Source organism: Mugil cephalus, chromosome 7 (assembly GCF_022458985.1).
Source record: "Mugil cephalus isolate CIBA_MC_2020 chromosome 7, CIBA_Mcephalus_1.1, whole genome shotgun sequence".
NCBI classification, from domain to species: Eukaryota; Metazoa; Chordata; class Actinopteri; order Mugiliformes; family Mugilidae; genus Mugil; species Mugil cephalus.
Genome location: NC_061776.1, coordinates 620,905 through 692,993, shown reverse-complemented (window position 1 = coordinate 692,993; position 72,089 = coordinate 620,905). Strand labels below are relative to the sequence as shown.

At 42.2% G+C, this 72,089-nt stretch overlaps 1 long non-coding RNA gene and 4 gene segments (V, D, J or C); 1 reads left to right on the top strand and 4 right to left on the bottom strand.

Moving 5' to 3' along the window:
* Window positions 1-10,209: 10,209 nt before the first annotated feature.
* LOC125010136 lies at window positions 10,210-11,185 on the bottom strand. The segment is given in 3 exon segments: window positions 10,210-10,245; window positions 10,717-11,024; window positions 11,134-11,185. Coding segments are annotated over 3 exon segments (396 nt in total).
* Window positions 11,186-28,931: 17,746 nt separating this feature from the next.
* On the bottom strand, window positions 28,932-29,630 carry LOC125011105. The segment is given in 2 exon segments: window positions 28,932-29,459; window positions 29,588-29,630. Coding segments are annotated over 2 exon segments (423 nt in total).
* A 9,526-nt stretch (window positions 29,631-39,156) lies between these two features.
* On the bottom strand, window positions 39,157-41,771 carry LOC125010579. The segment is given in 3 exon segments: window positions 39,157-39,353; window positions 41,205-41,534; window positions 41,625-41,771. Coding segments are annotated over 3 exon segments (645 nt in total).
* Window positions 41,772-41,812: 41 nt separating this feature from the next.
* On the top strand, window positions 41,813-42,749 carry LOC125011173. The gene is made up of 2 exons (XR_007113136.1): window positions 41,813-42,021; window positions 42,129-42,749. It is a non-coding gene; the product is annotated as an uncharacterized LOC125011173 (long non-coding RNA).
* A 995-nt stretch (window positions 42,750-43,744) lies between these two features.
* LOC125011093 lies at window positions 43,745-44,501 on the bottom strand. The segment is given in 2 exon segments: window positions 43,745-44,175; window positions 44,424-44,501. Coding segments are annotated over 2 exon segments (429 nt in total).
* Window positions 44,502-72,089: the final 27,588 nt, after the last annotated feature.

The following is a 72,089-nucleotide window of genomic DNA, read 5'->3' as shown; positions in this document are numbered from 1 at the left end:
GAAGATGATTTAGATCAACAAGAGTTGGTCTGCATTGATGATGGCAGGGCTACAAGATATAACAGCTCTTTGAATATAAAAAGTGTTATTGACTGAGCTCTTACATCTTGTGAAATGGCAGGAGAGAGCACAGGGAATGTGTTCAGTCAGCACTAGGGAGTGATCACTATCCAACAGAGATTACATTTGGAGTTGACCCAAGTCACGATACTTCTGGGTCATCAGTGAAACCAGATGTGGAGGAAGAAATGGGAAATATAGAGGGATTTAATGAGAAGGTGGTCGAGGCTCTAATGTAGGCAGCTGGAAAACCAAGACCAAAAACTTAGTGACAGAATCTAAGTGAGAGTGAGCCTTGGTGGAAGGAGGGTGGTAGCAAAGACATAAAGAAAGAAACAGAGCCTTCAGACAGATGAAAAACATCACACACTAGATCCATTAATACAGAATAAAAAAGCACAAGCAATATATAGTCTGAAATATCAGACTGACAAAGGACACACACTGGAGGCACAACTGCAGTAAGATAGGGAGAGAGACACAGTTAAAAGACATATGAGGAACCATGAGGAACATGAATGCAGTAAAAAGTAATGATGTAATACTGGTGCTACAGGGAGGAAGTGGAACTGCAGCTGGTGTCGATAGATCAGAGGTTCTGGAAAAAGCTTCTGTAAAGATTCATAGTTCTGAAAACTTCTCTCCAAAAGCTAAGAGTGTAGGGAAAAGACAGATGAATAAGAAACAGGAGACCATCATTAGAGGAGTTTCTACATACATCATTTAATGTGTCTGAGTTAAAGGAAGCAATAGCTAATGCAAACAGACATCAAAAGGGAAGGACGGAGTATGTTACAGTATGGTAGCACACATGAGTCATGGAGCACTGGGGGCTGTTAAAACTGGTCAATAGAATATGGGATGCAGGCAAAATACAAGCAACATGGAAGGAATCAGTAATAACTCCAAACCAAAACCAGGGAAAGACCCATCACATCCATCAAGTGACATCACAGCTGGAAAACTATGGAGAGAATGGGAATAGAAAGATGAATTTATTATTGAGAAAGTAAGAATCTTGTTTCTAATTATCAAAGTGGATTCTGTAACGGAAGATAATGGATGTTGTGTTTAGAATCAGAGATACAGAAAGCTCAGGAAATACAGAAATGGTTCTTGCTGACTTTTCTGATGGAGAGAAAGCTCATGATATGCTATGGAAGGAGGCTGGATAAGTTAGGTATGAAAAGGAAGATGTACAGCTGGGTGCTGAACTTCATGTTTGATCAGAAAATAGATGGAAGGGTCGGTACAGAATATTCAAGAACATATTGGTAGAGAATGGGACACCCCAGGGGAGTGTATGCAACCCAACATTGTTTAATACCATGATTTATGACATTTTAGAGCAAACGGAACCCAGTGTAGGGAAGTCATTATATGCTGATGATGGAGCCTTATAGGTTAGGGGGCGCTATAGTAAATATCTGCAGCAGAAGGTTGAACAATGGGCAGAGAGTTGGGGGTAAATCACAGACACTATGTTTGTCCAGAGGCCATAAGGAAGTAACATTGAAGTTGTATATGGTGAAAACATTGAGCAGGTCAGTGGTGGTGGATTTCTGGGATGTGGACGGATGAAAAGCTGACGAGGGGACAACAAATTAATAAAGTTAAAGACAAATGCTATAAAGCTAAGAACCTCTTAAGGTGTCTGTCAGGAAAAGACTGGAGATCATCAAGAGCATCACTGCTAAATATATATCAGGCTATTATGAGAGCATCATTAGCATTTAGCTGCTTGATGTGCGTTTGGGGTGACCCTTCCCTGAAATGCCTCCTCTTGCTAGCCCTCCTCTCCACCAGTAAACCTCAGCTCTGAACCAACGTTTAATGGATGGAAGTTTATTTCTGAGCTGAAATAAAATCCTTGAATTTAAACCATCATGTAGCTGGTTTCTTCCTGATGTGGATTTGCTGCTCATGTGAATCCTCCCACAGTGTTTCATTACCATCAGTAACCACAGTGACTCTGATAAAACAGGAATTAGCAGAATCCATCTGATATGAAGCTGTGGTTTGAATACCACTTCCCTCCTCTTTGAAGAGTAGTCACATATCTGGGTTCAGGTTTTTGTACAGCCTCTTCTACACTTTGTATCACTGTGTTTCTAGAGCACAGTAGTAGAGAGCTGTGTCTGCCAGGGTTAGGTCTGTTATGGTCAGTTCAGTTGATGTATCTGTTGTTTGGGATTTATAGCGATTATAAGGAATGTGTTCACTCCCACTCTGAGATTTAGCTCCTTTATAGAGAATAAACTGAGGAGCCTGAAGGTCAGAATGATGTCTGTACCAGTAAAGGTCAGCACCACTTGCATCTGTGCGATAGATGCATGAGAGTGTGACAGATTGTCCTTCTCTTCCACTGACTTCATCTCGTTCAGGAGAGATTGTGTCTCCAGCTGTTAGTCCTGGAAAAAGTAGAGAACATGAAGCCATTAGACTAACATTGTCCATGAGGCTGAGAGGAGAAGACAGTGGAAAATGTCTCCTGTACAGTGTTATTCTGTGGACATTCACAACAAAATCAACTGTACAACTCTGTCAGTACAATGTAGAAGATGATGAAAAGATGATTTTCATTGTATCAGAGCAAAGAAACAAGAAGAGTTGTGAAGTGCAGTCTGTATATCTGGTTAATGCAGCAGCTTCAACAAAACTTGAATCCCTGTTCTTCAACTCACCTATAATGTGAGATAGAAGCAAAAAGAGGTAAAGCAACATGTCTTTGGAGTTATTAAAGCCAGACAGACAGCACATCAACAATGTTCTTCCACCAGAGTAGAATGAGGAAGAAATAATGTCATTGGATGAGCTGATGATGGTGAGAGGGCGGGGCCAGTTACAGCTTGACTTCAACTCAACCAATCAAATTCTTCTCTGCTTCAACAGCAGCTCTGTCTCAGATGTCAACTGCTTCATTTCTCTGTTGTCTTTGTCCTCAGTCCAATGAGTGAGAAATCAGTGGTTGAACAGAGTGTGGCTCCCTCTAGTGGATGTTGTGGAGTATTGTGTTGTCTTTGCTCCAAAGGTTTTTGTTCAGAGTTTTGGTGTTTCCTGTCACTGTGGGCCTCAGAGCACAGTAGTACACAGCAGAGTCTGACACATGAAGCTTCTGGATCTTCAGAGGAACTGAGTTCTGGACGATTTTAGCATCAATTCTCTCTCCAGTTGAAGGATTATCTTTTGTTCCAGTGTATCGTTGAAGTATGTACTTTGGAAAACCATTCTCTTCTTGTTTGTACCAGAACAAATAGTCGGTTCCTCCACTGGCCTTAAAAGTGCAGTTGAGTGTGAGAGTGTCTCCTTCAGTAGCAATGACATCTCCTGGTGTCTGCATCACTTTGTCTTCTCCTTTACACTCTGGGGAAGAACAGAACATGCAGAGGAAGAGATGAATCAATAAAGATGATTGATTCAAGGACAACAATCAGCAGCTTTAAATGTGTTCAAGTGTGTGGAGAGGAAACATGTTGAGCTTTCTATCTTACCAAAGAAAAGAGCAGCAAGAATAATCCACAGCCAATGTTCCATCTGTACAACAAGGTTTAAATCAACAGGAGAAACTAGCTGATGTTCAACATTCAGTCTGACAATTGTTCTCTTCACAGCAGCAGTTATTGTTGACACAATGGTTGAACCCAATGCACAAGTAGTGCACCGCCTACTTGATGATGTCGCCCTCTAGTGGAGATAAAAAGGCTTCCAGCAGCTTGTCAGTGTGTCGGCTGGTGTTGTTGTTCCCACTCTGGGTTTCCTGTCACTGTGGCCTCAGATCCCAGTCATACAGATCAGAGTCTGTCACTGCAGCAGAGGAGATCTCCACAACAAATGTTGTTGATACCAGAAGGAGTAATCACAGGTCTCAGCAGGTCTGGAGTATCTGTAGGACAGAGTAACAGTGCTGCCTTCTAAACTGGACTCTTCAGTGTCCTCAGCTCCTCCCTGAATCTGTCTGTCTCTCCTTCAGGGTTGGACTGGTGGACCTTTGACCCAATGTGGGCTGGTCCAGTCCACTACATTTTTACTAGTTATTATTTTGACATGGTCTTTCATACGGCCTATGTGCTGTGGTGAAAGTTTCTTTATCTTCTAAATTCCCTCCAGTTGGGCCGGCCAGGCAGCCACTCATCACTGGCTACAGAGGGCTAGCAGTGTGTTGACACATGTTATTGGTCTATTGTTTGTCTATGTTAATCAATCATGGGCTGACAGGCCCAGAGAGTCCTGACAGTGCTGTCAATCCCTACACAGTCAGGATGGGAGGAGATGGGCTGCTGCTGAGCCAGTTAATGAGTAATAAGAGCATCTTTAGTCTTATTCACGTGGGATTAGTTTTACCTGAGGACGTCCTGTGATACAGATGTTACCTCCTACGTCTGTGTTTCATGTGGTTCACTCAGGACAACCAAACCCTTACTTTTACTCTAATTTACGTTCAGTTGTTGTGGCTCTGCTCCTTTCCATCTCACTCCACACAGTCAGAGACAAATTTTCTTTGCACAGGATGATGGATGATAAAAATATATTTTTGATACAACTTTTTAAGAAATTACCACTGACCTGGTGGTATTTACATGAGACCCACCTTTATAGATGAACACATTAATGATTTAATGTTTTCGGATCTGGCGTTTCAGAAATAACTCAGCCGGTGTCCGTCCAGTCATGGTATGGGGTGTACTGCGGTACATGAGCAGGAAATTTGCAAGTCTGTGACTGAGTGGCAAAGGAGCCTTTCCCTCCGCCTCCAACACGTCCTTCATCAGCGCTTGTTTCAGAACTTGCACTGATCTCTCTGCAGCCCCATTTGACGCAGGATGGTACGCAGGCACAGCAGTGTGTTTGACACCGTTTCTCTCCAGGAACTGTGTAAATTCTCTCGACACCAGCTGCGGATCATTATCCGATACCAGCTCTATGCAGTCCATACGCAGAGAACAGGCTTCGCAGTCTGAGAGGTGATGGAAGACATGGGAAAAACTTCTAACCACTTTGAATGGCTATCGATGACCACCAGGAAATTCTCAGCAAAATCCGTGTGTATTCTCTGCCACACTCTTTCCATCTCCAGTGGTGCAGTGGTGTATTTTCTGGACGGTTTGGCAGATAGAGCAACCTTTCACCAGCTCTACAATGTCCCCATCACAGCCAGGCCACCACATGTAGCTGCAGGCGAGAGCTTTCATGCGGCAGATACCTGGGTGCACATGATGAAGGTGTTCCAGTAGTTGTTGTTGATAACCTGGGGCTACGATGACTCGCTGGCCCCAAAGAACGTAGCCTTGTTCCGCTGACAACTCCTGCCTGCGTATGAAGTAAGGCTGCAGTGCTTCATCCTGCACATGACTGGGCCATCCATTCATTGTGTAGCTCCACATCTTGATCAGTATAGGATCTTTTAAAGTGGCTCTCTCAATGTCTTTTGCACACACTGGCAGTTCCCCAGTGTGAGAAGTAAAAAATACCTCCCTCTTCTCCTGTGTTGTCGACTAAGGCTCTGGGTAGGTGAGACAATACGTTTGCATGATCAGCTGATCTCCTGTACTCAGTATCATAGCTGTATGCCATGAGGATGAGAGCCCGGCGTTGCATCCTTAATGCTGCTAAAGTTGGAACAGCTGACTTTGGTCCCAGGATAGTTAACAGTGGTTTATGATCTGTAGAGGGTGGAGGATGGTGGAGGAGTTTTGCAGGAACCGGCTGTAGTGCTTAACATTTGTTGGCTCGGGCGCTTTGTTTATTGCTGCCACCTTTTCATCCATGGGATGCAGGCCATCCCGGTCAATGCGATGTCCCAGATACTCCACTCTGCTCTGAAAAAACTGACATTTAGACAGTTTTACTCTGACACCATGTTTCTCCAGGCGTGTGAGCACTTCGTCCAGTGTTTTTAAGCGCTTCTCCTCCGATGAAGCAGTGGTGAGAACATCATCCAAGAAACATGTCACATGGTCCAGTCCTTGTAGAATCTGGTCCATAACAGACTGAAGAATTGCAGGTGTGCTGGAAACACCATAACTGAGATGATCAAATTTGTACAGGCCCTTGTGAGTGTTGATCGTCAAATAGTTCTGACTCTTCACCTAAAAGCAGCTGCTGGTAGGCATGAGAGAGGTCAAGCTTACTGAATGATGTTCCTCCTGCTAAGGCAGCAAACAAATCTTCTGTGTTAGGTAATGGTCTGCTCTTCAATACACTGATTTAGACTGACCTTGTAGTCGCCACAAATCCTAATTGTTTGGTCTGCTTTTGGCACAGTGACTATTGGAGAGGCCCACTCACTTTTCTCAGTCTTCATTTTTTCCAATCTGTCCAGCTCCTTTTCCACCGCTTCCTTTAATGCGTAGGGAACTGGGCGAGCTTTGCAGAGGATCGGTGTGGTGCCTGGTTTTATGCAGATTTTCTTCATGTCTTCTGGATGTTCGTCCTTCAGCTTCTATATACTGAGTTTGAGAAGTAGCTTTTCCCTTTCTAGATGCACAGGCTATGTGTCCAGTTTCGGAGCATGTGACACTTTTCATTTTTAAATCTGCAGTCCCCGTGCTGAGTGTCTTCCCCCACATCTGTAGCATGTCTGTTGTGTCCCAGAGTAGTTTTTATTTCCTTTTTGTGTTGTGCTTTATTATTGTTCTCTCGACTAAACTGTCCTTTCCTTCCCTTGTCAGAAAAAGCATTAGGGCTTGATAGGGCATTTACCTGATGAGGCTCACTGTGTCCAGAAAATGCCATTGATTTTTTTTTTTGACCCCAGTTCCATTGCTAGTGCCACCTCACAAGCCTTCTTTTCATCCTTGGTTTCATTTGCCAGCATTCGCTGCTCCAAACGTTCCTGATATGACTCAAAATCCTCCTTTGCATCATTGTATTCATCCACACGACCGATTTGCATAGCCATGGCAGATCTTTCTGATGCTAACTACTAGTCCGACTCGTGCCTGGTTTCTCCGCGAAGAACAAGGAAAAAAAGAGAGAAAATAACTACGTTTCCTCGACTACGACCATGTAAGGTGACTTTTTCAGTCCATTCACGCAGTGGTTTCATTTAAAATCCTCGTTGCCATGTGTAGTATTATGTGCGAGAGACAAGAATCAGGCCGAGCATGGCTTCAGAACACACTTCACTTCCAGCAACAGACACACATGACAGGTGCTGCTCGGCTCAGTAAACACATTCAAAAAGGTGTTGGCCAACCAAAACCTAACCCAGCAACTAACTGCCTTAATTCACTTCAATCTATTACAACCCCAGAGACAAGTGAGTGGGTCAGACTCAGCAGCGGAGGGCGGTGGTGACCTTGTCCGTGGCCGACGATGATGAGCCAGTGGAGGCAGACATGGTAGTATCGTTAGCCTGGGGCTGCTATGCTACATGTTTGAGACATGTCCAAAACACAGTGAAAATGTTTTTACGTTGAATGTGATGTTACCTTCATTAATAAAGTCAAGCAGTGAAAGCTTTACCTGCAAAGTGGCCCACGAAGCTTCCTGAGAGCAGAGTGTAATATTTAGTCTGTTCTTACTCTTGTTCATGGAGAAAATACATTTACATCCATTCAGTAAAGTATCTAATTACATAAAACAGGATGTGGATACTAAAGCATTAGTTCTATCTGATGATTTTGAATTATTAATAAAAGTATAATAGCTGCACAGACAATGTTCATAAAGGTGTACATATTTTGACGTACAGTACAAGACAAGGAGAGATGTGATAAGAATAAACAGTTATTATCAAAACTTCAATAAAAGTGCTCAGGCTATTTTACACCTTTCAAATATCATATTTTTCTCAGTTGTTTTGGCGTATTACTCTGATCACAGTTAAAGTCTCGTAACTGTTAGTCCAACCTCCACAACACTGAGTCATTTGTGAACGTCATAGTCTCAGTTTGTCTTTGCCATTAATGGTTTTACACAAGGGCCATCAGGGGCCAGTGCCCCTGTAAAATTGCTCCTGGCTCCTGTTGTGGCCCCTTTGTTGAACAGATAATACATTTATTCATTTCTTACGTGACATGCGGTGGCTCAAAGATCAGAACTAACGTGACGGAGCGTTCTACACGGACTCTTTGAAGTGCTACGCTTCAATTTGGATCTTTAGATGTGAAGTGAACAGCCAGCAGTCCTGCATGGACGACTGCACAGAGGCCAGGGTTGGAAAACCATTCAAGTTCATCACATTTTACTGTTGTTCACTGCAGTGATGAAATCCATCTTTATTGGTCTTGTTATGTTTGTGAATAAGCAGCTATTGAAGTCGGTAACATGATGTCATGTTGGGAAATGGGTGAAACAACCAACAGCATGTAGCTACTTGTTTAATGAAGAACTTGAATGGCCTTCTGAGAGTAGATGCTACAATCCTCTCCATTTTCTTTTTAGTACGATATCATCATGAAACCAAGGACATTTTTAATTTTTCTTTCTGTTTTTCCTCCTGACTGCACATGAAGAAAGAGTGAGATGATGAGTGTGGTTTAGATAAAGATGGTGATTGGACATTTAAGTCTCACGCTGTGAAAAAGAACTTTGCATGTAGCTAAATGCTGAGATTAAAAAAGTGTCATTGTGCAGATAAAACAGAAATCTTATTTTACAAAAAAGACGAACATGGTTTCAAGGTTTATTGAGCACATTTTATTTCATGTTGAGACGAAGCGCATTTGTCTTATTGTATCAATACTTGATGTATTTTGTCTTGGTTTTAAACAAACTCAACATTTTGAATGCTTAAATATTGCCCTGTTTTGTCCTTAAATGTTCCCCCCTGAAATAGCACCTTCCCCACCTCGGCCCCCCTGGTAATTTGACCTAGAACCACCACTGGTCATTCCTTATAACAAACTGCAAATGCTTTTGGACATGCATCACTTGCTGTCATACAGTTCTCTGCTGTTTTATAACATCATGATCTGCTCATGTCATGTCAGTCACAAATGAACATGTACTTATGAATGCTGAATAGTCATTCCCTATGAAACTAATACAAGCTTGAGTCATTCCATACAAAAATACTGAGCACTGCTCCCCTTGATCTGTGCTTTCATCTGTCTTTAATCATCATCATTATAAGTGAGTTAGTTGAATGTAGCTGTTATGATTTAAAGACTTTTCTCAGGAAAAAGAGACTTGATTAGAAAGAATTCCTCTTCTTTTCATCCCACCACCTTCTGTCCATTTGTCCTGCACCATGGAACCACTGAGTCCAGTCCTCTGTGGCCGAGTTTCCACCTGTTGGTGCTTTTTGTGAGGTAATATGGAGTTGATGTTGGTGAACAATGTAAATCTGGATAAAAGTAAATGTCCCCAGTTAATACAGAGATATGTGCTATATCAATTAAATAATTAATACAATAAAATATAAACAACATGGATCATAAAGATAAATGTAGAATAACCTCGATGCAGAAACATACGCTCCCCTGTAGTTTTTACTTTGGATGTAAAATGATTGTGTTGTTAGTGTCCATGGTGTTTAGTGTGTGAACCTCAAGTTGGTTTGTCATTGATGTGGATTTGCTGCTCATGTGAATCCTCCCACAGTGTTTCATTAGCAGCTGTAACCACAGTGACTCTGATAAAACAGGAATTAGCAGAATCCATCTGATATGAAGCTGTGGTTTGAATACCACTTCCCTCCTTTTTGAAGAGTAGTCACATATCTGGGTTCAGGTTTTTGTACAGCCTCTTCTACACTTTGCATCACTGGGTTTCTAGAGCACAGTAGTAGAGAGCTGTGTCTGCCAGGGTTAGGTCTGTTATGGTCAGTTCAGTTGATGTAGACGATGTTTGGGATTTATAGCGTTTATCAGGAATGTGTTCACGGTCACTTCTTGATTTAGCTCCTTTATAGAGAATAAACTGAGGAGCCTGAAGGTCAGAATGATGTCTGTACCAGTTGAGGTAAACTATATCATCATCCGTCTCGTAGTTGCATGAGAGTGTGACAGATTGTCCTTCTCTTCCACTGACTTCATCTTCATCAGGAGAGATTGTGTCTCCAGCTGTTAGTCCTGGAAAAAGTAGAGAACATGAAGCCATTAGACTAACATTGTCCATGAGGCTGAGAGGAGAAGACAGTGGAAAATGTCTCCTGTACAGTGTTACTCTGTGGACATTCACAACAAAATCAACTGTACAACTCTGTCAGTTCAATGTAGAAGATGATGAAAAGATGATTTTCATTGTATCAGAGCAAAGAAACAAGAAGAGTTGTGAAGTGCAGTCTGTATATCTGGTTAATGCAGCAGCTTCAACAAAACTTGAATCCCTGTTCTTCAACTCACCTATAATGTGAGATAGAAGCAAAAAGAGGTAAAGCAACATGTCTTTGGAGTTATTAAAGCCAGACAGACAGCACATCAACAATGTTCTTTACCAGAGTAGAATGAGGAAGAAATAATGTCATTGGATGAGCTGATGATGTTGAGTGGGCGGGGCCAGTTACAGCTTGACTTCAACTCAACCAATCAAATTCTTCTCTGCTTCAACAGCAGCTCTGTCTCAGATGTCAACTGCTTCATTTCTCTGTTGTCTTTGTCCTCAGTCCAATGAGTCAGAAGTCACTGGTTGAACAGAGTGTGGCTCCCTCTAGTGGATGTTGTGGAGTATTGTGTTGTCTTTGCTCCAAAGGTTTTTGTTCAGAGTTTTGGTGTTTCCTGTCACTGTGGGCCTCAGAGCACAGTAGTACACAGCAGAGTCTGTCACTGCAGCAGAGGAGATGTTCATAGTGATTTGCTTTTGCTCCACTTTAATCTTCAGTCGAGGGTCTTCAAAAGTTCCTACTTCTCCTGAAGCAGAGTTAGAGATCAGGAACTCTGGAGGTTTTCCTGGATATTGTCGATACCAGAAGAAATAATTACTACTTGAGAGTTCAGGGTAGTTGTAGGACAGAGTAACAGTGGTTCCTTCTAAACTGGACTCTTTAGTCTTGACTGCATTGAGTTGTTCATGGCTGACACCTAAAGGAAGAGATAACTCTGTTATATCATGTTAGAAATGTTTTAATCCATCATTTCCATCCATTCAACATTTTAATTTAACATCATTTTCCTGTATAGTGTAGCATACCTGTGAGAATGAAAAGAAGCAGAGAAAACGTCCAATAGTCCAACGACAGCATGTTGAATAAAGGAAATGTTTCTGGTTTGTGTTTTGAACTCTGTTGTCTCTCTTCTATAGTTCAGTAACAGCTCAGCTCCTCCCTGAATCTCTCCGTCTCCTCTTTGAGGATGTTGATGTTCTATCATCTCTACAATGAATCTAGAGCAGACTGTATCCTAACCGACCATAGAAGAAGAACAGAGTGTGGCTCCCTCTAGTGGATGTTGTGGAGTATTGCGTTGTCTTTGCTCCAAAACAGAATGGGTCCTAAGACTGATCCTTGAGGTACACCTTCTGTGACCTCAGGAAAGCTGGAGCTAACCCCACCTGAACACATTCATTCCACATGTCAAGTAATCTGCAAACCAAGCGGTGGCTTGTTCAGAGATTCCAATCTTACAGAGAGTTTGTAACAGGAGACTGTGGTCCACAGTGTCAAACGCCTCGGACGGATCAATGAACAGAGCAGCACAAACCTCTTTGGAATCCAGTGCCTCAGACACAACATTAAATCGTTTGAGGGCAGCACCCTGATTGAAGCGGGTTTAAATGTAGTTTGAATCTAAAAATTCCTTCAGTTGATCCCAGACCAGTTTTTTAAATACTTTTGCGAGAATGTATAACTTTGAAATGGGCCTGTAATTATTCACAAATGCAGGTTCGCTTTCTTTTAGCAACGGGAGGATGAACACAGATTTCAACCCATTAGGAAGTTTGTTTGTGCTGAGGCTTCGGTTAAAAACACAAGTTAGAGGCTCAGAAATTAAGTCAGGAGTCAGTTTTAGAAGGAAAAAAAATGGATCCAAATCATAGGGTCCACATAATCTTTTGGAGTTCAACTTCTTTAAGGCACTAAAAACCTCAGAGGTAGACACAGGTACAAAATAAAATGTGTGTTTGGGGTAACCCTTCCCTGAGATGCCTCCTCTTGCTAGCCCTCCTCTCCACCAGTAAACCTCAGCTCTGAACCAATGTTTGATGGATGTGTGTGTGACAGTCGATTCTTTCTAATATTTTGTATCAAAACATGTTTTATGGCTGGAACATCGTCTCCTGCCTGTTTCCATAATGAACCTGGGTGCCTTACAAGAACTGGTTTATAATTAATAATCCCTGGGTGAAATTCCCAGGGTGGTGTTACATTGGTCTGATTTCAAGTGGGGCAGAAAACCTCAGCTCTGCCCCCTCTCTTCCCACATGTGCTTGGATATAGCGTTAAAAAGCAGGGGGCTGAGGACACATCCTTGGGGGGCACCAGTGATCAGGTTCAGTGTAGATTAGGTGGACTTGTTGGTCTGAAAGTCCAGGATCCATCTGCACAGGGAGGGACTGATGCTTAGGTCTCTGAGCTTTATGACCAGTTTGGATCAGAATAAGATATTGAAGACAGAGCTGAAGTTGATGAATATTCACATATATGAGTGGAGTAAAAAAGTTTGTCACACTTAAATGTTTCAGATCAAACTGATTTAAATATTAGTCAAAGATAAACAAGTAAACACAAAATGCAGTGTTAAAATGAAGGTTTTTATTATTCAGGAGGAAATAAATCCAGAGCTCCATGGCCCTTTGGTAAAGTGTTTGCTCTTCTCTCCTGTTAAAACATAACTTACCTGTGGCTCATCACCTGAGTCCAGTTCCTCCAGCCACATCCAGACCTGGTTACTGCTACACCTGTTCTCAGTCTAGAAACCACTTCAATAGGACCTGATCCTAGAGAGATCCTCCACAGCTGGACCTCAGCCCCAGACCCAGAGACATTCAGGAACATGAGAAAGAACGTCACTGAGATTTATGAGGTTTATGAGGAAAAGGTTCTAAAGCTCTGGGACTCCAGAGAACCACAGTGAGAGCCATTATCCACAAATGGAGGAAACATGGAACAGTGGAGAACCTTCCCAGGATTGGCCGGCCCACCTCAATGATTCTAAGAGCTCAGAGACCACTGATCCAAGAGGGCACAAAAGGCCCACAACAAGACCCAGAGACCTGCAGCCTCACTGGGCTCAGTTAAGGTCAGAGTTCAGAAAGAGACTGGGCTAACATGGCCTCATGGCAGAGTTCAAGACCAGAACCTCTGCTGAGCTAAAGGAACATGTGGACCACCCCAAGGTGGTAGTGTGGTGGTCTTGGGCTGCTGCTCCAGGACCTTGTGAGAAATGGAACCATGAATTCTGCTTGTACCTAAAAACCCTGAAGGAGAATGTCCGGCCATCTATTGGTGACCTCAGGCTGAAGAGAACTTGGGTTCTGCAGCAAGACAATGATCCAGAACACACCAGCAATAACACAATGAAAGAATAATAAAAACCTTCATTTAAAAGCTGCATGTTATGTTTAAACGTGTCATGTTTGACTAATATTTAAATTAGCTTGATATGATGAGGACGAAGGGTGCAAACACCTTTTCACACCACTGTATGTGTTCCTCTGATCAAGGTGGGAGAGGACCGTGTACAGCACTGTTGATATTGCGTCATCCGTGGACCAGTTTGGCCTGTAGACAAACTGTAGAGGGTCATGTGTGGTGGGCAGGGAGGAGGACATGTGCTTTGACTGTCCTCTCAAAGCTCTTCATTATGGTGGAGGTGAGTGCTATAGGGTCAGAGTCATTTAGATGCTCACATTTGGCTTTTTTGCTGCGTGAATGATGGTTGTTTGCTTAAAACGTGGAGACTACGGACTGGAGGAGGGAAAGGTTGGAAATGTCTAAGAAATCTGCCAGTTCATTTGTACAAGCTTTGAATACTGGGAATGAGACGTTGTCTGGACAATTAGCTTTATGGGCATTCACCTTTTATGAGGCTTTTACACACATCAGACAGGGTTACCTGTCTCTGATGTACTGTTCCAGAAACACCTCCAGCTGGATGTTGTGCTCAAAGCGAGTGTAGAAGGAGTTGAACTCCTCTGGTAGAGAAACAGGAATCTCCCCCTTGTTGTAGCTCTTTCCTTGTAGTTTAAGCATCGTCTTTATTTTGAGACATTAGTTCCAATTGTTCCACTTAAATATGTCCTTTGTCATTCAGATATCTTATTTTTTTTCAGATACTCTTAGCTACTGAATCTACATGAATAACATGGCCTGTAAAGGCCAATGTTCAATAATGTTAATGCAGACACAAGCACTCCTTTTTGTTTTGGAAGTAAAATGATTGTGTTCTTGGTGTCCATGGTGTTTAGAGTGTGAACCTTCAGTTGGTTTGTCGTTGATGTTTATTGTGTTTATTGGATCCCCATTAGCTGCAGCCATCAACAGCTAATCTTCCTGGGGTCCACACATAAAATAGACCAGTAAAAAACAAAACAGAAATAAAGTAAAACAATGACAACAACAAAGCCACAACCTTTGGTGAAACTAATAACAGAGTTCACATTTTTTCATTCGACTAAACTCACTGTAAATGAAAAAATGCTCATAAATGACAACCAACGACAACAGTTATTAACAATCACCATCATCACAGTAACGACAATTGAATACCAACACATATGTGTGTGTGTGCGCCTGTCTATGTATACTGTATGTGTCCAATCTACATCTCACTTCCTTTGAGCTGCTTGTTGATTTGTCAGTTGGCGTTTGAAGCCTGATTTAGTTTAGATTTTCTTCAGTAATGTGTGTTGTCTGTGTATTCCATGCTACCACTGCTCTATACAACACTGGTTTTAACATTGATTCCTTTTTAGCTTCAGTTGATAGCAGCCTCTTGTGACATGTCTCTTTTGATGCATGTACAACCGAGCTTAAAGTTAACTGGTTATATAGACAGGTAGGATGTATTTCTTAAAGACTAGGAGTGATACTTTCAGCCTTTCAGTGGCTTTTGTCGTGCATCTCATCTACATTTGACCTTATTGTAGACTTAAGGGCAACACGAGCTGCTCTGCTTTGAGCCTGCTGCAGTTTTCCCAAGTCCTTCATGTTTGCACCAAATCACTGAGCAGTAATCTAGTTGTGACGAGACTAGTGTCTCAACCACCGGTTTGACCAGTTCCATTGTCAAATACACAGAGCATCTCCTTATGATTCATATATTCTTCCCCATCTTTGCAGCTACTTCATCCGTGTGCCTTGTCCATGACAGATTACTTTCTAAAATGACACCCAAGAGCTTTGTTTCTCCAACCTGCTCAACAGTAACATTGTTCATCATCACATTTAACTGGGGTTTACTGTTCAGTGAATGACTTGTCCCAAGGATCATGCTCTTTGCTTTATGTTTAAAACTAAGTGGTTACCAGTCACCCATTCTAGTGCTGCTGTTAGTTCTGTGTTAGGATATCACTGAATTCTTTTACTGTGGGTGTATGTACATATATTGTGTCATCAGAATACATGGACACTTTGCTTTCTCCAGCACCAGAGGAAAGTCATGTGTAAAGATGGAGGATAGTAACGGACCCATTGAACTCCCTGTGGAAACCAGACACAACCTGTTTAGCTTCTTAGGAGCAACCATGAAAACACTCTGAGTTCTATTAACAAGATGACTATAACCCAACCATGCTGTTGCTGTTTGGATGAAGCCACAACACCTGAGTTTATTAATTAACAGTCTGTGGTTGATTACATCAAAGGCTGCATTGTAATCAAGTAGTACTGCTACAACTATATCTTTCCTGTATATTTCTCTCAAACAATCTTCTGTCATTGGTGTTAGTGCTGTAGATGTGGATTTGCTGCTCATGTGAATCCTCCCACAGTGTTTCATTAGCAGCTGTAACCGCAGTGACTCTGATAAAACAGGAATTAGCAGAATCCATCTGATATGAAGCTGTGGTTTGAATACCACTTCCCTCCTCTTTGAAGAGTAGTCACATATCTGGGTTCAGGTTTTTGTACAGCCTCTTCTACACTTTGTATCACTGTGTTTCTAGAGCACAGTAGTAGAGAGCTGTGTCTGCCAGGGTTAGGTCTGTTATGGTCAGTTCAGTTGATGAATCTGTTGTTTCTGATGTATAGCGATTATCAGGAATGTGTTCACTCCCACTAAAATCTTTAGCTCCTTTCCAGAGAATAAACTGAGGAGCCTGAAGGTCAGAATGATGTCTGTACCAGAAAAGAAGAATATTTGTTTCATCTGTCTGATAGTTGCATGAAAGTGTGACAGATTGTCCTTCTGTTCCACTAACTTCATCTTCATCAGGAGAGATTGTGTCTCCAGCTATTAGTCCTGGAAAAAGTAGAGATCATGAAGCCATTAGACTAACATTGTCCATGAGGCTGAGAGGAGAAGACAGTGGAAAATGTCTCCTGTACAGTGTTACTCTGTGGACATTCACAACAAAATCAACTGTACAACTCTGTCAGTTCAATGTAGAAGATGATGAAAGGATGATTTTCATTGTATCAGAGCAAAGAAACAAGAGTTGTGAAGTGCAATCTGTATATCTGGTTAATGCAGCAGCTTCAACAAAACTTGAATCCCTGTTCTTCAACTCACCTATAATGTGAGATAGAAGCAAAAAGAGGTAAAGCAACATGTCTTTGGAGTTATTAAAGCCAGACAGACAGCACATCAACAATGTTCTTCCACCAGAGTAGAATGAGGAAGAAATAATGTCATTGGATGAGCTGATGATGTTGAGTGGGCGGGGCCAGTTACAGCTTGACTTCAACTCAACCAATCAAATTCTTCTATGCTTCAACAGCAGCTCTGTCTCAGATGTCAACTGCTTCATTTCTCTGTTGTCTTTGTCCTCAGTCCAATGAGTCAGAAATCAGTGGTTGAACAGAGTGTGGCTCCCTCTAGTGGATGTTGTGGAGTATTGTGTTGTCTTTGCTCCAAAGGTTTTTGTTCAGAGTTTTGGTGTTTCCTGTCACTGTGGCCCTCAGAGCACAGTAGTACACAGCAGAGTCAGTCACATGAAGCTTCTGGATCTTCAGAGGAACTGATTTGTCTTGGAGCTCAGCATCAAATCTGTCTTTAGGGAAATCTGGAGCATTTTCTTTTGTTCTTAAATAACGTTTCAGCATGTACTTTGGAAAACTGTTAACTTATTGTTTGTACCAAAACAATGTTGGAGTTGTGTCACTTGTCTCAAAAGTGCAGTTGAGTGTGAGAGTGTCTCCTTCAGTAGCAATGACATCTCCTGGTGTCTGCATCACTTTGTCTTCTCCTTTACACTCTGGGGAAGAACAGAACATGCAGAGGAAGAGATGAATCAATAAAGATGATTGATTCAAGGACAACAATCAGCAGCTTTAAATGTGTTCAAGTGTGTGAAGAGGAAACATGTTGAGCTTTCTATCTTACCAAAGAAAAGAGCAGCAAGAATAATCCACAGCCAATGTTCCATCTGTACAACAAGGTTTAAATCAACAGGAGAAACTAGCTGATGTTCAACATTCAGTCTGACAATTGTTCTCTTCACAGCAGCAGTTATTATTGACACAATGGTTGAACCCAGTGCACAAGTAGTGTACCGCCTACTTGATAATGTCGCCCTCTGGTGGAGATAAAAAGGCTTCCAGCAGCTTGTCAGTGTGTCAGCTGGTGTTTTTGTTCCCACTCTGTGTTTCCTGTCACTGTGGCCTCAGATCCCAGTCGTACAGATCAGAGTCTGTCACTGCAGCAGAGAAGATCTCCACAACAAATGTTGTTGATACCAGAAGGAGTAATCACAGGTTTCAGCAGGTCTGGAGGATCTGTAGGACAGAGTAACAGTGCTGCCTTCTAAACTGGACTTTTCAATGTCCTCAGCTCCTCCCTGAATCTGTCTGTCTCTCCTTCAGGGTTGGACTGGTGGACCTTTGACCCAATGTGGGCTGGTCCAGTCCACTACTTTTTTTCTAGTTATTATTTTGACATGGCCTTTCATACAGCCTATGTGCTGCGGTGAAAGTTTCTTTATTTTCTAAATTCCCTCCAGTTGGGCCGGCCAGGCAGCCACTCATCACTGGCTACAGAGGGCTAGCAGTGTGTTGACACGTTATTGGTTATTGTTTGTCTATGTTAATCATGGGCTGACAGGCTCAGAGAGTCCTGACAATGCTGTCAATCACTACACAGCCAGGATGGGAGGAGATGGGCTGCTGCTGAGCCAGTTAATGAGTAATAAGAGCATCTTTAGCCTTATTCACATGGGATTAGTTTCACCTGAGGATGTCCTGTGATACAGATGTTACCTCCTCTGTCCGTGTTCCATGTGGTTCACTCAGGACAAACAAACCCTTACTTTTACTCTAATTTACGTTCAGTTGTTGTGGCTCTGCTCCTTTCCATCTCACTCTACTTTGTCAGAGACAAATTTTCTTTACACATGATGATGGATGATAAAAATATATTTTTGATACAACTTCTTAAGAAATTACCACTGACCTGGTGGTATTTACATGAGACCCACCCTTATAGATGAACACATTAATGATTTAATGTTTTCGGATCTGGCATTTCAGAAATAACTCAGCCGGTGTCCGTCCAGTCATGGTATGGGGTGTACTGCTGTACATGAGCAGGAAATTTGCAAGTCTGTGACTGAGTGGCAAAGGAGCCTTTCGCTCCGCCTCCACAGTCCTTCATCAGCACTTGTTTTAGAATTTGCACTGATCTCTCTGCAGCCCCATTTGACGCAGGATGGTACGCAGGCACAGCAGTGTGTTTGCCACCGTTTCTCTCCAGGAACTGTGTAAATTCTCTCGACACCAGCTGCGGATCATTATCCGATACCAGCTCTATGCAGTCCATACGCAGAGAACAGGCTTCGCAGTCTGAGAGGTGATGGAAGACATTAGAAAAACTTCTAACCACTTTGAATGGCTATCGATGACCACCAGGAAATTCTCAGCAAAATCAGTGTGAATTCTCTGCCACACTCTTTCCATCTCCAGTGGTGCAGCGGTGCACTTTCTGGATGGTTTGGCAGATAGAGCAACCTTTCACCAGCTCTACAATGTCCCCATCACAGCCAGGCCACCACATGTAGCTGCGGGCGAGAGCTTTCATGCAGCAGATACCTGGGTGCATATGATGAAAGTCTTCCAGTAGTTGTTGTTGATAACCTGGGGCTACGATGACTCGCTGGCCCCAAAGAACGCAGCCTTGTTCCGCCGACAGCACCTGCCTGCATATGAAGTAAGGCTGCAGTGCTTCATCCTGCAAATGACTAGGCCATCCATTCATTGTGTAGCTCCACACCTTGATCAGTATAGGATCTTTAAAAGTGGCTCTCTCAATGTCTTTTGCACACACTGGCAGTTCCTCCAAGTGTGAGAAGTAAAAAATACCTCCCTCTTCTCCTGTGTTGTCGACTAAGGCTCTGGGTAGGCCAGACAATAAGTTTGCATGATCAGCTGATCTCCTGTACTCAGTATCATAGCTGTATGCCATGAGGATGAGAGCCCAGCGTTGCATCCTTAATGCTGCTAAAGTTGGAACAGCTGACTTTGGTCCCAGGATAGTTAACAGTGGTTTATGATCTGTGATCAGCGTGAATTTCCTCCCATACAAATACTTATGGAATTACCTTACTCCAAAGATGGTGGCGAGTGCCTCCTTTTCGATTTGGGCGTATTTTCTTTACGCCTCAGTTAAAGTCCTCGATGCAAAAGCCACAGGCTGTTCCTCTCCGTTTTCCATGACATGAGAAATTACAGCCCCTACTCCATAAGGTGACACATCACATGCAATCCGGAGTGGCAACTGTGTGTTGTAATGCACTAACACCTTATTCTGCTTTCATAGCTGCTTTGCATCTTCAAATGCCTTAGCACACTCAGAAGTCCAAACCCACTTAGCCTCTTTTCTCAGCAGGTTTTGTAGAGGGTGGAGGATGGTGGAGGAGTTTTGCAGGAACCGGCTGTAGTAATTAAGAAAACCTAAGAAAGACTTCAGCTCTGTGACATTTGTTGGCTCGGGCGCTTTGTTTATGGCTGCCACCTTTTCATCTGTGGGATGCAGGCCATCCCGGTCAATGCGATGTCCCAGGTACTCCACTCTGCTCTGAAAAAACTGACATTTAGACAGTTTTTGCTCTGACACCATGTTTCTCCAGACGTGTGAGCACTTCGTCCAGTGTTTTTAAGCACTTCTCCTCCGATGAAGCAGTGATGAGAATATCATCCAAGAAACATGTCACATGGTCCAGTCCTTGTAGAATCTGGTCCATAACAGACTGAAGAATTGCAGGTGCGCTGGAAACACCATAGCTGAGATGATGAAATTTGTACAGGCCCTTGTGAGTGTTGATCGTCGAATAGTTCTGACTCTTCACCTAAAAGCAGCTGCTGGTAGTCATGAGAGAGGTCAAGCTTACTGAATGATGTTCCTCCTGCTAAGGTAGCGAACAAATCTTCTGTGTTAGGTAATGGTCTGCTCTTCGATACACTGATTTATACTGACCTTGTAGTTGCCACAAATCCTAATTGTTTTGTCTGCTTTTGGCACAGTGACTATTGAAGAGGCCCGCTCACTTTTCTCAGTCTTCATTTTTTCCAACCTGTCCAGCTCCTTTTCCACCGCTTCCTTTAATGCTTAGGGAACTGGGCGAGCTTTGCAGAGGATCGGTGTGGTGCCTGGTTTTATGCAGATTTTGGCTTTAAATCCCTCTATGCAGCCTTGGTTCTCAGAGAACACTGCCTGGTGGCGCTGTAACACTTCATTGACTCTTGGGTTCCACTCTGCTTGTGTTCACACCCGGTGTACAGTGAAAATCTGTTTCCAGCTCAGCTGTAGTTTCTTTAGCCAGTTCCGACCAATCAGAGCTAATCTACTTCCTTTCACAATAACAAGAGGCAGAGTGACTTTCTGTGTGTCGTACTGTACTGGTATCATGATGGATCCTCGAACAACAATACTTTGGCCTGAATATGATTTCAGCTTTAGCTTGGGGGCTGGTTTTAAAGGGAAACTGTTCAGATGTTTCTGGTAATAATCCTCAGATACCACTGACACAGCTGACCCTGTGTCCAGAAGCATTGTTGTGCTGTTATCACCCAGTGCGACATCAACGGTGTTCCCCTTCCCACAGCTCGAGGTGGAGTTTACTGTATACACTCCACAAAGTTCAGCTTCTTCATGTCTTCTGGATGTTCGTCCTTCAGCTTCTATATACTGAGTTTGAGAAGTAGCTTTTCCCTTTCTACATACACAGGCTATGTGTCCAGTTTCGGAGCATGTGACACTTTTCATTTTTAAATCTGCAGTCACGTGCTGAGTGTCTTCCCCCACATCTGTAGCATGTCTGTTGTGTCCCAGAGTAGTTTTTATTTCCTTTTTGTGTTGTGCTTTATTATTGTTCTCTCGACTAAACTGTCCTTTCCTTCCCTTGTCAGAAAAAGCATTAGGGCTTGATAGGGCATTTACCTGATGAGGCTCACTGTGTCCAGAAAATGCCATTGATTTTTTTGACCCCAGTTCCATTGCTAGTGCCACCTCACAAGCCTTTGGAAAAGTCAGATCCTTTTCTGACACGGCATCCAAGCGTAGTCCACTTAGAAAGCGATCTCTCAGCGCATCATCCAGGTACTGCCCGAAGTCACAGGTAGCTGCTAGCTGCCTCAAAGCGACCACATACTCAGAGACAGTTTCATCCTCTTTCTGGTTACGCTTCTGGAAACGAAATCGTTCCGTGATTACGATCGGTGCTGGCTTGTAATGCTCAGTACTCTCACCAGATCAGGATACTGCATAGTACTCGGTACTGTCGGCGAAAAGAGATTCTTCAGCCCCAAGCACAGAGAGAAACACGCACACCTTCTTTTCATCCTTGGTTTCATTTGCCAGCATCCACTGCTCCAAACGTTCCAGATACGACTCAAAATCCTCCTTTGCATCATTGTATTCATCCACACGACCGATTTGCATAGCCATGGCAGATCTTTCTGATGCTAACTGCTAGTCCGACTCGTGCCTGGTTTCTCCGCGAAGAACAAGGAAAAAAAGAGAGAAAATAACTACATTTCCTCGACTACGACCATGTAAGGTGACTTTTTCAGTCCATTCACGCAGTGGTTTCATTTAAAATCCTCGTTGCCATTTGTAGTATTTTGTGTGAGAGACAAGAATCAGGCCGAGCATGGCTTCAGAACACACTTCACTTCCAGCAACAGACACACATGACAGGTGCTGCTCGGCTCAGTAAACACATTCAAAAAGGTGTTGGCCAACCAAAACCTAACCCAGCAACTAACTGCCTTAATTCACTTCAATCTATTACAACCCCAGAGACAAGTGAGTGGGTCAGACTCAGCAGCGGAGGCCGGTGGTGACCTTGTCCGTGGCCGACGATGATGAGCCAGTGGAGGCAGACATGGTAGTATCGTTAGCCTGGGGCTGCTAGGCTACATGTTTGAGACATGTCCAAAACACAGTGAAAACGTTTTTACGTTGAATGTGATGTTACCTTCATTAATAAAGTCAAGCAGTGAAAGCTTTACCTGCAAAGTGGCCCACGAAGCTTCCTGAGAGCAGAGTGTAATATTTAGTCTGTTCTTACTCTTGTTCATGGAGAAAATACATTTACATCCATTCAGTAAAGTATCTAATTACATAAAACAGGATGTGAATACTAAAGCATTAGTTCTGTCTGATGATTTTGAATTATTATTAAAAGTATAATAGCTGCACAGACAATGTTCATAAAGGTGTACATATTTTGACACAGAGTACAAGACAAGGAGAGATGTGATAAGAATAAACAGTTATTATCAAAACTTCAATAAAAGTGCTCAGGCTATTTTACACCTCTCAAATATCATATTTTTCTCAGTTGTTTTGGCGCATTACTCTGATCACAGTTAAAAGTCTCGTAACTGTTAGTCCAACCTCCACAACACTGAGTCATTTGTGAACGTCATAGTCTCAGTTTGTCTTTGCCATTAATGGTTTTACACAAGGGCCATCAGGGGCCAGTGCCCCTGTAAAATTGCTCCTGGCTCCTGTTGTGGCCCCTTTGTTGAACAGATAATACATTTATTCATTTCTTACGTGACATGCGGTGGCTCAAAGATCAGAACTAACGTGATGGAGCGTTCTACACGGACTCTTTGAAGTGCTACGCTTCAATTTGGATCTTTGGATGTGAAGTGAACAGCCAGCAGTCCTGCATGGACGACTGCACAGAGGCCAGGGTTGGAAAACCATTCAAGTTCATCACATTTTACTGTTGTTCACTGCAGTGATGAAATCCATCTTTATTGGTCTTGTTATGTTTGTGAATAAGCAGCTATTGAAGTCAGTAACATGATGTCATGTTGGGAAATGGGTGAAACAACCAACAGCATGTAGCTACTTGTTTAATGAAGAACTTGAATGGCCTTCTGAGAGTAGATGCTACAATCCTCTCCATTTTCTTTTTAGTAGGATATCATCATGAAACCAAGGACATTTTTAATTTTTCTTTCTGTTTTTCCTCCTGACTGCACATAAAGAAAGAGTGAGATGATGAGTGTGGTTTAGATAAAGATGGTGATTGGACATTTAAGTCTCATGCTGTGAAAAAGAACTTTGCATGTAGCTAAATGCTGAGATTAAAAAAGTGTCATTTTGCAGATAAAACAGAAATCTTATTTTACAAAAAAGACAAACATGGTTTCAAGGTTTATTGAGCACATTTTATTTCATGTTTATTGAGACAAAGCGCATTTGTCTTATTGTATTAATACTTGATGTATTTTGTCTTGGTTTTAAACAAACTAAACATTTTGAATGCTTAAATATTGCCCTGTTTTGTCCTTAAATGTTCCCCCCTGAAATGGCATCTTCCCACCTCGGCCCCCCTGGTAATTTTGACCTAGAACCACCACTGGTCATTCCTTATAACAAACTGCAAATGCTTTTGGACATGCATCACTTGCTGTCATACAGTTCTCTGCTGTTTTATAACATCATGATCTGCTCATGTCATGTCAGTCACAAATGAACTGTACTTATGAATGCTGAATAGTCATTCCCTATGAAACTAATACAAGCTTGAGTCATTCCATACAAAAATACTGAGCACTGCTCCCCTTGATCTGTGCTTTCATCTGTCTTTAATCATCATCATTAATTATTAGTGAGTTAGTTGAAGGTAGCTGTTATGATTTAAACACTTTTCTCAGGAAAAAGAGACTTGATTAGAAAGAATTCCTCTTCTTTTCATCCCACCACCTTCTGTCCATTTGTCCTGCACCATGGAACCACTGAGTCCAGTCCTCTGTGGCTGAGTTTCCACCTGTTGGTGCTTTTTGTGAGGTAATATGGAGTTGATGTTGGTGAACAATGTAAACCTGGATAAAAGTAAATGTCCCCAGTTAATACAGAGATATGTGCTATATCAACTAAATAATTAATACAATAAAATATAAACAACATGGATCATGAAGATAAATGTAGAATAACCTTGATGCAGAAACGTACGCTCCCCTGTAGTTTTTACTTTGGATGTAAAATGATTGTGTTGTTAGTGTCCATGGTGTTTAGTGCGTGAACCTTAAGTTGGTTTGTCATTGATGTGGATTTGCTGCTCATGTGAATCCTCCCACAGTGTTTCATTAGCAGCTGTAACCACAGTGACTCTGATAAAACAGGAATTAGCAGAATCCATCTGATATGAAGCTGTGGTTTGAATACCACTTCCCTCCTCTTTGAAGAGTAGTCACATATCTGGGTTCAGGTTTTTGTACAGCCTCTTCTACACTTTGCATCACTGTGTTTCTAGAGCACAGTAGTAGAGAGCTGTGTCTGCCAGGGTTAGGTCTGTTATGGTCAGTTCAGTTGATGTAGACGATGTTTGGGATTTATAGCGTTTATCAGGAATGTGTTCACGGTCACTTCTTGATTTAGCTCCTTTATAGAGAATAAACTGAGGAGCCTGAAGGTCAGAATGATGTCTGTACCAGTTGAGGTAAACTATATCATCATCTGTCTCGTAGTTGCATGAGAGTGTGACAGATTGTCCTTCTCTTCCACTGACTTCATCTTCATCAGGAGAGATTGTGTCTCCAGCTGTTAGTCCTGGAAAAAGTAGAGAACATGAAGCCATTAGACTAACATTGTCCATGAGGCTGAGAGGAGAAGACAGTGGAAAATGTCTCCTGTACAGTGTTACTCTGTGGACATTCACAATAAAATCAACTGTACAACTCTGTCAGTACAATGTAGAAGATGATGAAAAGATGATTTTCATTGTATCAGAGCAAAGAAACAAGAAGAGTTGTGAAGTGCAGTCTGTATATCTGGTTAATGCAGCAGCTTCAACAAAACTTGAATCCCTGTTCTTCAACTCACCTATAATGTGAGATAGAAGCAAAAAGAGGTAAAGCAACATGTCTTTGGAGTTATTAAAGCCAGACAGACAGCACATCAACAATGTTCTTCCACCAGAGTAGAATGAGGAAGAAATAATGTCATTGGATGAGCTGATGATGTTGAGTGGGCGGGGCCAGTTACAGCTTGACTTCAACTCAACCAATCAAATTCTTCTCTGCTTCAACAGCAGCTCTGTCTCAGATGTCAACTGCTTCATTTCTCTGTTGTCTTTGTCCTCAGTCCGATGAGTCAGAAATCAGTGGTTGAACAGAGTGTGGCTCCCTCTAGTGGATATTGTGGAGTATTGTGTTGTCTTTGCTCCAAAGGTTTTTGTTCAGAGTTTTGGTGTTTCCTGTCACTGTGGGCATCAGAGCACAGTAGTACACAGCAGAGTCTGTCACTGCAGCAGAGGAGATCTCCAGATGAAACTCCTTTGTTTGTTTCTCATGATTTAAATTCAACCTTTCTATTTTCTCTGAATAATCTGCGATGAGAAACTGTGGAGATGAACTGGACTTCTGTTGGTACCAGTAGAGGTTTCTTATAGAGGCTGAATAGTTGCAGGAGAGAGTCACAGTGTCTCCTTCCAAACCCATCACTACATCTTTAAATGGTGTCAGTACGTCCTCAGAGGATCCTGAAAACAACAGAGACATTTGGATTTTAATTCTCTATCTTTAAACTTAGTTCAGTTGTTTAAAAGTCAATCAATTCAAACATCAGAATGTTTTTCATGTCTATCATTTCCTTTTCCATCTGGCTCCATCTTTTGATGACTTACCAGTTTGAAAGGAGACCATCATCATCCAAATGAATAGCAGGAACATTATTTTCACTTATACTGAATGAACAATAGAGAGAACACAGCAGCTCTTCAGTTCCAAAGTGAAGCCTTTCATATTCAGTTGTGTAGCTCCTCCTCTTGCTGTGGTCTGTTTCCATTCAGGCTGATGGAAGCTTTAAAAATGACACTGATGCTGCAGTCATCATCATCCAAGAAGGTCAGACTGAAGCAGGAAGCTGCAGAAAATTCACCTGAATCAATCTGGAGAGAAACAACTTCCTGAGGAATCAAAACCCTTCAACTGCATCCTGAACAGATACTCTCTGTTGTCAGTAAAACATGTTCAAGGAACTAAATGAGGTCAAGTTAAAGTTCTCAGCTTCTCTCTAAAATACTGTAGATGATGCTCAGAGTCAGATTTGGTGTTTCTAGACTGGGATCAACTCTCATCATTTTTCTGACTCTTTTGCTTCTTGTCTCTTTAAAGATTCTCCTAAAAGCCTCAAGGCAGCTTCATAATGTTTGTTAAAACTAGTCACAATCATCTGAATCTCCTCAACCTTTCACCAACAGATCAACCAGATGTTTTTATAGATCATTGCATCATTCAATGAAATAACAGAGAAGTTTATTAAAATATAAAAGAGTTTAAATCAGAATCAGATCATTTAGTCATAGTTTTATTTTATAGTAGCTGCAGGGACGTATCTTAACCTCCAGGGGCATCATAGTGTCTAAAAGTCATGTCTCCATGTTTGGTTTGAATTCTGAGCACCACTAGCTGACTACTCCCGGCAGATCTGACAGACCTACCAGGTTATTACTCAGCAAACATGTCTGATATACAACACATTTAATATTTGTTCTGCTCTTTGGTCTGTGTTGTGAAGGGGATTGTTGGTGATTGAGTTTGGAAGAGTTTTCTGTCTATGTTTGTTCATATTAGTTATTTTTAGCACCGCTGTGATTGGTACTCGTGATCTCAGTGTCATGTACACAACGACAATAAAGTGTTTTTCTTTATTTCTTTCTGATGCACTTTGGACCCAGACGAGCAGAGGGTGGGTGGAGCTGTAAATTAATTTGTATATTTAGCTGAATACAGTGAAAGGATCTAAGATTTGGTGTATTCGCAGCAGCATTGTGAATGACTTGCAGTGTTCTTATTGTGTTGTGGTGGTGGACAGGAAGGAGTTTATTACAGTCGTCCAACCTACAAGAAATAATAATAATAATAATTCTCAATCTCACTGGGACTCAAAGTTTGTCATTTTAATTTAGTTCTCAGATGCCATGATGATGATTCTGATGCAGCTTTGATGCGGCTGAAATGTAGATCCTCATCAGTGCCAACTAAATCTGCCTCAGCAATATCAACACATTTTATCCACACTGCAGGGAATGACTGCTGGAAAACTGCTTTAGTGCCAACTCAGTCAGATTCAACATCCATGTTTAAAATGACATTTCTCTGAAATTGATGAAAAGACTGATGAAAATCAATCATGTGAACATTTAAGAAGGAATGGTTTGTCGGAGGACTTTCAGTCAGGTTTTGGTTAAAGTTACTAATCATCTCCTCATTGTCTCAATGGACTTGTCTCTATACTCATCCTGCTGATCTCAGAGCTACATTTGATCCATTGATGACGATATTTTACGAAGACTCCAACATGTTGTTGTGATTAACTGAGGAAACACTACATAAATCTCTTGCTATGCAGATGACACCCAGCCATATTTATCTATGAATCCAGATGAAACAGATCAGTTAGTTCAACTCTTATACTGTGAGGAAACTTGAAGTTCTATTTGACCAGGATCTGTCCTTTAATTCATAAAACAAGTGACCAGGACTGCCTTCTTTAACTTCAACAATATTGTCACAACTAGGAACATCCTGTCTCAACGTGATGCTGGAAAATTACTTGATGTATTTGTTACTTGTAGGATGGATGAGTACAGAAATGGATGTAGTCTGATTGCATCCACACCTCCACCCTGTTCTTTGTATCACCAGTAAAACACTAATAGGAAACACATTGGGTCTGAGCCTGGTTTCAGAACAATCACATGTGACAGCACTATTCTAGATAGAATCTAGTGGTCTTTAGAGCTCAGAGACTGGCTTTACTGCTGCATGGCTCCCTCTAGTGGATGTTGTGGAGTATTGTGTTGTCTTTGCTCCAAAGGTTTTTGTTCAGAGTTTTGGTGTTTCCTGTCACTGTGGGCCTCAGAGCACAGTAGTACACAGCAGAGTCTGTCACTGCAGCGGAGGAGATCTCCAGATCCATTTTAGTTTCCTCCTTTCTTACATTTACAGACAGTCCATCGACTGGATTTTGAATTATTTCTTCTGATTCCAGATGAGAGATCAGGAACTCTGGAGGTTTTCCTGGATATTGTCGATACCAGAAGAAATAATCAGTCGTAGCTCCTTTGGTGTATTTACAGGACAGAGTAACAGTGGTTCCTTCTAAACTGGACTCTTCAGTCTTGACTGCAGTGAGTTGTTCATGGCTGACACCTAAAGGAAGAGATAACTGTTATATCATGTTAGAAATGTTTCAATCCATCATTTACATCCATTCAACATTTTAATTTAACATCATTTTCCTGTATAGTGTAGCATACCTGTGAGAATGAAAAGAAGCAGAGAAAACGTCCAATAGTCCAACGACAGCATGTTGAATAAAGGAAATGTTTCTGGTTTGTGTTTTAAACTCTGTTGAATCTGGAAGTTTCTCTCTCTTCTATAGTTCAGTAACAGCTCAGCTCCTCCCTGAATCTCTCCATCTCCTCTTTGAGGATGTTGATGTTCTATCACCTCTACAATGAATCTAGAGCAGACTGTATCCTAACCAACCATAGAAGAAGGACAGAGTGTGGCTCCCTCTAGTGGATGTTGTGGAGGATTGTGTTGTCTTTGCTCCAAAGGTTTTTGTTCAGAGTTTTGGTGTTTCCTGTCACTGTGGGCCTCAGAGCACAGTAGTACACAGCAGAGTCAGACACATGAAGCTTCTGGATCTTCAGAGGAACTGATTTGTCTTTGAGCTCAGCATCAAATCTGTCTTCGTGGAGATCTGGAGCATTTTCTTTTATACTTGAATAACGTTTCAGCATGTACTTTGGAAAACTATTTTCTTCTTGTTTGTACCAGAACAAATAATAGTTCACATCAGTTGTCTCAAAAGTACAGCTGAGTGTGAGAGTGTCTCCTTCAGTAGCAATGACATCTCCTGGTGTCTGGATCACTTTGTCTTCTCCTTTACACTCTGGGGAAGAACAGAACATGCAGAGGAAGAGATGAATCAGTAAAGATGATTGATTCAAAGACAACAATCAGCAGCTTTAAATGTGTTCAAGTGTGTGAAGAGGAAACATGTTGAGCTTTCTATCTTACCAAAGAAAAGAGCAGCAAGAATAATCCACAGCCAATGTTCCATCTGTACAACAAGGTTTAAATCAACAGGAGAAACTAGCTGATGTTCAACATTCAGTCTGACAATTGTTCTCTTCACAGCAGCAGTTATTATTGACACAATGGTTGAACCCAGTGCACAAGTAGTGCACCGCCTACTTGATGATGTCGCCCTCTAGTGGAGATAAAAAGGCTCCAGCAGCTTGTCAGTGTGTCAGCTGGTGTTTTTGTTCCCACTCTGTGTTTCCTGTCACTGTGGCCTCAGATCCCAGTCGTACAGATCAGAGCCAAGTCATGTTTATTGTCACTTCCACAATATCTGAATATTTTATTGTAACTACATTTACAACTAATGGATCTATTATCACTGTACTTTTACTCCTCTAACTACTTCTACTAAAATATATTTTGACATAAAGTATTAAAGGAATATAGAAACAGAAGATATACAGGTGGAATCTACAAGTGAATGTTCACTGTTATTGATATATACAAGTACACAGGATAACTGAGTACCAGATTTAACTCAATAGTCAATCATTGTTACTGACATTTATACAGTGGAAACATTATTTACTGTGACTTAATCATTCTCATGCTGTAGATTGTTGTCATTCTGAATACTGCTGTGCTCTTACTTGTTGTGCTACTTCCCGTCCAACATTTCATTTCTCTGTTATCCCTGTGTTAATCATCCTCATGGCACATCAAGTTAAATGTGAATCTATCTTTGGGTAGTTGACTTTGTAGCTGTGTGATGGTTTACAGAGGTCTTCAAATGTGATACAGATGCCTTTCGTTCAAATGTCATATACACTCCTGATCAAAATCTTAAGACCAGTTACAAAATTGTAAGAATTTGCATTTTGCACTGTTGGATCTTAAGATGGTTCTAAGTCAAGCTTCAAGATGCAGAAATGAAGAAATAAGAGCAAGAGACCAAACAATTTGAGCAGGCTATTTATTGAAAATGACAATTTAAGCGAACTAGGCTGTTCATCATCTGATGATGAACAGCCTAGTTCGCTTAAATGATGAAAGATGAAAAGTTTAAGACCATAGCTCAAAAAACCCCAACTCCCCCTCAAAACAGAAATGAAAGTCTCAAAAGGAGTCAGTAATAAGTAGCTCCACTATTCTTGTTGGTCACTTCAAAAATTAGTTTTGGCATGCTTGGTGCAAGTGTTTCCAGAGGGCTAGTGGGAACATTGATCCACGTGGTGAAGGTGGTTTCATGAAGCGCATCCACTGTTTGGAACTGACGTCCATTATTGTAAACTTCTCTTGCCATCTATCCCCAAATGTTCTCAATCGGATTTAAATCAGGGGAACATGGAGGATGATCCAAAAGATTGATGTTATTCTGCTGGAAGAAGTCTTTTGTCTGGCGGGCATCTGAACTGCAGCATTGTCTTGTTGAAAAACCCAGTTATTGCCAGACAGACCAGGACCCTCAGTCCTGAGGGATTTACTCTGCAACATCTTCACATAGCCAGCTGCTGACCTGAAGCTCCATTGTTCCTTTGAAAGAAAAAGCAGCAGCAGCAGATAATGATGGCGCCCCCTCCACTGTGCCACGTAGAAAACATCTCAGGTGGCATCTCCTTATCATGCCAGTAACATTGGAAGCCATCAAGGTTAATTTTTTTCTGGCCAGAGAATAAAACTTCCTTCCACCTTTGAATGTCCCATGTTTGATGCTCCGTTGCAAAGTCCAAACAGGCAGTTTTGTGGTGTTGAATGAGCCGTGGCCTTTGAAGACGTTTTATGTTGCTGATGCTCTTCTCTGGCAGATGCCATCTTATGGTTATTGGGCTGCAGTCAGCACCAGTAATGTACTTAATTTGAGTTGTGAAAAGTCCCGTGTCTTGGCAGGCAGCCAGTCGGATCCTGTGGCTCAGTGCTGGTGAGATTTTATTGGGTCAACCACTTGACTTTTTTGTTCCATAACCGTCAGGACCTTTTAAAAAATTCAAAATTACTGTCTTACTGCTTTCAACCTCAGCAGCAATGGCACGTTGTGAGAGGCCTTTCTTATGCAGCTCAACAATCCTGCCACGCTCAAAGACACTGAGCTTTTTGCTTCTGCCATTAGGAGGTCTTGACAGTGTGATTGCTTGACAGAAAATGACATGGAACCTAAATTCTTGCACAAATTTTGGCATTAAAAGGCAGTGGTCTTATACTTTTGATCAGTTGATAAACAACCTGTGTCAGTTAAATTGTTGTTTTCAATAAAATGCCTGCTCAAATTTTTAGTCTTTTGCTAGCATTTCTTCTTTATACATTTTGAAGCTTGACTTAGAACCTATTTAAGATTAGAAACTAGACATCCATTAGATTAGAAACTGTCCAGAAAGTTTTTTAGATCTTCTAATGTTCAAGTGTCTTAGCGTCTTAGTTGAAAGTTGTGTTGTTCTTGTTGGAAGTGTGTTGTGTGTGTGTTGGTGTTGGGGGTTAGTGAGTCTTGGGAGCAGGCAGCATGTTCAGAGTTGTGATGACCTGAGAGGGGAAGCTTTCTGAGTCTGAGGGTTCTGGCCTGGATGCTCAGGAAACTTTTACCTGATTGCAGTAGGTAGAAAATGCAGTGGAGAGGGTGGGAGATAAAATGTTGGAGGCTTTCCTGATCCACCTCAACCTGCACATGTTGAGAAAAGATGGAGGAAATGGAAAGGATCCTGAGACCATCCACCACTGTTGTCTTCTGTGGACGTCCAGGTCTTTTTGTGTTGAGTTCACCAGAGTTTATTTTTTCTCTCAATGAACCAAACTGGACCAACACAGTGGTTAAATTGACCCGAGGTGTGAGTGTGAGTGAATGGTTGTATGTCTCTGTGTTAGTCCTGTGATAGACTGGAGACCTGTCCAGGGTGTAACCTGCCTCTCACCCAATGACAGCTGGGATAGACTCCAGCAACCATGTGAGGATAAGTGGTAGAAGATGAGATAAACCAAACTGTTGGCTTGTCCTCTCCTAATGTTCCTGCTCTCTCTCTGATGGATTAGTTTGTTGTTGCAGAACTTTGTTCATCTGTTTGAACACATGTTGTTCATGTTCATGTTGTTCAGTTTCCAAATGTCCATATTAAACTTGGAAACACCTCCAGGGGTTTAATTTGTTTGACTGATGAATAAATAATCAATGAATATCAGATTGAAGCAGGAATCTGCAGAAAATTCACCTCTATACAAGTTTCCACCACATCCCAAAGGTTCCTCTGTTGGATGGAGATGTGGTGACTGTGGAGGCCGTTGGAGTACAGTGAACTCATTGTCATGTTCCAGATGATATGAGCTTTGTGACATGGTGCATTATCCTGCTGGAAGTAGCCGTCGGAAGATGGTCCACTGTGGTCATAAAGGGATGGACATGGTCAGCAACAATACTCAGGTAGGCTGTGGCATTTAAACCATGACCTCCCCACCATTACACCCCCACCACCAGCCTGAACCGTTGATACAAGGCAGGATGGATCCATGCTTTCATGTTGTTTACTCCAGATTGTGACCCTGAAATCAAGACTCATCAGACCAGACAACGTATTTCCAGTCTTCTATTGTCCAGTGTTGGTGAGCCTGTGTGAACTGTAGTCTCAGTTTCCTGTTCTTAGCTGACAGGAGTGGCCCCCGGTGTGGTCTTCTGCTGCTGTAGCTCATCTTCTTCAAGGTTGGATGTGTTGTGCGTTCAGAGATGGTATTCTACATTCCTTGGTTGGAACCAGTGGTCATTTGAGTTCCTGTTGCCTTTCTATCATCTCCAACCAGTCTGCCCATTCTCCTCTGACCTCTCACATCAACAACTGCTGCTCACTGGATATTTTCTCTTTTTCAGACCATTCTCTGTAAACCCTAGAGATGGCAGTGAGTTCAAATCCCAGTAGAGCAGCAGTTTGTGAAATACTCAGACCAACAACCAACAACCAGACCACGTTCAAAGTCTCTTAAATCCTCTTTCTACCTCATTCTGATGCTGATGTTTGAACTTCAGTAAGTTGTCTTGATCACCTCTACATGAATAAATGGTTTGAATTGCAGCCATGTGATTGGCTGATTAGCTGTTTGTGTTAACAAGTAATTGAACAGGTGTACCTAATAAAGTGGTTTGTTTTACTGCTGTTGATTTAATTCCTGTAAGGATTGTGACTATTAGTCTAGTCTATTATTAGGGTTAGGGTTACTATCTGTCTGATCTTCTACTCTTTTAGTATTATCTCAAACTGTCTGACCTAGATGGACTTTAACGTTCACATAGGTTGTATCAGGAGATCTGATCTTGGGTGATGAGCTTGTGTCCTTTTTTAATTCCAGCTGAGCTCAAGCACCAAGATGAATCTCAGCTCAGATCATCCAGGGCTCATTCTTCTTCCTTGGTGAACTCTGGTCAAAGTGAACCATGGAGAGTCAAAGCCTTTGTGTCCCTTCTTTCCTCTTACAATGATCCTCTTTATTGACCTGTAAAGTTTGTGTCATTTGTCAGTTAATTCATGTGATTGGAACATTTCATTTTAACCGGGTCCCAATTTGATCAGTCAATAGAAGTGTTCTTATTTTAAACTCTGTTAACTTCTTTTACCTTTCGTCCACACTGTAATAGGGTGGTGTTCTTCAGTAAGACTCCTTGAAGAGTGCAGACAATGCTGTTAGCTAAACACTCACTGCTACACCAGTATTGGAGTTTCCATGAAGCTCAGTGTTGATTCCTGAAAGTAGTCAACCTTCCTGAGGCCGGCTGTACGGCTTCATCATGTCCTAGAACAAGAATATGTCACACGGACCTAAACGTTACTGTTGAGAAGGAAGTAAAGTCCAAATAAAAAGGCTGAGAGCAGAGCATCAGACCATCATGACTGTGTTCAACACAAACCAAGTTACAACAACAAGGTCTCACTCACATAGAGGCAACACAATAGACTTAAAGGAGCATGACACAGTCTGGATTCATTCATTAAGGTGACCAGCATGGTACAGGATGTAATGTACACAACAACACACACAAAAGAGCTGGGGTCACATGAGGATAACACACACAGATACAACTAGCATGAAACCAGGCAGAGCAGGGCAGCATGTTCAGAGTTGTGATGACCTGAGGGAGGAAGCTTTCTGAGTCTGAGGGTTCTGGCCTGGATGCTCAGGAAACTTTTACCTGATTGCAGTAGGTAGAAAAGGCAGTGGAGAGGGTGGGAGATAAAATGATGGAGGCTTTCCTGATCCACCTCAACCTGCACATGTTGAGAAAAGATGGAGAGAGTCTTCTGACTGAGTCACATGTGTGTGCTCCCTCCCTGCCTGCAGGGGGTGCTGTGTTTCATTCATTCAGTCATCATCCCAATAAGAAGTTCTGGGAAGGGTGCAAACATCTCTCGTGATTATATGCCCATCGCATCGACATGTCAAATGGGGAAGCTGATGAGAGGATGATTAATGACAGACTTGTACTCTGGCTGGAAACCAGAGGTTTTTGCTGAACTGCCAAAGTGGTTTTAGGAAAGGTAGAGGAACAGTGGAGCCAACAGTTCTCACTGAAGCCTCTGTTAGAAAGGCACAGGTAAACAAGGAGTCAGTCATTGCTGTATTTGATACTGAAAAGGCCTATGATGTGGTTTGGAGGCAGAACCTTCTTATGAAGCTTCATCAGGTGGGAGTTAAAGGTAGAATGCTTCAATGGATGAAGAACTTTCTCTCTGGTAGGAAAATAGTGGTAAGAGTTAAAGAAGCATTCAGCAATGAACATACAGGACAGTATTATCAGCCCAGTGTTGTTGTTGGTCCTGATTAATGATGTTTTTAAGAATCTGGAAGGATCCATGGAGGTATCTCTGTTTGCAGATGATGGGGCTATGTGGAAAAGGAGGAGGAACCTCAGCTATATGGTAAGTAAAATGCAGCAAGCAGTGAATGAAGTTAAAAGATGGTCTCTAGAGTGGGCTTTTAGACTGGCTATTATTTTTCTATGAGAGAATTATTCCCCAAGACCTAAAGATTTCAGTTTCTGATTAAGAGCTGGAAAGAGTTGATCATTTAAAAACCTTGGTTTGTGGTTTGATAAAAGATTAACTTGCTCAGTTCATATCAGTAGAATAATAGACAAATGCAAGAAAGTGCTGAATGTGATGAGATGTTTACAAGGGCAGGACTGGGCAGCAAATAGACCTGTGATGAGATCAGTCCATGTTAATGTCATTAGATCAATACCAGACTATGAGTGGATCATTTATAGATGTGCAGTAAAAGCTAATTTAAAGGGGTCAGATGTAATCCAGAGTAAAGCTGTGAGATGGGGTTGTGGGCCTATGAAAGCTGCTCCAGCTGCAGCACTCCAAGTGGAGCTGGGGGAGATGCCTCTGCATATGAGAAGAGATCAGTTTATTGGGCCAACCTTAGAGGTCAGAGGGATGAGAAGAGCAGCAGATCTGTTCTTGTGCATTGACAGGACAAAGAGAGAGCTCAACTCAAAGCTTTGGTTGGAGCATAGAACAGGAAGCCAGAGAGATGGGCCTTCAGGAGCTTCATGTGAGTCCAACAGTGTGTTTCCCAGCAGTTCCTCTGATGTTGCTTTACACCTGCTAGATTTAGAAGGGAGAGATGTTACTGTCATGCAGTAGAGAACCAGATCAGATTATCATATGGAGAAAGAGTTGTTGTTTTTACAGATGCATGTAAGACAGAAACCAGTAGAGTGGGCGCTGCATTTACAATCCCCGGTCTGAGGATTTCTATTGGAGAGAGACTGAATAACAGCCTCTTTAGTTTAGTGTGGCTTTATTTCAGTATAAGTACACACATCAACACAACATTATGTACGCATGTAAATAAAAAAAGCAGATTTTTATTCACTTTATACATCATTTGATCAGTTTTATAGTTGAGAGGATCAACTATGAATTTTAAGGTCTGTGAGTTTATAGATGATTTGTTTGTTGGGTCTTGATAATCAGCTCTGTGATTATTCTTAGTGCTCTATTTTGTAATATGAAAACTGGTTTAATAGTTTTATACATACGTCCCCAGACCCCGAAAGGTTCAGTACAGTACATGTAGTGAATATTAGTGAGTATGTGTATTATTTATTTTATTTATAAAACACATTTCATGCACAAGGCAGACTCAATGTGCTTTACAAGAGGTATATATAGTTACAATACAAACAGGAAGATAAAAATCAGTTTGGAATCAATTGAACGGTATAGGTACAAGTAAACAATCATATGTGTGCCATTTTCACCACATACACACTCACACAACCACACACGCACACATACAGGTTGCTGGAGGTTTTTAATCTGTTTTTAAAGAGGGCTCCTGATGTGGATGTCTAACTGTGTAAGGCAAGGTGTTCCATGTTTGTGGGGCATATACACTAAAAGCTGCCTCCCCTTCTTTGGATCTGGTGCGAGGGATGAGTAAATGGCCGCTGCCTGTTGACCGAAGTGTTGTTGCTGGGGTGTAAGTGATGAGCATATCTGTGATGTACTGAGGTGCAAGACCATGTCGTGCTTTATAAACCAGGAGCAGTATTTTGAAATTGATTCTTGTTCTAACAGGTAACCAGTGCAAAGATTTAAGAACAGGTGTGATGTGTTGATATTTTTTGGTACCAGTCAGAATACGTGCAGCTGCATTTTGAAGTATTTGTGACCTCTGAATACTTGAATCTGGAGTCCAGTGAATAAACCATTACAGTAATCTAATCTACTTGTTATAAATGCGTGGATTCATTTTTCAGAGTCTGATTTTAACAGAAAGCTCCTCAATTTGGAGATATTTTTGAGATGATAAAAAGATGATCTTGTAATGTGATTGATATGACTTCTGAAATTTATATTGCTGTTGATAATTACGCCCAGATTCCTTGCTTCAGTTTTGCTATGAAGAGAGAGAGAGAGTTGAGATGTTCTGCGATTTTCAGTCTCTGAGCCTGTGCACCAAAGATGATTATTTCTGTTTTGTCTTTGTTTAGTTGTAAAAAGTTTTCTGACATCCATTGATAATATCTTTGATGCACTGAGTGAGGGATATTATGGGTGAAGTGAATTATTGGGTGTAGTGAAATGTAAAGTTGTGAATCATCTGCATAATTATGGTAACTAAGATTATGTTTGCGTATGACATGAGAGAGTGGAAGCATGTAGAGATTGAACAGCAGTCGTCCAAGAATTGACCCTTGAGGTACCCCACATGTAATGTTCATTTTGTTTGAATTGAATTCACCAATGGAGACATAAAACTGCCGATCATAAAGGCAGGTTCTGAACCAATTTAGAACTGGGCCAGACAAGCCAATCCACCTTTCAAGCCTTTCCAATAAAATTTTGTGGTCAACGGTGTCAAACGCAGAGCTAAGATTAAGTAGAACAAGAATCGAGATTTTTTGGAGTCTGTGTTTATACGTAGATCATTTAAAACTTTAATAGCTTTAGCTTTAGCTCCATAATGTGTTTATTTGCCTCTTCAGCTGAAACCTTCGATGTAACGCCACAAAATATTATTCTGCACTTGCACTCTCAATGGTGAACACCTACGGCCCTTTGCACCCACTGTCATTTATCAATCAGTCTGAGCAAATCACCCACTAACCGTACTTCCAGCCCACATGCAAAATTCTAGATAAATTAGTACACAACTTAGTACACGCAATGTGGGATCTTGGTAGATCCGGCCCTATGAGTTTAAGTATTAGTGAGGCTGGAATCCAAAGCAGAGTCAAACTATACTCTAAGGAAGAATGGAAATACATGTGGGATAGTGAGAGGACAGGGACATGGTTTTGGAGTAGGACTACAAGTAGAAACAAACAAGAAGGACATTTTTACAAGGATGAGGTTTGGACATAGAGGACTGAACAGTATGTTAGTTAGAATGAATAAAGATAACAATGGAGGATGTTATAGAAAATGATCCATTATATCAACAGAAATTAACGTTTCTATCAGTCAATTATAGAAAGAAAATATTGTATTGAACATATCTGATCTATTGCAAAGACACTGAGAGATTTGGTTGAAAAGTTTTTTATTTTTTATTAATGACAGGTTTATTTTATAGGATTCAGATTATCCAGATCCACACTCCATTTCAGTAGGTGGCAGTAATGCACCTGAAAGCTGTTTACCATCCACCATTTAAAATAATAAGGAGAAGAATCCAGCTCTGTCCCTCTTTTCCTGTGACCTCTCAGCAGCTGAACCGCTCCATAATCTGACTGTGTTGTCCACTCCAGGTCTGAATGTTTTACCACCACAGTCCTGACAAGTAGAGCTGAGAACACAGTTTAGTTTTCTGGGTTCATCCTGTTTTTAGTCAGACAGTCAGGGAAGGAGCTCTGGATTTTATTTGGTGTCTGTGATAGTTCAGTTAGTAACAACGTTTGTTAGTTGTTTTGTCCATACTCACTCTGAAGATGAACATAGGAAATAAAGATTGTTTCTGGACAGTAATTCAAGGAAAAGGGGAGAGTCATCTTTTGTGTTGTGTACTAGTTCGTCCAGGCCGGTCATAACAAGAGATGCCCATGATCCTCTCTGCTGAGCTCACGACTCTCTGGAGGAACTTTACAACCTTTGTGTTGGGAAGTCCAGCAGCCAGTTCCAGGAGGAGGTGTTGAGGCCCAGAAGGCTGAGCTTTACCATGAGCTGCTGTGGGATGATGGTGTTGAATGCTGAGCTGAAGTCTGTGAACAGCATTCTAACGTCACTGTCCATGTGTTGGTGTGTCAGGGCCAGATGCAGAGCCAGGGATACTGCATCATCTGTAGATCCGTAGGAACAATACTCAAACTGGAAGAGGTCCAAAGTCATTCAAGAACACTGCTGGAGACTTCTGTGGCTCTGGAAGGATGGAGGAGGTCTTGAAGCACTTGGGTTGAACTGCTTGACTCAGTGAGGTGTTGAGGATGTCATTGAAGGCCTCTTCAGGTCTCTCCCAGGAATGTGGTCTGGTCCAGCAGCCTTGTGGGGACTGATCCAGGAGAGGGTCTTCATCACATCAGCTGAAGAAAGACAGAACACCTTGTTGCTGCCACGTATTGGATGGATGTGACAGTGGGAGTCCTTTTCTGTTCTGCTCTTTGACAGTGTTGCTCCTCCCTCCACCTGTTCCTCCTCTCATATCACTGGATGTTATGAAGACCAAAACCACAGCTGGATAGATTTTAGAGCTTTAAGCCCCAACACATGAACCTCTGTTATTCTGGAGGCTTTCTGCTGCTTTTTAGCAGCAACATCATCCAGTAAATAAGGAATCTAATGGACTATGATCCATGTCGTCACTTCATTCTACAGATTCTAAATCAGCCTCTTTTACTGTTTGACTGCTTTCAATGCTGTGGATTTTATTGGCTGGAAATATCAATTATTTGAAGAGCAGAGATTATGTCTCTGTCTTCAAAATTCATTTATTTCTATGTTAGTTCTTAGTGTCCATGGTGTTTAGTGTGTGAACCTTCAGTTGGTTTGTCATTGATGTGGGTTTGCTGCTCATGTGAATCCTCCCACAGTGTTTCATTAGCAGCTGTAACCACAGTGACTCTGATAAAGCAGGAATTAGCAGAATCCATCTGATATGAAGCTGTGGTTTGAATACCACTTCCCTCCTCTTTGAAGAGTAGTCACATATCTGGGTTCAGGTTTTTGTACAGCCTCTTCTACACTTTGTATCACTGTGTTTCTACAGCACAGTAGTAGAGAGCTGTGTCTGCCAGGGTTAGGTCTGTTATGGTCAGTTTAGTAGATGTAGATGATGTTTGGGATTTATAGCGTTTATCAGGAATGTGTTCACCTGTGGCCCATTTGCCTCCTTTATAGAGAATAAACTGAGGAGCCTGAAGGTCAGAATGATGTCTGTACCAGTAAAGATTGACACCACTTGCATCCGTTGTATATTTGCATGAGAGTGTGACAGATTGTCCTTCTGTTCCACTGACTTCATCTCGTTCAGGAGAGATTGTGTCTCCAGCTGTTAGTCCTGGAAAAAGTAGAGAACATGAAGCCATTAGATTAACATTGTCCATGAGGCTGAGAGGAGAAGACAGTGGAAAATGTCTCCTGTACAGTGTTACTCTGTGGACATTCACAACAAAATCAACTGTACAACTCTGTCAGTTCAATGTAGAAGATGATGAAAAGATGATTTTCATTGTATCAGAGCAAAGAAACAAGAAGAGTTGTGAAGTGCAGTCTGTATATCTGGTTAATGCAGCAGCTTCAACAAAACTTGAATCCCTGTTCTTCAACTCGCCTATAATGTGAGATAGAAGCAAAAAGAGGTAAAGCAACATGTCTTTGGAGTTATTAAAGCCAGACAGACAGCACATCAACAATATTCTTCCACCAGAGTAGAATGAGGAAGAAATAATGTCATTGGATGAGCTGATGATGTTGAGTGGGCGGGGCCAGTTACAGCTTGACTTCAACTCAACCAATCAAATTCTTCTCTGCTTCAACAGCAGCTCTGTCTCAGATGTCAACTGCTTCATTTCTCTGTTGTCTTTGTCCTCAGTCCAATGAGTCAGAAATCAGTGGTTGAACAGAGTGTGGCTCCCTCTAGTGGATGTTGTGGAGTATTGTGTTGTCTTTGCTCCAAAGGTTTTTGTTCAGAGTTTTGGTGTTTCCTGTCACTGTGGGCCTCAGAGCACAGTAGTACACAGCAGAGTCAGACACATGAAGCTTCTGGATCTTCAGAGGAACTGATCTGATGGTGGAATCCAGTGTAGATGAAAATCTCTCCCTGAACTCATCTGCTGTGTTCCCTTCATCTTGTTGAACACGACTCAGGATGAACTTGGGGCTGTTGTTTCCATCCTGTTTGTACCAGTAGAGATAATTACTTGTTGTACTGCTGTTATATAGACAGCCAAGTGTTAGAGTCTCTCCTTCAGCAGCAGTCTTATCTCCTACTGGTTGCAGCACGTTGTCTTTTTGTGTTCTGCATTCTGTCAAACACCAACAAACAGTATCAGTGTGCTGTTAAAGAATCATGTCAGTGTTGGATTGATATCAAAGAAACAGAGCTGTGTTCATACCAAGGCACAGAGCAGCCAGCAGCACTGAGATGAACAGAGGCTTCATATCTGCAGTGGGGAGTAACTGTGAGCTACAGCAAGTAGAAAGAAGGCTGGGATCTCTCTGTTGAGTCTTCATCAACGCTAAATTGGTGGATTAGAAGGAGGAGCCTGATCATGACAGGACTCATTCACAGCCCTGTGTTATTCCCCCTGCTGACAACTTTACCCTCAGCACATCTGTGTGCTGCTCTCCTTTCCTAGTAGAACTGCTCTTGGATGGAGTCGTCATTGGAAGTTTCAGGTGACTTGTTTCCTGTTTTACACCTGGTGCAGATTCACTTTGTTCCCAAACATATAAAAGCTTCTGGTTGTTGTGAACCTGCTACAGTACGACCTCTTTAATATCTGTTAACAGGTAAACTGAGGACACACAAACATTCCTGGGATTTATTTTATTGTGCATGCTTTTGTTGATTTTCTATGACATTATTCTGCTCGTTCAAGTGTTTTTCATCCCATCAGATTGTCAGGACAAAGATGATCATGAGCAGAAGGAATGCCATGGTCTTGGACATTCCATCGTTGGACCACAGGAGAGCTCACCTCTCCATCACCAGTCCTTCATCACTCTTGGCATATATTAGAGCTTGGAGAGAAGACAAATCACTATCAGCACTCCTCCCCCCTGACTGATGTGTTGGATGGAATGGAGAGAATGAGAACTGTCTCTAACCTGTGGTGACTCAAGTCTTCAGCTCACCTGTCACTTTGTTGGAGCTTGTCAAGTTACTGTGGCTTAGTTGAAATATGTAAAGGTTCACGAACCCGTCTGCAGCAAACTTTTCCAGCTGTCTCTGTGGTCAGCAGTATCACCTGGATTCAGGTCATGCACTTTCTTTTCTGTGGCCTTTGGCAGAGTGTCCTTCACCTGTTTGTCAACATCAGAGAGTAGAGAATACACATTTACACAATAACATCTGTATATTTAGCTGAATACAGTGAAAAGATTTAAGATTTGGTGTTTTAGCAGCAGCATTGTGAATGACTTGCAGTGTTCTTTTTGTGTTGTTATGGTGGACAGGACGGAGTTTATTACAGTCGTCCAACCTACAATAAATAAAAGCCTGAAGCAGCTTTTCTAAATCTCGCTGGGACTCAAAGTTTGTCATTTTAATTTAGTTCTCAGATGCCATGATGATGATTGTGATGCAGCTTTGATGCGGCCACTGAAATGTAGATCCTCATCAGTGCCAACTAAAACTGCCTCAGCAATATCAACACATTTTATCCGCTCTGCAGGGAATGACTGCTGGAAAACTGCTTTAGTGCCAACTCAGTCACATTCAACATCCATGCTTAAAATGACATGTCTCTGAAATTGATGAAAAGACTGATCAATCAATCTAAATCAATCATGTGGCCATTTGAGAAGGAATGGTTTGTTGGAGGACTTTCAGTCAGGTTTTAGTTAAAGTTACTAATCATCTCCTCATTGTCTCAATGAACTTGTCTCTATACTCATCCTGCTGATCTCAGAGCTGCATTTGATACATTGATCACAATATTTTACTAAGACTCCAACATGTTGTTGTGATTAACTGAGGAAACACCCCTCAAACCCATCGCTATGCAGATGACACCCAGCTATATTTATCTATGAATCCAGATGAAACTGAACAGTTAGTTCAACTCAAAGCATAAAGGATTGGAGAACTTGGAACTTTGTACCTGGAAACAAAACAGATGTGATTGTGTTTGTCTCTAAACACTTCACATCTAATCAGACAGTTTCTCTGGATGGCATTAGCTTGGCCTCCAGTTCTACTGTGAGGAATCTTGAAGTTCTATTTGACCAGAATATGTTCTTTCATTCATAAAACAAGTGACCAGGACTGCCCTCTTTAACTTCAACAATATTGTCACAACTAGGAACATCCTGTCTCAACGTGATGCTGGAAAATTACTTGATGTATTTGTTACTTGTAGGATGGATGAGTACAGAAATGGATGTAGTCTGATTGCATCCACACCTCCACCCTGTTCTTTGTCTCACCAGTAAAACACTAATAGGAAACACATTGTTCTAAGCCTGGTTTCAAAACAATCACATGGAACAACACTATTATAGATAGAATCTAGTGGTCTTTAGAGCTCAGACTGGTTTTACTGCTGCATGGCTCCCTCTAGTGGATGTTGTGGAGTATTGTGTTGTCATTGCTCCAAAGGTTTTTGTTCAGAGTTTTGGTGTTTCCTGTCACTGTGGGCCTCAGAGCACAGTAGTACACAGCAGAGTCAGACACTGCAGCAGAGGAGATCTCCAGGTCGACTCCATTTCTCTCCTGGTTCAGTTTAGCAGTCAGTCCAGGGTGTGGAGGTGTTGCTGTCACCACATTGGGATCTTTTGTATCAGTGATCAATAGAAGGAACTGAGGAGCTGATCCAGGATCCTGTCGATACCACTGGAGATTATCAGCTATAACTGAATAGTTACAGGACAGAGTAACACTACTGCCCTCTGATGAAAACACTTCAGCTCTGATGGCAGTAATATCATCTTCCAAGCTGTGACCTAGAGATGAAACAACATGTTATATCTACAGTCCTGTTCCACAGTCACATGTCCATCCTTTGAAAGACTCAGTGATGCTGCTAACAGTGTCGTCAACAGTTCTTAGTGATGAACTCGTCACATCTTTGTAATGTAGAATGTGTCAAATGTTCAACATTGAACTCCAGCTCCAAGAAAATCCAAAGTGGACGAGTAATGCTTTGAAAGTGTCTTTGTGTTCCAGGTGTTGTTGTCAGAAACATACGTACCTACGAGAGCTGAACAGACCAGAATCACAGCTAGTTTTTCCATGTTGACAGACGTGAACTGTTGGAACTGATGTTCAGTGTCAGTTAGTTGTGAGTGGTTGTGTGAGTTGTGTTTTGTCTGATGTTCACAGCTGCAGTCAGTCAGTCAGTAGGAGGAGACTAGTTCATTGAGCTTAGCACAGCTCTAAAGAGTGGTGATCTGACTTAGTGGAGATTTTCTGAACCTTGTTTGGACAGAAACTTCCTCAATTTAGTTTTTATCTAAATTTCCACGATGATGAGTTTGATTCAGTTGTGATGTGAACACTGACACTTAGAACCTGGAGCTCTATGTTAGATAGAGCTGCATTCAACACCACTGATCACAATGTTTAACTACTATCAGAGAGTAGAGAAGACACATTTACACAATACACAACATTTCGTCCTCACACAGACTAGTTTTTTTTAACGTTTCCATGGTTTATGGACGTTTCTCTCACCAGCTTTAGACACATGGTTCTGACCATGTGTCCATTTAACATAGTGAGGATGTTGATGTTCTATCACCTCTACAATGAATCTAGAGCAGACTGTATCCTAACCAACCATACAAGTTGAACAGTGGATGTTGTGGAGTGTTGTGTTGTCTTTGCTCCAAAGGTTTGTGTTCAGAGTTTTGGTGTTTCCTGTCACTGTGGGCCTCAGAGCACAGTAGTACACAGCAGAGTCTGTCACTGCAGCAGAGGAGATCTCCAGATGAAACGCCTTTGTTTGTTTGTCATGATTTAAATTCAACCTTTCTATTTTCTCTGAATAATCTGCGATGAGAAACTGTGGAGATGAACTGGACTTCTGTTGGTACCAGAAGAGGTTTCTGATAGAGGCTGAATAGTTGCAGGAGAGAGTCACAGTGTCTCCTTCCAAACCCATCACTACATCTTTAAATGGTGTCAGTACATCCTCAGAGGATCCTGAAAACAACAGAGACATTTGGATTTTAATTCTCTATCTTTAAACTTAGTTCAGTTGTTTGAAATTATTGACTTTTAAACATCAGAATGTTTTTCATGTGTATTATCTCCTTTTCCATCTGGCTCCATCTTTTGATGACTTACCAGTTTGAAAGGAGACCATCATCATCCAAATGAAAAGCAGGAACATTATTTTCACTTGTACTGAATGAACAATAGAGAGAACACAGCAGCTCTTCAGTTCCAAAGTGAAGTCTTTCATATTCTGTTGTGTAGCTCCTCCTCTTGCTGTGGCCTGTTTCCATTCAGGCTGATGGAAGTTTTAGAAATGACAGTGATGCTTCAGTCATATCAGTGTGGACAGGTGACTGGAGGAAGAAGTGAATGTGGAAAACTCATTTGTGTATAATGAGTTGAGGATGAAGCTGTGAACAGTTTAAAATGTGTTTGTTATAAACTGGTTGATCTCGTTTGATGACTCGTCCTCTTGATGGAGAAGCAGTGAATCAGAGACACTCTTTAGAACCATCCATCACATGTGTTCAGACTATTGACATGGGTCCAGTCCGGGACAAAGCAGTGACAGCAGGTCAGTCTGTTCATGGCAGAAGTCTACATCACTGAACCTTCAGGTCTCAGCTGGAGAAGGTTGAAGCTTCCACACTGAGATCCTTTAACACTTCAATGTGAGGAGGAAATCTCTGAGGTCTAACAGTTGGAGTGGAGCTCGTCTTTTCTCCAAGAGGTGCAGAGTTGGAGTGGATGACCCTGCACAGCTTTTAGATGTGGCTTTCTAACCAGACATTACTGCAGCGTTGAATGAGTCCAACACTGACCAGCACTGACTGACAGAAATGATCAGTGGGATCAAGACTCAGATCATGGTCTTCTCAGCTTGACACCATGACCTCAGTCATTTAAGAACTGGATGTCTGAGGAGGAGATTCATGGAGGATCCAATGCAAACAGTTCTGGACTCTAGTTCAATGATGAATCAAACACTCCCTGATTATGGTTTTGATTTCTACGTTCAACATGTTTATTGTCATATGTACAGTAAAGACTCAGTGAATTCTTATTGGTTCTACGTTATTATAAACAATGAATGAAAAGAAATATAAACCAAGAGACTAAAACAAGGTGCAGGAGAAATCAGATCAATTAAAAGTGTCTTGTGCTTCAGATCCAGTCACTGAGTGATGGATGAACTGTTCAGGAAACGGTTTGAAGAGGTTGTGTAGTAGAGGGTCCTGATAACCCGGGTCCTGCAGAGGGTCCTGATAACCCGGGTCCTGCAGAGGGTCCTGATAACCCGGGTCCTGCAGAGGGTCCTGATAACCCTGGTCCTGCAGAGATCCCTGATAACCCTGGTCCTGTGGAAGGTTCTACTATCTATTTTTCTGGTGTCAGGAAATAATTTCTCCCTAAATGCAGGAAAAACAAAGAGATGATTGTTGATCCCATGAGGAGGACGAAGGAGCAATACCTCCCATTATCAGTGAGGGGGAGAGGGTGGAGTCCTCCTACTTATCAGAACCTCCATCATGAACTGGTCACATCATTGCTGTCACGTCTCTTTGACCTAAAAAAAAAATGAATGAACATGGGTTTGAACTGGTTCAAAGTAGATTGATGATTTTTAGCAACGATGTTGATGAACCAGATCCATGTTTCAAACCTTTTATTCTGGATGGTTTCGTGTCTTCACTGTGGTTCAACAGGACCAGAATCCTGTGTTCATCTGATGTGACACTGGTGGTTCTCAGTCTAAAATCATTGTAGCTGATTGTCTTCCATTATTTGAACAGTGTTCTTCTGGCTATGATGCTGTGTTACAACCTATTAAGATGGATTATGTTGCTAAAAGAATTTCTTTTAGTCTCTGTTCAGTCCTAACTAGTTTCTGTTACCTGTTGCTGTTTGTTCCCTGATAATAACATATATAGTGTTTCTGATGGAGAATCATGTTGCAGGTGGAAAGTAACTTCTGTATTGGAAATGTTGGTCTCCTTTATACCACAGAGTCTGAATTGTTCCCTGTGTGCAATGATTCTAGAGCACACTGTATCCTAACCAACCATAGAAGAAGAACAGAGTGTAGCACCCTCTAGTGGATGTTTTGGAGTATTGTGTTGTCTTTGCTCCAAAGGTTTTTGTTCAGAGTTTTGGTGTTTCCTGTCACTGTGGGCCTCAAAGCACAGTAGTACACAGCAGAGTCAGACACATGAAGCTTCTGGATCTTCAGAGGAACTGATTTGTCTTTGAGCTCAGCATCAAATCTGTCTTTAGGGAAATCTGGAGAATTGTCATCTCCTCCATAGTTATTACGGCGCAAAATGTACTTTGGGAAACTATTTTCTTCTTGTTTGTACCAGAACAATGTTGGAGTTGTGTCACTGGTCTGAAAAGTACAGCCGAGTGTGAGAGTGTCTCCTTCAGTAGCAATGACATCTCCTGGTGTCTGCATCACTTTGTCTTCTCCTTTACACTCTGGGGAAGAACAGAACATGCAGAGGAAGAGATGAATCAATAAAGATGATTGATTCAAGGACAACAATCAGCAGCTTTAAGTTACCTAGCCAGAGGGTCAGACACACAGATGGAGATTAAACAGGATTTTCACTCATCATTGTTTGAACCATAGAAGGTGTTTTTACAAGGTAACAAAATGATGACAGAAATGATGTGCTCTGATTTTCTGGATCATGAATATTGAAAGAGATTTTCATGTGTGTTCTACCACTCACCTATGATATGAGAGCAAAGTAAAAAGATGTAAAGCAACATTTCTTTAGTTGTTGTCTTAGGGTTAGAGGTGGGGTTAGTCAGACAGCAGATGAACAATGTTCTTCCACTGCAGCAGAATGAAGCAGCCTCTCTGCTGCACAGCCCTTCTCCTCAACATCAACATGAACACACCAACAATCTGATTGGTTCATCTCATCATCAGTGGGTGGAGCCAGAGTTCAGTCAGATTCTTCTTGCGTCCAGAGCAGCTCTGCTTCAGACACATATTTACTGAATGTCCACTTTCTGTTCTTCTCTCCATTGTTGGACCAAGGCAGGTCACACTAGAACAGGGGTATTCAATTAAAAGGCACCGAGGTCCAGTTACTAACATTTCCTCCATGTAAAAGGTCCGAACCGAAGTCCAGCTTATGTTGTATTATTGTGTCTAGCCTACCCCTATATTCACATTTTCATATGGTTTCAATAATATGCATTGTCAATGTAGGAAACTATCTACTTTACCACAAATAAGTAGTACACAAATAAATTTAAGGCCGTTATTTCAGAATAAAGAAAACAGAAACCTCAGAATAATCACGATTTTTTTCTCTTAAATTAAAGAGGTCCCAGTCTAAAGAAACACACTTCAAGTCACATCTTCAGGAAATAATAAATCCAAAAGTGTCTCTTTTAGGGACAAAACAAGACGAACTGACAAAACATTTTTCTTGAATTAAAGAGGTCCCAGCCTAGAAAACTTACAGGTCAACGTCTTAAGAAAACAATAAATAAGAAATTGCTCCTTTAGGGGGAAAAAAATGAAAACAGAGCTTGGACACCACCTTCCCCTTTTGATTATTCTTTTTCTTTTAATGAGAAAATGGGCATGTGGCTGCTCTGCCAGTGATTTAAATCTTGGTTTGAATGTAGTCAGGGCCATTCTCATGCAGACATCCAAGTGGCTATTGCTCAGCCTAGAACGGTACTTGTTTTTGATGATGTTCATGGTGGAAAAAGCTGACTCACAGCTGTAAGTAGATCCAAACATGGTCAAGGTGTGCAGCACTACCTTAGTTAGGCCGGGAAACACACTCTCAGACACAGTCTGTAGCCAGAAGGTAGCAGGGTCAGTTGCCTCAAAACGCTCCTTTAATGCAGCATTTCCTTGCAGATCAGTGAGCTCAAGCTGTAGAGATGCTGCATGTGCCCACTTGAATGTCTGTGCCACCTCCTTTGAAAATCCTCTGACATTTCTGTTGAGGAAAGGATTCTAGATCAGCAGGAGGTGCTGCGTCCCAAGGCAGAAGCTGTTGAACTGTTGTATATTGATATGCTGAAGTGTGCTGAAGAAAGAAGTGATCACCACTGACAAGTCTTATCTTGCATTTAAAAAGGTTTATTAACAAGTAAGAACAATGTCAAAAACTCAGCCGAATCTGAGAGAGCTTCTGGCCAATCGTTGAATCCTCTCTCTCATTCAGCTCCCACAGTCACCTTATATAGGATGGTCATGCCAAGAACCCCCATACACAAACAAAACGTATGTCCTCACGTCTAGTTAGTTTTACGAGCTGGCATCTGGCAAATGACCTTTTGACCTTTAAACCTTATACAAACTTCACAAACCCCAAACACAGGAAAGGGACAGAAGAGAAAAACAGGAAGATAATATACTACATTCCCCCTTCCAGGCTCCTAGAGTCTCGACCATCAAAAAATACAAACATATTCACTGTTATAGCATAAAGATATGTTCTTCTTACAGTGCCAGTTACAGCACAACCCTTGACAATACAACAAATTCATGGAGTGTGAGAGCAAAAACCTATCAGGCAGTCATCTTTCTTAAAATGTCCATCTTTCCGTCTGGACAGGAAATTCTCTCACGGCCCCTCTGTCTAAGGCGACCACACAGTAGTACTCCAAACCTACTAAAAAAAGGATTTCTACAATCTATACAGAGACATATCTTAAGCAGAGTACATATATATATGGATACCTCAGAAAATAAATCAAAACCATATCCAACATCAGGCTGGTCGACCCATCGGACCCTCCATTGGATCTCTCCCTACCTGACATCATTTTCCCTAAACACCCCGAAAAAGAAAAGAAAACAACTGAGGTTCCAATACATCCACCTTCTTAACAAATCCATATCAATGATACACACTGCAACAAACTTTCAATATTGACAAGACTATAATATGTTGCACTGTGATTCTTTCCCCACTTCGAGTCCCACTGGCACTGCAACGCTTCATCACAGTGTCCTTGGTCAGGGTCCTTCAGTCCCCTCTTGTCATCCATAGTCAGGTGTCTGATTCTCTCCAGAACCTTCAGATCCCTGAACATCCAGCTTCTCGCAACAATCTTCCTTCAGTATCCTTCTAGGAGGAGAAAAGACAGCACAGCAGCATCTTTGCAAACATTACAGGCACATCATAACCTACTATCCGATTTAGACCCATTTAGACCCCATTTAGACCTACTTTAATCCCCAATTTTGGTCAAATCAATTCCACAATTTTATTCACAAACTCCTTCCTGTTATCTGAAGATACTCAATCAGGAAGTCCCCATCTGCTTATGACCTCTCCGCACAGAAACATAGAAAAACCTAAAGAAACCTGCAGAAACTTGACAACTGACTGAGCATCATTTCTGCTAAGTTGACAAACGATTCGCTCAAGCAAATATGGTGCCCCGAAATCCAAGACCACATCTTTCAATGTAATCTCATCCTCCAAATCTACTCCATGTGTGACCAAGAAAACTTTACCCAACTTCTCAGCTCCTGTCACTGCTTTTGCAGCTTCATCAGCCGCTTTATTACCCCGAGTGACTCCTGACACATCCTTCTATGTGCTGCACTTTTAGCTATTGCCAGTTCTTTAGGTTTCATCATATCATGACGTTTCATCATCTGAGTGTGATGCTGTATTGGAGACCCATCTGTTTTATACACCCTCAATTTTTCCCCACTGATCCAAACAAATGACACACATTATGAGCCTATGTAGAATCTGTTTAGAGGACAAGCTTCAGTTAACCCCACCAATTCAGCAAGCTGCGCTGATACAGGCTGCAGTACCACTTCCGCTTTCTCAACAACAAATCCTGTTCCCTGGGCTTTTACCGCTGCATAACCAGCACTCAACTTATCCCCCACACGGTAACACCACACTGGACTGATGAGTTCCCAGTCTTTTATACAAACTTTATACAAACCCCAAACACAGGAAAGGAGCAGAAGAGAAAAACAAGAAGATAATATACTACAGAACCTTTTACTGAAGTTTTCAATCAGGTTGCTTATGAAGTGAATATGGGGAGAAACATCTCTCTCACCCTGAATCTGCTCCTTAAGTTTTGGGAAGTGTTCACACTCTCCTTCAAGTTCTTCCTTGAAAATGTCCAGCTTCCTCTGGAAAGAGCGCCATCCTCTGGAAACAGTCGTCATCAAATCAGCTACTGAGTTGTTCTGGCCCTGCAGCTTTAGGTTGAGCTCATAAAGATGTGATGTGAACCAAAAAAGCAACCATATCCATCTTGTGCTCATCTTGCAGAAACTTTGAAAACTGTGTTGCTCTCTGGCTGTTGACCTGCTTTAAGAAAGCTTCTATTTGTTTTTGAACAGACCAGAAACGTCACAGTGCATTGCCCTTACTCAGCCACCTTACATTGTTGTGCAGTAGCAGGTCATTGGCATTTGCCTCAACATCTTCCAGGAATTCTCTCATGAGGCGAAGCTGTAGGGATGAGGATGCCCTAAAGAATGATGATGAGTTTCATCACTGTGTTCATTACTTCAGCTAAATGTTCTGATCGAGTGGCTCACAGAACAGTCTGATGGATGAGACAGTGGAAAGCAATACGATCTGGGTTGTCCTGTTTCACCCGCTCTTTTCCCACCATGGCAGGGGCACCATCTGTGGTGACAGAGACAACCTGCTTCAGATCTGTGCCTCTCTATTGCTGCATATATGTCCTCTCCTCTTGTGTGTGTTTCAAGTGGTGTTACACCCAGGAGTGTGCCAGTGCATCATCTGCTAATATTTCTGATTTTCTGGTTGCTGTTGAAGCTGACATCGGGATTTGTTTGATTTTTTTCACGTCGTCTTTTCATTTCCCCTCAAATAATGTCTCAGCAGCAGCATTTAAGCAATGCTTCACCGCTGTCCCATCACTAAATTTTTTTTGTGTTGCCCCAAAATCCACGATACCTTTAGTAAACATTCATTTGCATGTTGCTGGGCTGTAAATGTGTGCGTGATGAGTCGGTAGAACTGTCATTCTGGGCTTGCAGTTTGTTTTCTTGAGTGCCCTCAGCTTGGACTTCAGGAGAAAACTTTGCTCTGTGCTTTGTTTCGTAGTGCTGCTTCACGTTGCCACTTTTAATTAATGTGAGGTTTTTGGAGCATATGAAGCACACTGGTTTTCAGCTGCCTGCAGAAGAACGAACATAAATTTCTCCGTCCATTCATCTTTAAAACAACGTTTTTCTGCATCAACCTTCCTTCTTTTGGAGCGACCCATGTCTCTTCCTCTGCTCTGGAGCGCCGGCCACGGAGGCTAAACAAAGGATTTGATCGGCTCAACTGAGTGAAGCTATTGTTGTATCAAGTGAAGTAGCAGCGTCCACCATAGTTGTTACCATCAGAAAAAAATGCTCCATGAAAATCAACTATTCTCATGAATTTATCAGATATTGGTCACAGCCCACGGATCCGGACAGAACCATCACTCGATTCGGACCAAGGTCCACCATTTGATGATGTCTGATTTATGAGCTTTACATCACGTTTCATACCCAGGTTGACCAGCGGACTCAAGGAAGGGCACTCACAGTCACGTCTAGGTGAGTCTCAGGACAAGCATGCGTTATGTGGTGCGCCCCCTTCTGGTGGGACACGATAAACTCTCTCTTAAATAACATGAATGGGTCTGGTACCCAGGTGGGTAACAGTTTGTTTCCCAGTTGACTTGAAATCCTTGTATTTAAACCATCATGTAGCTGTTTTCTTCCTGATGTGGATTTGCTGCTCATGTGAATCCTCCCACAGTGTTTCATTAGCAGCTGTAACCACAGTGACTCTGATAAAACAGGAATTAGCAGAATCCATCTGATATGAAGCTGTGGTTTGAATACCACTTCCCTCCTCTTTGAAGAGTAGTCACATATCTGGGTTCAGGTTTTTGTACAGCCTCTTCTACACTTTGTATCACTGTGTTTCTAGAGCACAGTAGTAGAGAGCTGTGTCTGCCAGGGTTAGGTATGTTATGGTCAGTTCAGTTGAGGTATCTGTTGTTTTTGATGTATAGCGCTTATCAGGAATGTGTTCATCTGAGCCACCTTTTCCTCTCTTCCAGAGAATAAACTGAGGAGCCTGAAGGTCAGAATGATGTCTGTACCAGTAAAGATAGATATTATTGTATCTTGTCTGATAGTTGCATGAGAGTGTGACAGATTGTCCTTCTGTTCCACTGACTTCATCTCGTTCAGGAGAGATTGTGTCTCCAGCTGTTAGTCCTGGAAAAAGTAGAGAACATGAAGCCATTAGATTAACATTGTCCATGAGGCTGAGAGGAGAAGACAGTGGAAAATGTCTCCTGTACAGTGTTACTCTGTGGACATTCACAACAAAATCAACTGTACAACTCTGTCAGTTCAATGTAGAAGATGATGAAAAGATGATTTTCATTGTATCAGAGCAAAGAAAACAAGAAGAGTTGTGAAGTGCAGTCTGTATATCTGGTTAATGCAGCAGCTTCAACAAAACTTGAATCCCTGTTCTTCAACTCACCTATAATGTGAGATAGAAGCAAAAAGAGGTAAAACAACATGTCTTTGGAGTTATTAAAGGCAGACAGACAGCACATCAACAATGTTCTTCCACCAGAGTAGAATGAGGAAGAAATAATGTCATTGGATGAGCTGATGATGTTGAGTGGGCGGGGCCAGTTACAGCTTGACTTCAACTCAACCAATCAAATTCTTCTCTGCTTCAACAGCAGCTCTGTCTCAGATGTCAACTGCTTCATTTCTCTGTTGTCTTTGTCCTCAGTCCAATGAGTCAGAAATCAGTGGTTGAACAGAGTGTGGCTCCCTCTAGTGGATGTTGTGGAGTATTGTGTTGTCTTTGCTCCAAAGGTTTTTGTTCAGAGTTTTGGTGTTTCCTGTCACTGTGGGCCTCAGAGCACAGTAGTACACAGCAGAGTCTGTCACTGCAGCAGAGGAGATCTCCAGGTTGACTCGTCTCTGTGATTTGTTGATGTGAGCTGAGAAATCTGAAAGAGTTGGATGAATTGATCCTGACTCTGTGATGTGGAGCAGGAACTCTGGTCTGGATCTCTGGTATTGTCGGTACCACTGGATATTGTAGATACTACCGTCATATTTACAGGTCAGATTGATGCTTCTTCCCTCTGCAACAACTTCTTCACGACTTTCCTGGTTGATGCTGTTCATGGAGCCCAGGGCTGAAAACAGAGTTGTTCATGTCAGTTAGTCTGGGAGAGATTCAGACATCAGGAGACTCCTCTTCTCTGCTTCTTAATCAGATAAAGCTGTAGCTATGAAATGACCAAATATCTTGTCAGTCCAGTAGATTAAATACGACTTCATCTCTGATCAGACACTCACCGATAAAGTGAAACCAAATCCACAGGAGTAGGTGAAGCAACATGGCTCTAAAGGAGGATGGAAACAGTAAAGAGGCTCTCTGCTGCACAGCCCTTCTCCTCAACATCAACATGAACACACCAACAATCTGATTGGTCCACTTCATCATCAGTGGGTGGAGCCAGAGTTCAGTCAGATTCTTCCTGCATCCAGAGCAGCTCTGCTTCAGACACATATTTACTGAATGTCCACTTTCTGTTCTTCTCTCCACTGTTGTGTCATTAAATGGTTAATATCATGACTTCATAAATCATTAGCCAATCACTGTCAGTGGTGCTGGATTGTTAGATGTTCAAAGTTCCAGCTAAAGGTTGGACACTGATCTCCTGTAATCTGATGCTGGTGTTGGGTACAGGGAGCTGAATCTATCATACCACCTGACAAGACTTCTACAAAGTCTGATCTGGTCTTTCTTGAGGTTTCTGAATGGTTTCCACCTTGTGCTGAACTCTCTGTACTTGCTCTCATGACGTCTTCTCTTTGTAGTAGACTTGGATGATGGTATACGTACCTCTCTGCTCTTCACTTGTCTGGATGTTGTGAAGGGTTTTTCTTTACCATGGAAAGTGTAGTGTATAAAAGCACCTTGTTATTGTGTTTTCCGTACTAAGTCAATTTTCAAGAATTATAACCTTTCCTGTCATTGTTATGCAGATGATGTTCAGATCTGCGTACGTTTAACATCAAAATCCAGTGATTCTGTTCAGACATTGCTTGACTGTCTAAATTGATGTTCAGTCCTGGATGACTTCAAGCTTTCTGAACCTAAATGACAACAAAACTAAAATCATAATGTCTGGATGTGTTCCAGCAGATGAGGCTCCCTCACACCAAACATCCAGTCATCAGTAAAAATGTTGGCGTAATATGTGATGACAGGCTGAAATTAGATCGCCAGGTTAGTTCCGTAGTGAAAAACGGCTTCTTCCATTTGGGGGTTTTATCACCAGAGATCTTGAGACTGTGATCCATGCTTTTATTAACACATGACTGGACTACTGTCAGCAGCTGCCCTTCTTCTCACTGACAAACTCAAGTGTGACCACATATCCCCCATCCTGTCTTCACTGCACTGACTCCTGATTGCTTTTAGAATAAATGTGTGTTTAAAGCTCTTCATAGTCTACCCTCACAGTATTTGACTGAGATCCTCCGTTTCCACACCCCTGACAGATCATTGAGATCTCCTAACCAGCTGCTACTGGGAACCCCCCAAAACTAGGCTAAGACCCAAAGGTGACCGAGTCTTTGTGGTGGGGGCTCCCAGGCTCTGGAACAACCTGCCCTGGTACATCTGATCCGTGGGAATGATTTAGATTCTTAAATCCTCCCTGAACACACACGTCTTCTCCCTGTCTTTTTATTGAGTTGAAGTGGACATGTGGGAAAATTTGATTTCATTTTAATTGTTTTCTGTTCTGTTTTATTTTACTCAGTTTTATTGCACTGTTTATGTATTTTATTTTATTTATTGTAATTGTTGTTGTGTTGCACCATCCATGCTACTTTTTACAGCACTTTGGTCAACCTGGTTGTTTTAAATGTGTCTATGAACAAAGTTTGAGTTGAGTTGAATTTGAAAATAATAATAATAAAAAAAAAAACTAAAAAAAAAAAAAAATCAACTAAAACTTTCATGGAACAAGAAACTAGCAAATCACCTCATAGAAGTTGAACAGAGTGTGGCTCCCTCTAGTAGAGGTAGTGGAGTATTGCGTTGTCTTTGCTCCAAAGGTTTTTGTTCAGAGTTTTGGTGTTTCCTGTCACTGTGGGCCTCAGAGCACAGTAGTACACAGCAGAGTCTGTCACTGCAGCAGAGGAGATCTCCAGATCCAGATGTTTTTCTCCAGACAGTTTAGTGGAGAACCTTGATGCTGATTCCAGAGTCTCTGATGGTCTTGATCTGTTAAGTCCTGAGATGTACAGGAGGAACTCTGGAGGTTTTCCTGGATATTGTCGATACCAGTAGAAATCATCACTAGCAGATATAGTGTTGGAGTATCTGTAGGTCAGAGTAACAGTGGTTCCTTCTAAACTGGACTCTTCAGTCTCGATTGCAGTGAGTTGTTGACAGCTGACTCCTAAAGGAAAGATAAATGTTGTTAAAGACAATATTAAACTCTGAGCTCCTGTTCCAGTGATTTGTAGCAAACAGATCATTTAAAGGCATTTCTTCTTCCTGCTGTAACCTACCTTTTAGTGTGATCACAAACAAAGGAAACGTGAGCCAGTGATGCAGTGACAGCATCTTCCACACAGTCTCTGTTATGTACGGTTTAGATATTGGATGGATGTGATAGTGGGAGTCCTTTTCTGTTCTGCTCTTTGACAGTGTTGCTCCTCCCTCCACCTGTTCCTCCTCTCATATCACTGGATGTTATGAAGACCAAAACCACAGCTGGATAGATTTTAGAGCTTTAAGCCCCAACACATAAACCTCTGTTATTCTGGAGGCTTTCTGCTGCTTTTTAGCAGCAACATCATCCAGTAAATAAGGAATCTAATGAACTATGATCCATGTCATCACTTTGTTCTACAGATTCTAAATCAGCCTCTTTTACTGTTTGACTGCAGCCTTCACCTTTTCACATCTAGATGTGAAACCTGTGTGTGACCCCCATTGGTCACTGTATGGCCAAGACCTCTGAGGTCATTGAGCCAATAAAAGGGAGAGAGGCCCCTCTCTTACTCTCTTACCCCCCTCTTACTCTTACTCTGGTCTTTTGCCCCTCACAGGGAGCGGCTGCTGCAGCTCTCCAACTTCCATGAGGCCGCATAAAGCAGAGGCCTCCACTGGACTGGACCTTGGTAGCGACGTAAGTGCCTACTAAAGAATTTAAGGACGGAACCAACTATCAGGAAACAAACTCTGCTAGTTGAGTTCTTAACCTCTTGCTGATACTTCTTTTGGCTGGTGATGTTGAACTAAACCCTGGGCCAGTACCAGCTGGGCCTTCACCTTTGCTAGCTGGGCCAACATTACTGATAACGGGGCCTTCATCTCGGGCAGCCGGGCTAACAACATTGCTAGCTCACCCAATACCACTGCTAGCTGGGCCTCCACCTCTGCTAGCTGGGCTCCCACCTCTGCTTGCCGGGCCTCCACCTCTACTAGCTGGGCTCCCACCTCTGCTAGCCGGGCCTCCACCTCTGATCGTTGGGCCTCCACCTCTGCTAGCTGGGCCTCCACCACCGCTAGCTGGGCCTCCACCACCGCTACCTGGGACAATACCACCGCTAGCTGGGCCTCCACCTCTGCTAGCTGGGCTCCCACCTCTGCTAGCCGGGCCTCCACCTCTGATCGTTGGGCCTCCACCTCTGCTAGCTGGGTCTCCACCACCGCTAGCTGGGCCTTCACCTCTGCTATCTGGGCCAATACCACTGCTAGCTGGGCCTCCACCTTTACTATCTGGGCCTCCACCTCCGCTACCTGGGCTTCCACCTCTGCTAGCTGGGCCTCCACCTCTGCTAGCTGGGCCTCCACCTCTGCTAGCTGGGCCTCCACCACCGCTAGCTGGGCCTCCACCTCTGCTAGCTGGGCCTCCACCTTTGCTAGCTGGGCCTCCACCTCAGCTACCTGGGCCTCCACCTCAGCTACCTGGGCCTACACCCCCATTAGCTGGGCTTCCACCTTCGTTTACTGGGCCAACGGTAGGCGGAGGTCTTTTGGCTGATGTGGAAACAAGCAGTGCAAAGCCACTTGCAAACATTGTCAATAAAATAAACAAGAGGCTGCCAAATCCTGCAATATTAAAACACCGTAAATTTAGGGTGTTTCAAACCGTCAATAACTCTAAACTAATATGGGATTCAATACATAAATCAAAAGGCATTCTCTGTGCACACTTAAATATACGAAGTATTCTACCAAAAAGTGATCAGGTCCATCACCTTCTCACTGACTCTAATATTGACTTCCTCTGCCTATCTGAGACATGGCTTCGTGAATCTTCGCCCTCAGCAATACTGTCTGTACCTGGTTATAAAATTTTCAGAAAAGACAGACAGGGTTCCAAGGGAGGAGGTGTTATGATTTATGCCAAGGACACCTTTAACTGCAATGAGATATATGTCACAGATGAAAATGGATTAGAAATTCTTGGACTAACTGTTTCCTTGTCACAGCAAATGTCTTTTATTCTTATAGTTATTTATAGGCCTCCTTCTTCAAATGTGGATTTTTTTGAAAAGTTGGAAATTTTATTGAAACAACTCAATCCTGCAAAAGAGGTGATAATAATGGGTGACTTAAATGTTAATTGGAAAGTTAACAAAGTTAGGAAAAATTTGAAAAAGGTTATGGATGATATGGATATGACTCAGGTAATTAATGGCCCTACAAGAATTACAAATTTCACGAGCACCCAGATTGATTTAACTTTTACTAATAGACCAGAAAGGATTTTGAAGTCATATAATATGCTCACAGGAATGTCTGATCACAATCTTATAATGATCACAAGAAAATTAAATAAAAAACGCTTCAAACCCTTGGCCGCCACTGAACTCTATAGGATACCAAAACAGGAACAACAAAACTTTCAAGACTCAATTAAAGAAGTAAACTGGGATGAATTGTTCACCGGCAAAAACTTGGATATGGATTGTTTTAATATGGCTAATAAAATACAACAAATAATTACACAATTTACACGGATAATTAAATTAAAAGCTAGAAAGAACGGCCTTCCCTGGTTAAACAGATCTATTCTTAAACTCATGAAAGAACGAGACAACTCTTTGAAGTTGTCACTCAAATTAGGGCACAACAGACACCAATTTGTTTCGTTGAGAAATAGGGTAGTGAAAGAAATAAGAAAGTCTAAAGCTGACTTTTTCATTACTGCCTTGAATAGTGCAAGGGGGAATTCTAAAATAACCTGGAATTATATTAAAAAACTATTGGGTGATCCCCAAAAAAAACAAAACAAAACTAATGCAAATTCAATTAAATGGAAATGTCTTGACAGAACCTCAAGTGATGGCTGATGCTTTCAACAACTACTTCATTGAGTCTGTGTCAGAAATTTCTGATAAGTTCACAGTAAAACAAAGGAGGGAATACCCTGTATCGTCTGCAACGCAGTCTTTAACCTTTACAAATATTACTGAGACTAAAGTTATTGATTTAATTCGATCACTCAAACCATCAAAAGCAAAGGATGTTTTTGGAATGGATTCGAACATGCTCAAAGATCTAGGTTCAGCTCTTGCCACTCCGATTGCCTCAATCATCAATCTTTCAGCTTCATCGGGTCAATTTCCAAAGGCCTGGAAATCTGCCATTGTTACCCCTGTCTTTAAATTTGGTGACCCAACATCTCTGCATAACTACCGCCCAATAAGCATTCTTCCAGCCATTTCCAAAATCGCAGAAAAATGGGTGTCACAGCAGATTGTCCATCATTTAAACAGCAGCTCCCCCTCTCTCCATGCCATGCAGTTTGGTTTCAGATCCAAGCATTCCACTGAGATGGCTACTTGCTTCCTTATTGAGAAAATAAAAAAATTTCTCGATAAGGGTGGAGTTGTAGGGGCGGTGTTTTTGGACCTCAGGAAAGCTTTTGATACAGTAAATCACTCTGTTCTTCTAACCAAACTCTCAAAATTTAACTTCTCTCAAAACGCTGTGGGATGGATTGAATCATATCTGCATGATCGAACACAATCTGTATCTGTTAACAACTGCATATCTGACTCTCTTAGGCTAACCTCTGGAGTCCCTCAGGGATCAATATTAGGCCCCCTTTTATTTAGTCTTTATATTAATGATTTGCCCACTGTCTGTCCAGAAGCTGAATGCGTAATGTATGCAGACGATACGGTTTTCTTTGTTCATGGTCACACCAAAGACATTGTTGCCGCTCAACTCATCAAAGCAATGTCCTGTGTTACAAATTGGTTGCAGGAGTGCTGTCTACAGCTAAATGTTTCTAAAACTGTAGGCATGTATTTCACTAAAACAAACAAAGTATCACTTGACCCTGACATACATGTTAATGGAGAAAAAATACAAATTGTCAACCAATATAAATATCTTGGGATAATAATCGATTCTGAGCTTTCCTTTAAAGCCCATATTGGCAAATTGTGTAAAAAAATCAAGTTAAACCTCGTTAATTTTCGTGCAATTCAAAATGAAATGTCTACTGAAGCCGCAAAAATGTACTTGCATTCGATGATTTTCAGTCATTTCAACTACTGCCTAACTAGCTGGTCCCAGGCTGGTCAGAGCTCAAAAAAACCACTGGAAATCTTGTACAAACAAGCAATTAAAGTTATGGATAAAAAACCTAGGCACTATCATCACTGTGAAATTTTAAAAAAGTATAGTATTTTAAATTGGGACAGTCTTCACACATTTGCAGACCTAAAACTGACCTACAAAGTGCTCCATAAATTGGCTCCAGATCCTCTGGCAGAGTTCATCAGCCAAAGAAACAGCCTTGAGCGTGTCACTCGAGGCTCTGTCAGAGGTGACTGTTATATTCCTTCGCGCAGGAGCACTTTCAGTAAGTCGGCCTGGTCAGTAAGGAGTGCAAGTGTGTGGAACTCAATACCTGAGGAGATTAAACTGCTCACGACATACAAGGGCTTTAAAAAAAAACTGAAAACGTGGCTTATCAACACCTATAGCTGCCAACACTAAAATATGTTGTGATGCTCTGATGTTTTGATGTTATGATAAAATGTTGTGTTGTTTTTTTTTTTTTTTTTTTTTTTTTTTTTAATTATACAGTAAGTGTTGTTTATGTATCTTGTATTATATTGTACATGTATTGTATGCTTCTTATTGCCTTTTTTACATCAAGGCCAGGGGACTACAGATGAAAACTAGCCTTCTGGCTAATTCTGGCTTTTTTAACCATGGGTAATCATGTGTTCTATGAAATTGCACTGTCCCTTTCTTAAATAAACAGAAAGAAAGTTAACAAGCGACGGAGCCACACAACAACAAAAAACAACCATTCGACTCTCTAAGGAGAACCAAGGACCCTCTTCAACAGAACTAGAACTACACAGCCAGGACAGCTGCAGTTCATTCAACAAGGACAACAACCACTGGACTCTGCAACCCCACCACAGCAGGACCGGCAAATCAGGACACTAACCACCATCTTTTCTTCTTGGACGTGACTTGGTATCATAACTGGGCCTAGTTAGTTTACCTGGTACATACCTTGACTTAGCATGGAAGACTCCAACCATGCCAGTGTATGTAGTGACTGAAATCAATGAAATACTGAGCTTGTTGTTGTCGTCTATCGTCTCTAATCATTTAACCTACAACTTTAATTTGTGACCTGATGGTGAACAAAGGACACACCTTTGTTCCTCTCCCCCCACATCACATGTGGTTGGCCTTAGAGGCCGTCTTGGAGCCAAATTGGTTGTAACCCTCTGTCTTAGGACAAAGCAACCACCCTCCATCTTGTTTCACCACACACACACACACACACACACACACGTACAGAGTGTATGTAGATCACCTTAGTTTAATGTTTTATTTCATTTTCTAGATGTGTCCAACAAACTTTCTTTGAAGCTTTGCTCGTGTATTAATGTATAAGAGTGAACATGCCAACCTCTACGCTGTAGAACTCTTAAATCCTTCAGGTTTGCTACTATTAATAGGGTACCATTCTTTGTGATTATTAAGTTAATTATTAAGCGTGGTTCCGTGTTAATAGTTAGCATACCCACCTTTATGAGACTGATTCTTGGTAAATTGTCTGTCTATTGCCCTGAGGTGGATTTAATGTTAATTAAATCCTATTCATATGTTTATAGTAATTATTAATATTTCGATATTCATATTTTACGAATTTGATAGCCAATAACCCACCAACCTGGATCGGCACCGTCTGTAGGAGGCAGTGTTCAATCCCCAACATAAATGGTGTTTCTGTGAGAGGCATCATACAGACTATATTTACACCACAGTTGTGCCAGAGCACAACATGATGCTGGAAAACTACTTGATGTATTTGTTACTTGTAGGATGGATGAGTCCAGAAATGGATGTAGTCTGATTACATCCACACCTCCACCCTGTTCTTTGTATCACCAGTAAAACATTAATAGGAAACGCATTGGGTGTGAGCCTGGTTTCACAACAGTCACATGGAACAACACTATTCTAGATAGAATCCAGTGGTCATTAGAGCTCAGAGACTGGATTTACTGCTGCATGGCTCCCTCTAGTGGATGTTGTGGAGTATTGTGTTGTCTTTGCTCCAAAGGTTTTTGTTCAGAGTTTTGGTGTTTCCTGTCACTGTGGGCCTCAGAGCACAGTAGTACACAGCAGAGTCAGACACATGAAGCTTCTGGATCTTCAGAGGAACTGATTTTTCTTTGAGCTCAGCATCAAATCTGTCTTTTGGGAAATCTGGAGCATTGTCAACTTCTCCAAAATTATCACGGCGCAAAATGTACTTTGGGAAACTATTAACTTCTTGTTTGTACCAGAACAAATAGTGATATCCACTGGTCTCAAAAGTACAGTTGAGTGTGAGAGTGTCTCCTTCAGTAGCAATGACATCTCCTGGTGTCTGCATCACTTTGTCTTCTCCTTTACACTCTGGGGAAGAACAGAACATGCAGAGGAAGAGATGAATCAATAAAGATGATTGATTCAAGGACAACAATCAGCAGCTTTAAATGTGTTCAAGTGTGTGAAGAGGAAACATGTTGAGCTTTCTATCTTACCAAAGAATAGAGCAGCAAGAATAATCCACAGCCAATGTTCCATCTGTACAACAAGGTTTAAATCAACAGGAGAAACTAGCTGATGTTCAACATTCAGTCTGACAATTGTTCTCTTCACAGCAGCAGTTATTATTGACACAATGGTTGAACCCAGTGCACAAGTAGTGCACCGCCTACTTGATGATGTCGCCCTCTAGTGGAGATAAAAAGGTGAGTTCAACAGTGTGAAAAAGGGGCTTCCAGAAACTTTGAAAAAAGTTGGAAAAGGAAAAAGAACAAAATGCCGAATTAAAAGCACCAGATAAAAACACAATAAAAAGCCAGAAAGAGCAGCTCTCAAACTGAAGTAAAGACCAAAGAATCAAAATGAGTTTAAAGAAGGGATTTAAACCAGGCAGTGTCTGGGACAGCCTACAGAGGGAAACTGGTCCAGAGTTTGAGGCCTGCAGAAGAGAAAGAATGATCTCCTCTCAGCTTCAACCTTGTTCTTGGGACAACCAGAAGACCTGAGTGACCTTAAAGGGGACATGTGGTAGTAGGAGATCTCAGAGATATGTTGAAGATAGACCGTTCAGTCAGACGCTTTCTCTAGATCTATAAAGACAATGCAGCTCCTTCTGCCCTTCTCTCTACTTCTACATCAGCATTCTCAAGGTAAATATCACATCTGCTCTTTCCCAGCATCAAACCATACTGCTGCTCACAAATGCTAATGTCTCCCCTTAGCCTAGCTTCCACTACTCTTTCCCACATCTTCATTGTATGGTTCATCAGCTTCATACCTCTGTAGTTCATCATCATCACCAGAACACTCCTCCTCCATTCCTCAGGCTTCCGTCCTAAACTCTTGTCTTCCTCCTTCAACCAACAGTAGCTCTATTCCCACCAGGACCCTGTAGGTCAGCAGCTCAGATGGTGGTCATTGTTAAGAAGAGTCCTGACTGATCTGGAGTGAAAGACATGTTTATGATTCACATGTTTAGTTTGACAAAGGTTTTATGCTGGGTTCACTTCTTGACACAACCCTCTCCATCTATCTAGACTTTGGATCAGCACAAGAAGTAAACTGGCTTGTGACTCCCTATGTCTGGACTTTCAGGCTGCCAGGACCTGCAAGGCCTTCTCTGCTGGCCTAAAAATATCTAAACCACAGACAGACGCTCTATTCATCCCAAACTGGGAAATTTCTCAGTTGCAGCAACAATGTACAGGCACTCGACACCATACATCCTATATAACAGTGTATGTTATGTGTCACATACAGATGAGGAGTTAAACAGGCGTATGGATTGAGACAGGACAGATTTCCTGTAGCGTTCTTTGTCTGAGTCTCTTGGAGAAGGAGCTCTGTTGTCTATCGTCTGGTGGAGAGGGAGGTCAGGATTATCCATGACTGATATCAGTTTCTTAAGTGTCCTCCTCTCCCAGCCAATGACAGAGCCAGCCTTCCTGATCAGGTTATTCAGTGTGTTGCTGTTCCTCCAGCAGACCACAGCAGAGAAAAGGGTTCTGGCCACAACAGACTGGTAGAAGATCTCCAGCATCTTCCTGCACACATTGAAGGATCTCAGCTTCCTCAGGAAGTAGAGTCTCTGCAGGCCTTCTAGGACACAGCTGTACTGTCGGTCCTCCAGTTCAGTCTGTTACCGATGCTCACTCCCAGGTATCTGTTCTCCTCCACCACCTCCACAGCCTGTCTCTCCCCCCACAGCCAGTTATGTCCTTCATTCCTGACCACACCTCCCTCATGCTCTTCTGCTGGAGTTTGGCCTCCAGCTTCCTCCTGTTGTCACGGTTCTGTCTTTTATTTTGTGCCATGTTTTGTGTTTCCTCTTTTATTTTGTCAAGTACTTGTTTTCCTGTCTGTTGTGTTTCCTTGTGTGTGTTGATTGTTAATTGGTCTCACCTGGTTTGATTGCCCTGATCTGTTTCACCTGTGTCTTGTCATCCCTGAGCCCTCTTGTGCATTTATAGCCCTGCCTTTCCCTTTGTTCTCTGTCACGTCATTGATGTTTTTCCCCCGGTGAGTGTGTAATGTTACCTTCTTCCTGGCCTTGTTTGTGTCCTGTAAGTTTTTCTATCATGTTACTGGAGTTTATTTTTAGTCTTTGGAATTACCTGCTTGTGTGCAGCGCCTTTTGGGTTTTTGTTCGTTTTCATTAAATACTTTTTTGTTTGAAACCCGGCCTCATCTTGAGTCCTGCACTTGGGTCCTCTACACCACTTCACCACTAAAATCCTGACACCTGTAGGAGTCCTTGCACTCCCTCAGCTTGTCCTGCAGTTGATGCTGTACCCTCCTTAGCTCCTCCTTGTCTCCAGACCTGAAGGCTCTCCTTTTGTCATTCAGCAGAGTCATCACAGAATTTGATATATTCTGTGATGCAGTCTGCCATGCTGCTGACGTCTTCCCCATGAGGCTGATAGAGGGCCTCCCAGTCGGTGGACTCAAAGCAGTCCTGCAGGGCCTCCTGTGTCCACATCCATACAGTCCTTTTGGACACAGGCTGCCGTTGGACAAGCGGGACGTACTTTGGGGTGAGCAGGACAAGGTTGTGATCAGACCTGCCTAGTGATGGTAGGGCCGTTATACTGTATGCATTGCAGGCATTTACATACAGCAGATTCAGTGTTTTGTTGTCACGGGTGTGACAATCAACATACTGGGTGAATTCTGTGAGTGTTCTGTCCAAGGTGACGTGGTTGAAGTCCCCATTGATCACCATAAACAAGTTCGGCTGCTGCGCCTGCAGACGGGGGACAGTGGTGTTGATGACTTACTGATATTTTCCATGAATACCCATTGAATAATTCCTAAAGGTCTCTTCGCTTCCTTTCTAGCTTTTCCCTTGTTGTGCTGCTTTCAAGCGTGTTTTCATATCAAAGCTCTTATCCAATCACATTTAAGCATTCATTTGTTGCTAGGCTCAAAGAAATCTGCCTGGAGGCCTTCAGAATCACTTCTGCTGTCCTGCAGCATAAAGTAAGTGTTGACCAGACTGCTGCTTCAACCAATCAGATATTGAGTTGAGGACACCATGGTCTGCTTGCAGGTGTATGGTGATGTCAGTGTCCTCACAGCCTCTGATTGGACAGTCAGAGAGTGAGCTAGCCAGAGCTAGAGAACTGCATCTGATGCGAGCTAGATGAGCAGAAATGTAGTTGTGTTCATTGAATACCTGAGTTGTGATGGTACAATTCCTGAAGGAGGAGAAATCGAGCTGGTTGAGGATATACGGTCAAAGACATCTTCAAGACAGACTTTTCAAGAAAAGCTGACATTGTTAAGAAGTCCTAGGCAACTACAGGAAAGAATTTGTCAGCCACTTTCAGTCCATTAATAAGGAGCAGAACCCCTGGCTCTCATGATCAGAGGAAAAGTCTGAATAGTTTCTTTATGGTCAGTAAAATTAATTTTATTTCCATCTTTCATGTGTTTTTGCAGTTTTCGGTCGAGATTAATATTTCTGCTGGATTTGATGTATGTGGTTCTTGATGTCTGTGCAACGTTCTGTTTTATTGTTATTTGTATGATCTTAAAGCTTTCTATAGCGTTGTCATGATGATCATTTTAAGAGACGGTGTTTCCCCTGAGTTAAATCATTTATTAGATGTGCTTGATAGGAAAAGCGACTTGCACAGTCCGCCACTGATCAATACTGAAAACAAATATAAAACACTGAATATATGATCCCAATTATTCAAACAATAAGATCTAAACAACATGAGAAGAACAATGCAACATAACCTTAATGCAGAAACATATGCTTCCTTGTAGTTATTTCAGATGTAGAATGATTCTGTTAGTGTCCATGGTGTTTAGTGTGTGAACCTTCAGTTGGTTTGTCATTGATGTGGATTTGCTGCACATGTGAATCCTCCCACAGTGTTTCATTAGCAGCTGTAACCACAGTGACTCTGATAAAACAGGAATTAGCAGAATCCATCTGATATGAAGCTGTGGTTTGAATACCACTTCCCTCCTCTTTGAAGAGTAGTCACATATCTGGGTTCAGGTTTTTGTACAGCCTCTTCTACACTTTGTATCACTGTGTTTCTAGAGCACAGTAGTAGAGAGCTGTTTCTGCCAGGGTTAGGTCTGTTATGGTCAGTTCAGTTGATGTATCTGTTGTTTTTGATGTATAGCGATTATCAGGAATGTGTTCTCTCCCACTATAATCTTTAGCTCCTTTATAGAGAATAAACTGAGGAGCCTGAAGGTCAGAATGATGTCTGTACCAGTAAAGTACAGGATAATCTGAACTTGTCTGATAGTTGCATGAGAGTGTGACAGATTGTCCTTCTCTTCCACTGACTTCATCTCGTTCAGGAGAGATTGTGTCTCCAGCTGTTAGCCCTGGAAAAAGTAGAGAACATGAAGCCATTAGACTAACATTGTCCATGAGGCTGAGAGGAGAAGACAGTGAAAATGTCTCCTGTACAGTGTTATTCTGTGGACATTCACAACAAAATCAACTGTACAACTCTGTCAGTACAATGTAGAAGATGATGAAAAGATGATTTTCATTGTATCAGAGCAAAGAAACAAGAAGAGTTGTGAAGTGCAGTCTGTATATCTGGTTAATGCAGCAGCTTCAACAAAACTTGAATCCCTGTTCTTCAACTCACCTATAATGTGAGAAAGAAGCAAAAAGAGGTAAAGCAACATGTCTTTGGAGTTATTAAAGCCAGACAGACAGCACATCAACAATGTTCTTCCACCAGAGTAGAATGAGGAAGAAATAATGTCATTGGATGAGCTGATGATGTTGAGTGGGCGGGGCCAGTTACAGCTTGACTTCAACTCAACAATCAAATTCTTCTCTGCTTCAACAGCAGCTCTGTCTCAGATGTCAACTGCTTCATTTCTCTGTTGTCTTTGTCCTCAGTCCAATGAGTCAGAAATCAGTGGTTGAACAGAGTGTGGCTCCCTCTAGTGGATGTTGTGGAGTATTGTGTTGTCATTGCTCCAAAGGTTTTTGTTCAGAGTTGTGGTGTTTCCTGTCACTGTGGGCCTCAGAGCATAGTAGTACACAGCAGAGTCTGACACATGAAGCTTCTGGATCTTCAGAGGAACTGAGGTCTGGTTGATTTTAGCATCAAATCTGTCTTCAGGGAAATCTGGAGCATTTTGTTTTCCAAATTTTTGACGTTGCAAAATGTACTTCGGGATGCCGCTTTGATCTTGTTTGTACCAGAACAAATAGTCGGTTCCTCCACTGGCCTCAAAAGTACAGTTGAGTGTGAGAGTGTCTCCTTCAGTAGCAATGACATCTCCTGGTGTCTGCATCACTTTGTCTTCTCCTTTACACTCTGGGGAAGAACAGAACATGCAGAGGAAGAGATGAATCAATAAAGATGATTGATTCAAGGACAACAATCAGCAGCTTTAAATGTGTTCAAGTGTGTGGAGAGGAAACATGTTGAGCTTTCTATCTTACCAAAGAAAAGAGCAGCAAGAATAATCCACAGCCAATGTTCCATCTGTACAACAAAGTTTTAAATCAACAGGAGAAACTAGCTGATGTTCAACATTCAGTCTGACAATTGTTCTCTTCACAGCAGCAGTTATTATTAACACAATGGTTGAACCCAGTGCACAAGTAGTGCACCGCCTACTTGATGATGTCGCCCTCTAGTGGAGATAAAAAGGTGAGTTCGACAATGTGAAAAAGTGGCTTCCAGAAGCTTTGACAAGAGCTAGAAAAGAAAGAAACAAAATGCCGAATTAAAAGCATCAGATAAAAACACAATAAAAGTCAGAAAGAGCAGCTCTCCAAACTGAATTAAAGACCAAAGAATCAAAATGAGTTTAAAGAAGGGATTTAAACCAGGCAGTGTCTGGGACAGCCTACAGAGGGAAACTGGTCCAGAGTTTGAGGGCTGCAGCAGAGAAAGAATGATCTCCTCTGAGCTTCAACCTTGTTCTTGGGACAACCAGAAGACCTGAGTGACCTTAATGGGACATGTGATAGTAGGAGATCTCAGAGATATGTTGAAGATAGACCATTCAGTCAGACGTTTTCTCTAGATCTATAAAGACACAATGCAGCTCCTTCTGCCCTTCTCTCTACTTCTACATCAGCATTCTCAAGGTAAATATCACATCTGCTCTTTCTCAGTATCAAACCATACTGCTGCTCACAAATGCTAACGTCTCCCCTTAGCCTAGCTTCCACTACTCTTTCCCACATCTTCGTTGTACGGCTCATCAGCTTCATAACTCTGTAGTTCATCATCACCAGAACACTCCTCCTCTATTCCTCAGGCTTCCTCTCACTCACCAAGATCCTCTTAAACAAACCAGGTATAAACTCCACCTCCTTCTTTCCTGGACATGTCCATACGTCCACAGGTATGTCATCAGGACCAACCACCTTCCCACTCTTCATCGTCTTCAAAGCCATCCTAACTCCTTCCATCTTCCCCTCATACTCCTGTCTCCCATCAACACATTTCCATCTCTATCTTTAATCACTCTAACTTGTTCCACATCCCTCCCATCTCTGTCCCTCTGCCTCATCAACTGGTACAAATCCTTCTGACCTTCCTTACTGTCCAACCTCTCATTCATGTCCTCCCTCTGTTTGGCCTTTGCCGCCTCTATCTTCACCTCTCACTGCATCTCTCGTTATTCCTGCCTACTTTCCTCCATCCTCTCAATGTCCCCTTCTTCCTAGCCAGCCTCTTCCCCTGAATATTCTCCTTCTCTTCCTCATTCCACCACCAAGTCTCCTTGTTGTCGTTTTCCTTCCAGATAACACACCTCATACCTTCCTACCTGTCTCCCTGATCACTTTAGTCATCTGGAAGCAGAATAGAATAGAATAGAATAGAAAGCTTTTATTGTCATTGTACAACAGACGTACTGTAGCACAACGAAATTACAGGGGGGCTTCAATGAGGCGCTGGTCCCAACATAGACAGTATAAAACCACAATATAAATACAAAATAATTTAAATATAAAAATACAAAATATAAAAAAATGACAGGTTATTGCCCATTTCTACACGTTATTGCACATGAGGATATTGCACGTGACAATGGTAAAATTATTGCAAAGAAAGTATGTGAGGTAGTTGCACAGGATTTTTTTGCATGTTGGGGGTCTAGTGCATGTGTGCATTCAGGATGGTGATGGCTTGTGGAAAGAAACTGTTTTTGAGTCCGTTTGTCCTGGCTCTGGTGCACCTGTAGCGTCTGCCAGAGGGCAGCAGGTGGTGGGCGGGATGGGTGTTGTCTCTGGTGATGGTCTGCGCTCTGCTGAGGCAGCGAGATGTATATATATCTTTGAGGGAGTGGAGGGGGCAGCCCATGATCTTCTGCGCTGTCTTGACCACTCCCTGGAGCTTCTTCCGGTCTGCCTCGGTGCAGAGGGAGAACCATACCGAGGTACAGTAGGTCAGGATGCTCTCGATAGAGGAACGGTAGAAGGTTACCAACAGCTTCTGGTTGATGTTGTTCTTCCTCAGGTAGTGCAGACGCTGTTGGGCCTTCTTGACGATAGCCTTGATGTTAGCAGACCAGGACAGGTCAGCAGAGATGGTGGTGCCCAGGAAGGTGAAGGTGCGCACTCTCTCCACTAAGTCCCCATTGATGGTGAGGGGAGGCGGATCTGCCCTGTGTTTCCTGAAGTCCAGGATGATCTCCTTAGTCTTCGTGGTGTTCAGAGCCAGGTTGTTTGCTGCACACCACGCGGACAGCTGCACAATCTCTTTTCTGTAGGCTGACTCGTCTCCTCCTGAGATCAGCCTCACCACAGTCGTGTCATCAGCAAACTTCACAATGGTGTTGCTGCTGTGGGCCGGTCTACAGTCGGAGGTGTAAAGGTTATAGAGGAGGGATCTCAGCACACACCCCTGTGGGGAGGCCGTGCTGAGTGTTCGGGTGGAGGTGAAGTAGAAGCCAAGTTTGACTGTTTGGGCCCGGTTAGTAAGGAAGTCCTTTATCCAGCTGCTGATGGGTGGGGAAAGTCCAAGGTCAGACAGCTTGTTAACCAGGATGTCAGGGATGATAGTACTGAAGGCTGAGCTGTAGTCTATGAAGAGCATCCTGACGTAGCTCTCCCGATGTTCCAAGTGGCTCAGCGCGGTGTGAAGAGCGATGGTTATGGCGTCTTTGGTTGATTTGTTTGCCCGGTAGGCAAACTGGTGGGGATCAAAGGAAGGGGGGAGACAGGCTTGGATATGCTTGAGGACCAGCCGCTCCAGGCACTTTGTGATGGTGGGTGTCAGTGCGATGGGACGGTAGTCGTTGAGGTTGGATGTGGGTGTTTTCTTGGGGACGGGATGATGGTGGCAGACTTCAGGCAGGTTGGTATGGAGGCGTGAGCCAAGGAGAGATTGAAGATGGTGGTGAAGACCTGTGTAAGCTGATCCGCCCAGGCTCTGAGTATTTTCCCAGGAACGCCATCAGGTCCAGCAGCTTTCCTGGGCTTGACTTTGTGGAGCTCCCGATTCACATCCCGTACCTGCAAAGTGAGCGAGTGGGAGCCGGGAGGTGGTTGAGGTTGGGGTTTTGGGCGTGTGGCTGTTGATTTACGGATTGGGATCTCAAAGCGTGCGAAGAAGGTGTTCAGCTCCTCCACC